The sequence below is a fragment of the Vicia villosa genome, linkage group LG5 (assembly GCF_029867415.1).
Source record: "Vicia villosa cultivar HV-30 ecotype Madison, WI linkage group LG5, Vvil1.0, whole genome shotgun sequence".
Lineage (NCBI taxonomy): Eukaryota > Viridiplantae > Streptophyta > Magnoliopsida > Fabales > Fabaceae > Vicia > Vicia villosa.
In genome coordinates, this window is record NC_081184.1 from 62,942,237 (window position 1) to 63,014,325 (window position 72,089).

The following is a 72,089-nucleotide window of genomic DNA, read 5'->3' on the forward strand; positions in this document are numbered from 1 at the left end:
TTGTAGCCGCGCTTTTTCCTAGAAAAGCGCTTTCTAAAGTAGGCCTTTAGCAGCCCTTTGTATAGCCTTTTATGCCTTCTGTTGGCATCAATAGGCAGCGCTTTTTAAGGAAAAAGAGCTTTCTATTGACTCCCTTTAGACAACGCTTTTAAAAGCGCTGTCTAATATATTTTTAAGGCATCTTTAGGCAGTGCTTTTCCTAAAAAGCGCTTTCTTTGCTTCACGTAAAAAATGACATTTTAAGCGTTTTTTATGTAAAAGCGCTTCCCATTCTTTCTTTTTTAGAAAGCATATTTTTGGGAATAATCCCATAAACCTATAAGGCTTGAATACCATTATAATACCATTATATACCATAAACCTATAAGGCTTGAATACCATTATAATACCATTATATATTATAAACCTGTAAGGCTTGAATAACATTATAATCCAAAATATATACACCATTATAATTCAATTCACATGTTTGCAACAGAACCGAAATCAGCCCTAACAATAACAAAGTCATCCCTAACAATAACTAAATCAACCCTAAGAAAATCATCCCTAACAATAACTAAATCAGTCTTAACAAAATCATCCTGAAATTGCCAAAACCCGACGAGCGGACGGTCCTAGTCCTGCAAGGTATGAACAGAACAACACGATCAATTAAACTAACTTGGCTCCAACACAATTAAACCTAATTTTTCATAACACTTTTCAACTTCCAATACCTTATATGATTCTTTTCTCAATAAAGTGTTCACACAATTCCTCCTTGATTTCTTCTATTTTATTTTTCGTGTAATGAGCACACTTGTATTCATCAAATTACAACATAACAAAACATAATATGCATGATTTAGTTAAAAGTAATAAATTATATGAAATATCTGATAAATATTAAAATAAATCCTAAGTTATAAATCCATACCGTGATTGGAATCTCTATTCGATTCAAATGAAGGATTTCTTTCATAAACCTCAAAACAAAGTTTCAACAATCTATACTGTTACGGTGTTGAGCACACTAAATAGAAAAACAAATAAGAATGTATAGTTGTCTTGTTTTATCAAGTAGCATCACTATTATAAGCAAAATTGTGAAAATTAATGTACCTACACTTTGATCCATGTAATGTTGCTTGATCTAGACCGTGATACTCGAGCTTCTCTTTGAGAGCGCAATACTTGTATTGATCTAACAAAATAAAAATATATATTTAGAACAATCTCACATAAATAATTAAATATACAAATACACACGAATATTTAGAACAATCTCACTTACGTATCAATCATTAACTTCATATCTGGATAATTTGTTCATTCACCATCTACCGAATTCAAATAATGCACCACTTCTTTGAAAGGATCAATAGCAACCAACAACCAGTGACATCTATAAATTAAAACAAAAGTTTAGATGGAAATTTTCAACACAAAAGATACAAAGATTAGAATGAACTTAGAATGAAGTACTAACCCCACAGGAATAGTATTATACGTTAAAGATACAAGCTTTCTGTACTGCTGGCCATGAATCTCTCAACTAAGTGATTTCTTACTGAATTTGGATCCTTAACAATTGACGCTCCGTTGACACGGGAGGCAGACATGAAATGGAATCTGTTTGACAATTGATTCCCGCGCATCAATTTTTCATACAAGAACCTTAAATAAAAACATAATAAACATTAGATAATTTTCATTGAAATGAGTAAATAAATTTTTCGGCTAATTAAATATTAGATTGATCACATTACCGGATGTATGAGTGTACTACACCGATGCCTAATTCTGTATGCTGAAAAATCTGTTCCATTTCCTCTTTTGCAATTGTTTCGGAGCAAGAAAAACCAAAGATACCTTCCTCCATATCCATTTGACGAATAGAACCATTCATCAAATCTGATGTTACCACAAGTGTTTCAAGACACATCCGGAATCGAGGTAAAAAAGGTTTTCTTTCCACGGTTCTTGGAAGATCCTTTTTCTTGTTGGGTACGCTACTAATTTTCTGGCTCACTTGCTGTGACTCTTGAGCAGGTACCTAAAAATCATATAACTTAGGTAAATTATAAAATCATGCAGTTTTTGAATTCAGATCATATAATTAAAACATTAAATGTACCTCTTTTTGTGATGCAACAAACTCGTTGTGCCGCAAAATCCCTTTATCCTTAGATGCGAGTTTTGTAGGAGTCTAAAATTAACATGTAATAAAAATGTACATAATGGTTCAGAATTGAAATTTGAATACTAAAAGATTCATAATGGTTTTCAACATACCTCATCATCTATGAAAATGAGGTCCGACGGCCAAGCAACAAGTGATCCTATTGCATCTCGCAACAATGTTGTCTCTGAAACAATGTCAGGTATCAGTAGCAACACATCCAAATATAATACAACATCAACCGATACTTTCAGATGTCCATCAGGGACCAGTCTATGGTGAAGTAAACCTCCCAGAGTGTTATGCACTTTTCCCTTGCCAACTAGGCGATAAGTCGGTGACGATAAGTATAGCTGACAAGATGAAATGCCATGAACTAATAATAAATATGTTACTGTTAATATGTATATATGTCAATTAAAATAAATGTGCTAATTTAATTTCATAATAACATATATAATTACCTCAGGAAATTTATTTTGACAATTGATACTAGCTTTATCACTAGTTTCTTTCACCTCTGAACTGCACTTTTCCGCCATATATCTCTCTTTATCCTTTTGCAATTCACGGACTCACGCCTTTAATTCCTCCAATGTTTGCATCACTTCTTGATTGCTAGGATTTCTTTTCCTTGGATGCTTATACAAGGAATATGGAGTCACACCATATCCTTTACCCCTCACCCTACCGGGATACTCAACAACATTTAATGCTCGACTAAGTACGCTCCTATTATCCTGGTCCTCACCTGTGGTTACCGATTGAGATAGAGTCTCTTGAAATTCATTTAGATATCAAAAATTATTAGTGGAGATAAAAAATTAATTATATATTAATAAACTTTGGATTTAATTAAAGACACAATGTTATACTTACATATTCGTCTAAATTATGCTGAACATCTTCCCTAACAACTCCATCCTTGCCCTAACGAGCTTCCTTCCACAAAACATGTGTTGGAAGTGATGTTTTATCACTTTTTGTCTCGTCTAACTATGCATTAAAACAAATAATAAGATCATCAATTATAACACATTGAGACAATTAATAAGATCGTAGCATTTATATATACCTACAATTTTTTGCTGTAAGCGGGCATATCCCAAATGCCCTTTTCTGTATGGATATGTGGGTTTTGATGCTCTCTGGTGATTTGTGTCACTCTCTTTCTTGAATTTCTCATTTTCTAATCGTTTGACTACAAAATCATCCCATTCTTCAGGTCCAATAAAGTTCCTATACTTCATTGGACGTTCCGCTTTAACAAAATTTCCTTGCTTATCCTTAAGATACTTGTTTGTTAAAAAAGCTCTCCACCCTTTGTGTCTTTTTTCGGCCAATTGAAGACAATACTTTTTTCGGTTATCTTCAATGTTAAAAGACCTCTACGGAAAAACATACGCATAAAGTGTGTTAGTATAAGTAATTTAACACATTATCGTCAACAAAAAGCAAATAACAACAATCGTATATGGTACCTTTATCTCAGTCCAAATTCTATCTTTACCAGAAGCCAACTCTTCTTTAGTCCATCTATCAGAGGTGATTGGAATGTGCATACGAGCAAGTGTACCAATGTAGCTTGTCAACTTTGCACCATTAGGATCAATTAGTTGGTTATCATCATTCCAATATGAAGGAGTGAAAAACACTTAGAAATGGGGGATTGAAAAAGTGTAACTTCTAAAAAATGGTAGATAAAAATAAAGAACACACTTATTTTTATCCTGGTTCGTTGTTAACTAAACTACTCCAGTCCACCCCTGACAAGGTGATTTATCTCAACTGAGAATTTAATCCACTAATCAAACTGATTACAATGGTTCTCCACTTAGAAACACTCTAAGTCTTCTAGAGTATCCTGATCACAACTTCATCACTCTAGGAAATCCTTTTCCAATCAATGTAAAATAAATATTACAAGAGTTTAATTTGCTTCTAAGAAAGTTGTAATCACCAAGTGATATTTCTCTTAAGTTCTAGTTCGTAACACTCACTAAAATATTACAAAGTTGTGAGGTTGAAGATGAAGTTCTTCTTTGCTTTTGTTTGATTTCAGTTTGACAGCGTTTTGGTACTTTCACGTAAGAGAGTTGTTGCTGCTTCTGAATCAGAACTTCTATTTATAGGCGCTGGAGGTAATTTTAATTTTCATTGATTTGATATTACTTTATAGAAACACTAATACATACTTATTAATGTAAATGTGTATATGACACTAGAGTTTACTGATGATTCAAAGTTGAAAAAAATGGATCACTTATGCTTGTGCTGCTTGGAGGAGTTTTAAGTCACGACTCATGAGTAATTACATTAAGAAGCCTAAGCCTAATATTGAGCGCCCATGGGCGAAATATTCTTATCTAAACAGGAAGGTTTGTAAAACGTTTATGATGTTTCATAGTTCCGAGAAGTTCATGGTTAGTACCAATTGAATTTTCTGATAATTTTATAGATACAACCATTATCGTTAATATTTCTACTATGTTTAAAACAGGTTAAAAGTGAAGCGGGAAAGGAGAACAAGGCTAAAAAAAATACCCCCATAATTTGTCTTGTGGGATATGCGAGTGATCGAGAACCATCTCCACCAACACGACATGAGAGGTGGAAGAGGGCTCGGCAAATGCCAAATGAAGAATACATTTCTAAGGCCTCAAGATTAGTCGCTAAGAGAATTATAAGTACGTAGGACTTGTTGTGCGTATGTTAAGTTTTATTTAAATTTATTTCATATTTAACAATGTATCTCTTATCATGTTGTGTAGGATTTGTTGGTAGCCTCAACCCGTGAAGGTTCCTTTGTTCCAGAACCACGACAAGGTATATTAGTAGAAGCCATCGAAACAAAGGAGCACAATGGGCGTGTCTGTGGTGTTAGAGATAACTTTGGCCTGAGAAAATATTTTGGTTTATCTAGAAAAACCACTGGAAAAACACAAACTGAAACGTTAGAAAAGTTACAGAGAAAGATTAATAATCAACAAAAAATAGTTTCAAGTGAAGTTAGAAATGGAGCAGAAAACTTGCATGAGAGAATTGGAATACATAAAAGAGTTATAAGCGATATGTGAGAATATTGTGATATTTCTGTTTTGTGTATATATGTTAGAATATTGTGTTAATTCTATTATGTGTTCCTGTGTTTTTTATGATGCAGAGAATAAGTGGTACCTTCCAACTATGTACGAATGAAGATGATGATGAGGATGATCAATTGCTTGCTAGAAATTTTGGATGTGGAGCAAGCACAAAAGGGAGTTGTTCAACTGCTCCCACCGGTCACGAGATCGATAACGGGTTGTTGAATCTCTCTGAAGGATGATATGCCAAAATGTTAAGTGCCATTATGTGCCACGAAGACGAGTTATTTACTCTTGCGCTAAAACATGATCCAGATATTAAGGGGTTAGAGGAATTCATATTTTATCCTAAAGATATAAAGGATTTGATTGTTAGATAGAAGTGGTTGGACTTAGGGCTAATACAAGTTTGGTGCACGTAAGTATATCTCATTATGGTACATTTATTCTTTTTTGTAATTCCCCACATGTATTTTTTATTTTGTTTAACCATTTAGGTACATTCACCATGTTAGTATAGAGCTAAATAAATTGGATACTTATGGATTGTTGGATCCAGTTAGAGTACGATTTACATGTAATACTTAAAAATAATATTGAAGACTTCTTAACATCACGGATAGCATGTGGGAAAGAATGTTACTTAGCACTATTCCTCCATAAGTGAGTAATTTTAAAATAATGGTTTATCTATTATAGTTAGTTTTCATGTTTTATCAAATACTAACTATATATGCATGTATTATTCAGACAGAGAGCATTTTAAATTGATTATCATATCTCTTCGGACGAATATGATAACTACAATGTGTTAGTTAAACAGACCACTTGAACATAAGATGAAACATATCATTACTACGTAACTTTATGTTTATGAGACTTTTATTATTATTTTTTAAATTTGTAATTATCTTAGAGTCTAATATTTTTAAATAATTTTCAATTTATAGTGTTGTGGACAGACATTATATGATGAACAACTCTTGAAAAAAGCTCCAATTTTGTGAGCTCAAGGTAAGTGGATAACTTGTGACATATATATATATATATATATATATATATATATATATATATATATATATATATATATATATATATATATATATATATTCATGAAATGTACGTTTATATATATTCACGCGAAATGTTTAAATTTGTAGACTAGGAGACAACTAGAGGGATGGGAGTGTGGGTACTATGTAACGAACATGTATAATATCGTCTCTGCCGACATTGTTGATTCGTGGGATAAGGTATATATATTGTCATGAAATTTGTTTACAAATAACATATTAATGTTAAAGTAATTTGCTATTATATTTCAAAAGACGTGATATTCAATTTTCTAAAACTTTTTTATGTAGATGTTCAACGGCCTGACATATTTCTCTCTCAATGACTTAGAAGACATTCGTAAACGTTGGGCGTTTGTGTTCAACGCGTTGATTGAAAAAGGGATGGTATTTTATCATGACTTTGTCTTTGATGGTTGTAAATTTATTTTTGTTGCTTAATATGTGTATATATAACATTTTTGTAATATATGTATAATATACAAGTTATTTATTTTGTGTATAGGTTATAATACATTTGATAATTTGTATACAAGTTAATTATGAAAAAATTACAGGCTTGTAATATATGGAAAAATTAAACTGAAATAAAAAAACAAATTATTTAGTCACGGTTATTATACTAACTATTGTTATAGAAAGAGCGAAAAAATAAATAACCATACAATCACTAGGTATCGAACCCATGACATTTCGCGTCATATCACAACGGTTATTTACTTTGACCGTTGTGATATAAGACACACTAACTATTTTATTCCAACGGTCTTACGCCAGTGGTGGAAAGCATCATACATATACTCACATCTTACCTTACAACGGTTTGTCTGACGTGGTTATATCCCTTTTCCAACCGTCGTGGTAGGTGTTTTTTCGTAGTAGTGAGTACAACTTTAGATTCATTTTAGACTACACACAACAATCGGTGGACTCACTGACGCACAAACATATTTGAATCTCAACAAATATATTTTAGAGCCTTTTTGTTTATAAACATATTTGAATCTCAACACATATATTTTAGAGCCTTTTTTATTTATAACTTATTTCTTCAATTGAGATGACAATCAAGAATTTTTTTTGGATCAACCTCCTTTGAATCCTTACAACTTCATTTAGTGTCTTTTATTTATTTTATTTATGGCCTATTCTTTTGATTTAATTGCCAATCAAAAGAAAAAGTTTTGATCAACAATCCCGACAATTACATTTTAACATATTTTTATTTTTATTTATTTATGATATATTTCCTCAATTGAAGGAGATTGTATAAAATCATATATTCGACAAGCATAAGCACATATGACAGAGGGAGATCATCCAATTGTCTCAAAATGAAAAAAAAAAAAAATATATATATATATATATATATATATATATATATATATATATATATATATATATATATATATATATATATATATGTATATATATATATGTATATATATGTATATATATATATGTATATATATGTATATATGTATATATATGTATATATATGTATATATATATATATATATATATATATATATATATATATATATATATATATATATATATATATATATATATATATATATATATATATATATATGTATGTATACATGTATATATACATATATATACATATACATATATATATATATATATATATATACATATATATATATATATATGTATGTATACATGTATATATACATATATATACATATACATATACATATATATATATACATATATATATATATATATACATATACATATATATACATATACATATACATATATATATATACATATATATATATATATATACATATATATATATATACATATATATACATATATATATATATATATATATATATATATATACATATATATATATATATATACACACATATATATATATATATACACACATATATATATATATATATATATATATATATATATATATATATATATATATATATATATATATATATATATATATATATATATATATATATATATATATATATATATGATCACCTTTTAAGAATATTCATGTTTGGAGAGAATTTGACACAGCCTAACTCCATAATTATTTTTTCAATACCTTGATATGAGATTGATCATTCACCTTATTTTAGATGGATGGGTTCAATTTAATTTTTTTTTCCGTTATTTTCTTTGATTATATGTTTTACTTTTTTTTCACTTTTATTGCATGGGTCAGGTATAAGTATAGTCCATCCATTTTATACATTTATTTTTCAATTTATAATATAGAATTGGTCATTTCCAAAAAAAAAAAAAAATACTGATTGTTGGAACATAACTCTTCTATCACAAGGAAGCTACTCTGAACATACCCCTTATCAATAAGGAAGAAGAAGACCTATCTTGTTGGATGGCTTCTAAGGACGGTTACTATGATGTTAAGTCTGGTTATAAATGCATTATTAATTGGGAAAAAACTAAGATCATTGACGTCTCTGACCCTATCAGGAACAAACTATTTTGGCAATAACTATGAAAATCTAATGATGCTTATAGACAAAAAATTCTCATAGGAGAATCATGCACATCATCATTCCTACGAGAGATTAGCTATCTAACAAAGGCCTCAATGGTATTCCTATATGCCCTCGATATAATGAAAGGAATAAAACCCTTAATCATTGCGTCATGACATGTCAATGGACTAAGAAAGTTTGGTTTGGATCCCAACTATTCTGGTGGGGAAAAATAGACCATGATGAGAAGTTCCTTTCGAATAACGAATTATACGATGAACCGTTGCCAAATAAAGATGTCGAGGAGAATGTCAGGACGAGTAACAATCAAGTAATTAAGGCTACCTATAAGTTTTTGATACAATAAAGGATCAGGTAAAAGATCACCATCATCACGATGATATTAAACATTAACCTCAGAGGGGTGTCCATTTTATTAGCTGATTCGAGACCAACCATTCAAATCAAATATGTTTTGTTCTTGTGTTGATGGAGGAAGGTTCCGTTGGACATAAAATGAACCTCAAGACCAAGAAAATAATGTAGATTACCAAGATCTTTTACGTGAAATGAGTCATGTAAATGTTACTTAAGCCACTGAATGGAAGCATGATCAAAACCAATAATAACCATATCATCAAGATACAAAAGAAGTAGAAAAATACTAGTAAATATGCTATGAATAAATGAAGAGGAATCTGCTATATGTTTTTTTGACATATAGTTGACCTTATTTATAACATTCTATAGATTAGGGCATAGTAGAGAACTTAGGAAGAGTAAAAATATCATTCATGGCATGAGAAACACAGGGAAACATAAATTTATTATAAAGAATGTCACATTCCCAGAAATGAAAAAGTGATGGTTAGTGACATCATAACACACAAAGCAATTATGAGAGTGACTACACCCCCTTAAATGCACATTGAACAGACTGTGCTCCAAGCTTATGCTTTCAAATGAATGTAAGTAAACAAAACACACACACCCAAAAGTATGTAAAGCACTATAATCTGAATGAGTTTTAAGAAGACGAAAGAAAGGAGAATCACGATCAATAACCACAAAAGGAAGTGGTACAAAAGCTTGGAGATGTAAGGTGTGAGTTGCATCAAGAAAATGACAAGTCTTATGTTTTGCCATGCCATTTTGTTGAGGGGTATCGAGACTAGATCGCTGAAATAAGATGCCTTTTTGTTCTAGGTATTCTTGAAACTCTTGAGACATGTACTTATCACGAGAGTAAGCGTAAATATATTTAACAGTTGTTTGAAATTGAGTTTCAACATATGTCAAATATTTCTTAAACATAGAAAACACTTTAGATATAGAACTGAGAAAATATATACAAGTAAAATGACTATAATCATAAATAAATGTGACAAAATATTTATAGTGAGCATGAGAAGCTATATGAGACATTTCCCATACACCACTATGAATCATCTCAAAACAAGTGGAAGCACGCTGAGCACTAGGCGGAAAATGAAGTGTTTTACTTTTATCCAATTTGAAAATATAACACGAAAAAGAGGCATTAAAAATAATATTTTTATTTTCCAACAAACCAATTTTACATAAATGAGACAAAACAGCTGAGTTTGGATGGCCCAATTTTCTATGCCAATCCTCATAAGAATTCAAAATGTTATTACACGCAAGAGATAAATGATTAGAAAAAACTGTATTGGAAAAAATCTTTTCACTTTAAGCCTCTTTGTGATCACCTTCCCCGACACTTCTCCCACACAAGATAATCAGACTGAGAAAAATCAACATTACAATTGTTGTCAACCATTTGGCCAACACACAATAGATTAAAAGCAAATCCAAGTGAGACAAGCACATTCATAAAATCAGATTTTATGTCAATAACATTAGTGATAAACAAGGTATTACCATCACCAATTTGAATTTTTTTTATTAACAAGATAAGAATGTAAATTATGCAAGTATTCAGATGAACCTGTCATGTGATTGGATGCACCAAATCAAGAAACCATGGACGAGAAACATGATAAGACTTACTTTAAATACCTAAGGATGAAAGGGCAGTAAGTACCATTTGTTGAATAATTTCAGGTTGTAGAGAACTAGCATCACATATACCAATGGTGGAAGAGCCAACGGTATGGCTTGTAGTGGCATGAAATGCCTTCACCGAATGATGTGTTGGTCGTGGAGGACGTGTTCAATAGTTAGAGATGATATGGCCCCGTTATTTGCAATAAATACAAAAACATTTATTGCAGCTATGAGCAGCATGTCCAATTTGTTTGGAAGAAAAACATTGGATATGTCCCATATCAGGACCCTTACCTCTACTTTAAGCAGCATCTGCAATTGCCACAAGTTCGGAACTAACAACATCATGAGACATGGTTCCTTAAGTAAGTAAATGTAGTTTCTCCTTGATGAATTCACCAACACAAATATTAAAATAAGAAACAATATTCCTATTTAACAACGATATCCTATATACGATCACCGAACAACAAGCACCAGATCTGCGATCACCGAATAACAATTTGTGATTACTGAACAACAATCAGACATTATTGAACAACAATTTGCAATCAGCAATCAGTGGAAATAAATTAAATCTCAACCAAACAAGAATCAACTATCAGCGAGCGACACATAATCAATCGCAACCAAATGAATAAGAACAAGAATCGATTGCGATAACAATGCAGCAATGAAAATCTCCCAGACGAAATAACGAAATGGAAACCAAAAACTTAGAATTGCAAGTAGCGACAAGGCTTCATAGTGGCATGCCAAATAAGTTTTTAACGTATTAGTATATGTAGGTTACTGCGCAACAAGGTGCATATGTAGCTAGTTGTTTTAATCTCAATGATAAATGTAAAGAGCATCCAGAAGGACCTCGACGATTTACAGAATCTGGACATCGTCGGTTTCTTCCCTTCTGGTAAACCATGTGCTTCATAATGCTTATATTTTTTCTATATTTTTGAATTTATGATGATATTTTGTTATTATGAAAAGGTATAAGCATTTTGAGAAATTTGCTCCATTGGGTGGGGAGCAAGCCACAGTAGAACATCCTGGAGACTGGGTTTCCATTGGTCACATCACTCAATGGCTTTGGTATTCTGTTTATGATACAAACCAAACTTTTTTTCTTTTTTGTTAAACATGTTATTTATATATACAAAACATTTGTTTTGTTATTCAACTTGCAGCAAGCAAGTGAATTGGCGCATATGGTATTCGGTCGTGTCCGAATGGACTAGAAGATTCGAATTCGGGAGGGATTCAAGCCGAGTTTAATTTGATCCACAAACAAAATTAAAGTGTGAATTATTTTTTCTTGGTGTTTCTCTATTAATTCTTTTACCTAATACTTTATGTATAGTGATCTCAACTCTTGTTTGGAAACAATTTGAGAAAGAATTATGACCAACATTATTTGGACAAGATATGAGTTGATACATTTTTGTTAAACAACATGATAGTTAATCTCATATAATAAAAGTTGACAGACACTATAGTTAATGCTTTATTTTTCTATTTGCAGTATATGCGTAAACACTTAATCTTATAAATTTATATTGTGTTAAAATGATAGTCAATTATTTTCTATAGTACAACTAAAATGATAAATACATGCGCAAATTCCAATTTAATATTTTCACTTCTTCATAATACAATGCAAATAAAACATTTAGAAATAATTGTGATAACCAGCAAATACTAAAACTACATTCACTTGAAAAATTATAGTTGGAGAGTTGAATCATTGGTGTTACAAGTTAATTTGAATATGGAACCATCCAAATAGGTGGTGGATCCATCTTATTTGCATAAGGAGCGAAGAACTTGACACTTGAATCTTGTAGATTGAAAACACCCCAATCATGTCCACCATATGAATAGTCTAAATTCATCTCTTCCCATCTATCATCGCTAAAATAAATTAAACTTTCTTTGTTACCACATTTAGAGGCATCCATTAACTTTGACTCATTGGCACCTACAAACACAACTTGACCATCCAAAGATTTTATCTTTTCCCACTTTCTCTTCACCAAGTCAAGTTTGTACATATTAAAATGCTTTGTTCTATAAGAACAAATTTCAACCTGATCCAATCGATTGCCTCCTTCATAAACTACTTCACCATTAGCATGCACGAAATTACCAATGAACCTTTCTATCAACAAGAAATCTCTTTTGGATATCACCAAATAAAATTTAGTTGAAAACTTATCTATTGGAAATTTCACCTCTTTTTCATTATCTAAAATCATAGTTGGATAATTAACTTCCAAAATCTTTCTTGGAATCTTCTGATGAAGAAAATCCCATCCTTCAATAGATCCGTCTTCATCCAAAGCATAAAGAATATTTTTATCAAACACAATATCAGAATACAATCGTTTCGCATCATAGAGTTTAACCCACGAAGCATTATGGTTATTGCAAAAAGCAATCCTACACGGGTAATCATACATAATGGCAAGGGTGTATTGTGAAGCAGATGGAGAAGACATCAATATCGCTTGGGATACAAAAGTCTTACGAAGGGATTGAACATAATAGGAATAACTGGGAACATTTGTGTGTTGAATGAACGAGGTGGTAAAAGGTGGAACATGAATAAAAGTATTACAAGATGGATTTAGAAGAAAAGGACAACCTTTGTTGTCAAGAAATATCAAGAAATTGTTTGAAGAGCCTACACACCAAGCACCTCCATAAGAGTTGAAGATAGTATTCCATTTGTAGTATTTGTTATCGAAGAGAATGAGAATGTTTTGATGAACATTGTTGTCCTCGTCTTCATAGTTCGTTTCTTGGTTGAATGATGGAAGGATAACATAAGGAGTTGTTGAGAGGAAAGTCATTCTCATTCAAGTTATGGTGTAATGTATTAGGAGAGATTCTCAAAATTATATATAGGCAAATGTATTAAGGGTCCGCTGTATTCTAGTTTTCAAATCTTAAAAATTAAGAACCTCTTTTGAATAAAAAAAATTAACTTTAAAAAAGAAACTGTTTTTCATTTTACAATTTTATAAAAACTAAAAAAGAAAAACAAATAAAGAAAATTTTGCTTTTCTACTTATGTTTCGGAAACTCCCAAAATATAGAGAATTAACAATCTTTAATAATAATAAAATCGTTATTTTAGTAAACTTTAATATTTTTTACTCTTTTATTATAAAACACGTTTAGTATTTTTCTGCATTTGTTCTTTTTACCATTTTGATGAATTAAATTGAAAAAAGGAATCAAAATAAAAAAAGGAATCAAATTAAAAAAGGAGTCAAAATAATAATAATTAGCTATTTTAAAATATATTTTAGTATATATATATTTTTTACCATGTTTAGTTGGATTTTCAAGAGAAAAATTGAATCAATAAAAAATAATTTGTTTTATTTTCTTAATCTTTATACAAACTTCATATTAATTTAAAATGAGTTGGTTGATTATTTTAACATTTTCAAAAACTAATGTTAAAAATCTTAAATAATAATATCTCTTGACATTTTTAATTTTTTTATAATTTTAAAATAAATACATGAATTATCATAAAAAATAGTATATAATAATTAAATCGAAGTTGACCTACCAAATGATTAAAGTGTTTATACTATTGAAAAACATACACTACTAGAAATACTCTATTTACCTGCGGAATTTCCTGCGAAAAAATTTCCGCAGGTATACCTGCGGATTTTATAAAATAAAATAAACTTCCTGCAGTACTAGAATTGGCGGAAAATTCCGCAGGAAAACCTGCGGATTTTGCTGCGGAATATATATTTTCAATAAAATATCTAACTACAACACAAAATCCGCAGGTAAGTTCGCAGGAAACGTTGCTGCGGATTTTGCTGCGAAAATTTATTTTAATAAAACTAAACCACAATTCTAAATCCGCAGGTAATTCCGTAGGAAAGTTTCCTGCGGATTTTGCTGCAAATTAGACATTTTTATTTTTTCCTAAAGGTAATTGTAATTTTTGTTTAAATTTTTTTTTAAAAAAATTAATCATTAATTTTTCTATTTTATTAATTATTTTTATGGTATTTTTTATTTAGTTTAATTTATAGTAATTCTTATTTTATCTATGTTATTAATTATTTTATGATGTATTTTAATTAATTCATAATTTTTAATAAAATAAATAGTATGTAAGATTTGATAAATATTTATTGTCTAAATTTTGCACGTATGAACTACCACCTTTATTGTCTATATTTTATTTAAGTTGTATGACTATTTTTTTAAAATATTTAATAAAAGATTAATTTTTAAATTTAATGTAATTCTTCCATTTAAATTTTAATAAAATGTATAAAAATTTTGAAAATTAAAATAATAAAAAATTATTAAAAAATTGAAAATGTAAACATGATACAATTTCTACCATAGTAATCAAACCTATTATCTACTTTATATTGGACCAAAAAATCTACCTTATGATAAGTTTGTAATAAGAAATTAGGATATACTTTCACGAATGTTCCGTAAATTTTTCTATGAATTTTACACTAATTTTTAAAAAATTTAGATATATTTGCATAACTACTAACTAGTTAATTATGTTTTTATAACGTGATAATCCTATTTATAAAGCTTCTCATCTAAAAATAATTTTATAAATATTTTTTTTAATTTTTTTATTAATTTTAAATGTTTTCTAAAAATAATAATATCTTTCATTAATTTTATCAAAAATATTTTATAAATATAATAATTATTATTAAATTACTATTTTTTAGTGTTATTTAGCGTAATAATATTTGTTAATTATAAGTAGATTAGTGTATGTACGAATAAAAATTGAATATATATTTAAATATCATTTTTATGTTTTCCTAAAACTTAAATAGAAAAATTAATAAAATTTTAATGATTAATTATTCAATATTACTATTTCTATTATTATTTTTTCCTTTTCTTTCTTCCTCTCAAAAGGTAGCCTCTCAAAAGGTAGAAAACGCAGAAGCATCTTTTTGGCAAAACCCTAGCTCTGACGTACCTTTCTCCTTTCTCCGTCTCCGTCCGCTACTCCAAACGAAGAAAGGAAACTGTTTTTGGATTTCCCATCCCTCGACCTTTCTATTGAACCAATGAAGTTTCTCTCCTCTGAAACACTACCGCCGTCGCTGGCGCCTTTTCAACTCGATCGAATCTCGTAACCCTAGCTTTTTCAACTCAAGTAAATTTATCTTTCAACTCGGTTTGACGTTTTTTATTTTTATATCTATTATAGAGCTCAGTTAGTTGGTGAGTTAATTCAATTGGTAGAGTTTTTACTGATTTTTACATTGATTATAAACTTGGTGATTTTTGTAAACAAATTGTTTGTTGAAATGCCACAATGAGTTTATTAGGTTGATTCTGAGTTGGGGCTTGAATGTTAATCTTCTATCATGGTGGATGTTTTACGGACGGTTAGTGTTTATCTATTCCTTTCCAAAGTTAAGTTAACCGACGAAGGGCTGAAGTTGTTGTTGCAGAAATGCTTATCCCTTCAAAGTTTGAATCTCTATGCAATGTCTAGGTATGAATTGAAACTCAACCTATTGAAGTTCAATTGGTCTTTCTTTCCCTGAAAATTCACTGCATTACTCTTATGCAATGTCTTGCTTTGATTTTGATTATGTATATATTGGTAATAATTCATTGTTTTGTGTTATGAGCTGCAAACAAACTAAACACATCATTTATACAAGGTCGTGTGAATTCTACTCCACGTAAGTTATCAACGCAATCAAGAGAACACCATAAAAATGTCTTGTCCTCTTCGATTTGGTTGACTGAGTTTGTTTTGTTACTACGGATTCATGAGTTTCTCTTGTTTCACAGGCTTCACATTTGTTGAAATATGATTCTATGCTTGGAACTTTTAAAGCAGATGTGAAAATACTGAATAACGAGACTATTACAGTTGACGGTAAACCCATCAAGGCTGTCTCTAGCAGGGATCCTCTTAAGCTTCCATGGGCCGAACTCAGAATTGACATTGTCATTGAGGTAAGTTATCGAGTCGAGTTAAAATTTGGCGAAATTGTTTATTAATGATAGGTCTTTTAATATGAACGAATGCATTTTTGTTCAGGGAACAGGAGTGTTTGTGGACGGCCCTTGTGCGGGAAAACACATCCAAGCAGGTGCCAAGAAAGTTATCATCACTTCTCCTGCAACGGGTGCTGATATTCCAACTTATGTTGTTGGAGTGAATGAACAAAACTACGGCCATGAAGTAGCCGACATCATAAGGTAAGTCTTTAATGTTTAAGTTGTTGACTTTGTCGCGAATGTTGAGATTGAGATAGTGTTGTGTTTTGATTGATTATTCATATAATGTACAGCAATGCTTCTTGCACCACAAACTGTCTTGCTCCGTTTGCTAAGGTCCTGGACAAAGAGTTTGGTAAGCAAAGATAATTACTTTAGCGCAACATTTGATTCATGGGCCAAAGCCGGTTAGTTAACTTTGGTCTCTATTTTCATGAATTGTTAAGGGAACCATGACAACCACACACTCCTACACAGGAGACCAGGTACATTATCAACTATAACATGTTTGTTGGAATTGAAAACTATATATGCGAAATGGAGTCTAAGAGTTGTGTTTATGCAGAGGCTTCTGGATGCTTCACACAGGGACTTGAGAAGAGCTAGGGCTGCAACACTGAACATTGTTCCCACCAACATATGAGCAGCCAAGGCTATATCTCTAGTGTTGCCACAACTCAAGGGAAAGCTCAACGGAATCGCCCTCCGCGTGCCTACACCTAATGTTTCAGTTGTTGACCTTGTGGTGAATGTTGCGAAGAAGGGTATTTCAGATGAAGATGTCAATGCAACATTCAGAAAGGCAGCTGAGGGGCCACTGAAAGGTATATTGTATGCCTAATTTTGACATGAGTTGTTAATGAATGTTTTAGCTGGATGAGAACATGTTGTTTGTGCTGGATAATGATATTCAGGTGGGATTATGTATGTGATTGTATTTATTAATATTTGACAACTCTGTAATATTTCCTAAGATGAAAATTTGACACTAAATAATGTTCTTTACTTTCACCTGCTCCTATGCTGGTGGTAACCATATAGAGCTAATGTATTTGTATACTGATAGAGAAGCAAATAACAATTTAGATTTTTTTTTAAATTTAGAAATACATTACCTGCGGATTTACCTTCGGATTTATCGTTCCTGTGGATTTACCTGCGGACTTACCAGCGGAATTTACTGCGGATTTACCTGCGGATATTTCCTGCGGATTTTCCTGCGGAATTTCCTGCCGAATATATTACCCACGAAGATTTTAGCTGGGGACCTTAAACCGCAGAAAAATCCGCATGAAACCTGTTTCCTGCGGAAATTATGCTCAAATCCGCAGGTAAATCCGCAGGAAAACAGAGTATTTCTAGTAGTGATAATACTGTAAGTTTTTTGAGGGGGATATTGAACTATGTAATTATTTTGATGTCCAAGTTATGGTTAAAATTAAATAAATACGTAGTGTTAATCTCTAAAAAAATATTTAACTTTATTTACCCTCAAATTGAGAGACAAGATATTAAAATAAATAAGTAAGAAAAAAAAATAAAATATGAATAAAAAAATATTTTGAAAATAAATTTATCAAACAAGTTTTTGGTTTTTAATCTTTAAAATAATTTTCAAAACTAAATACCAAACTTTTTTTTCAAGTTTTATTTCTTGAAACTAGTTTTTAAAAATTGATTTGCTAAAGAGTATTGAAAAACTAAAACCTAAAATAAAATAAATTAGATATAATTTATTTCTCAATTTATTAGAATTCACAAGATCTTGTAGGTATTAATTAACTTAGTCTAATTTATTTCTCAACTTATTAGAATTCTAAAGATCTAAAATCATCTTGATATATGACCAAAAAAATCATCTTGATATAATTAACTTATATTTAACTTATTTAATGATATATAAATATTTAATGATAGTATATATAGTTATATTTGATTATTTAGAGTACTTTAACTTTTTTTTCTTTTAATGGAAATAAGATGATATAGATCGTATATTTACAAAAAAATATAATGAATTTGATAGAAAAGAACCTTAGTAATCTACTTTTGTTAAAATTTATTATAGAACAATATATATAGCAAATATATTATGGTGAAAGAAAAGCCACTCTTGTTCAAAGTTATGGTGGAATGTATTTGAGAGAAAATATTTGTGATTCTCAAACTTATATATAGCTAAAATATTAAGGTTTGTTTTATTCTATTTTTAAAATTATTAATTTAGATTTTAAAATTTAAAAATTAAAAAAACTTGTTTGAATATAGAGTTTTGTAAAAATATTTTTATAAACTGTTTTTCATTTTACAGATTTTAAAACTAAAATAGAAAAACACCTAAAATAGAGATTGTTTGATTTGATTTTCAGTTTTAGTTTTTTTTTTTTTTAGCAAAGCAAAACTAACTTCTTTCATTATAAATTAAAAGATCAATACAAGGAGGAATATTATGAGTAATATTACGTCTAGCCCAAGAATTGGTCGTCTTTGCTAACGAATGAGCAACCATTTTCGCTTGACGTTTGATAAACTTCACCTCAAAGTTTGGAAAATTACAAAGAGTAGATTGGATAATTCTCAAAGTAGTAAAGAATTCTGAATCACCAATGATTTTATTTCTAAGAGCTTGAACCACCCGAAGGAAATCACTTTCGAAGATGATGCGATCTATACGCATAGAGATAGCTATATGAATGGCTTCCTTGAGGGCTAATGCTTCCCCTTCAATAACTGAAACCTCAACTACATCCCAAGATGTACCTGCCGTATGGAAATTACCCGGACTGTCGCAGATGCACCATCCTCTATTATAAGTGCTACAATTCTTGTTAAAACCCGCATCCACATTACATTTGAGCCAACCATGAGATGGCGGTTCCCATAAATGTCCATGATGAGGAATATGGTCATCCTCTGATTTAATCTGAACCGTAAACCACTCCTGCCAACTATGATACGCCAACCACCCAACCTTTGTTGCTTCCTCCCTCTCGTTATGCCATATGAGGTCGTTCCGATTCTTCCACAAACCTTCTAACATAACTGCAACTCTACCCGCTGTATTTCTATCTTCCTTTGTGCATATATCAAAAATTAGTAACTTAACATCATCAAAAGAAAGAATACGGTGATCAATAATATTGCTCAAACCTACTGCCTGCCAACCTTTATTTGTTTCCGCACAACCAAAAAAAACATGCCACGCATCCTCCAAACTATTATTGCAAAAAGGACATTCAACCGGGCAAGGAACATGATGTTGACGAAGTATCACTCGGGAGGGTAGACAATCATTACAAATTCTCCAAAGAAAGTGCTTAGCTCTAGCCAGCGCTTTGATACTCCAAAGACTATTCCAATTATGTAAATTGGATATCTCGCGACCTCTTTTGATTGCATTCCTCCAAATCCTATACCCTGACCTCACACTATAACAACCACTTTGCTCTTCCTTCCAAATTAATTTGTCTTCAATAACCTCCTCTAATAACGGGACTTGAATAATTTCCTCCACCGCTACACGATCAAACAATTCATGTAAGACTCTTACATCCCATTGTTTTTCATGGGTCAACATAAGATTATTAACGGTAATATTGTACGCACCTTGTTTTTGAGGGCCACCCACACACCCCTCTCGATACCCTCGAATCCAAGGTTCATTCATCACCGAAATATTCCTACCATCACCAATGCTCCACTGCAGCCAAGCATTAGAATTTCTCTAGCTCTCAAATACTTCGCCAAACAAAGCTAGGATTATAACCAAGTTTAGCATCAAGGAAAGAAATTCTAGGAAAATAGCTTGACGAGAAGATCCGGGAAACAAGGGCGTGGGGCTTAGACAATATGTACCAACCTTGTTTCGCAACCATCGCCATATTGAAAGCTTTAAAGTCGCGAAAACACAAACCGCCTTCCTTATTTGAGTACGTAAGCTTCTCCCACTCCATCCATCGGATTCCTTTAGAGGCCTCTTCACATAACAAACTCAAGTCTCTAAATTGTTCCAACAATTCAAACTCTTGAACCATCAACATAGACATGTGCAATGACTTCCTACTCAATGCATCGGCTACAACATTCGCTTTACCAGGATGGTAGTTTAAACCAAATTCATAGTCCTTCAAGAACTCCAACCATCTTCTTTGTTTCATATTCAACTCTTTCTGATAGAACAAGTACTTCAAGCTCTTGTGATCACTAAACACATCAAACCTTGATCCGAACAAGTAATGTCTCCAAAGCTTTAACACAAATACCACAGCTCCAACTTGTCTTGAAGCATAAGCTACAACTTGTCCTTTTTGCATTAGAACACCTCCCAATCCCAACAAAGAAGCATCACAGTATACCACGAAAGGTTCTAACGGATCCGGTAAAATCAAAATAGGAGCAGAAGTCAATCTTCTCTTTAGTTCTTGAAAATTCTCTTCACATTACGAAGTCCAAATAAAGGCTTGACCTTTTCTAGTCAACTGCGTCAACGGTAACGACAACTTAGAAAATCCCTCAATGAACTTCCTGTAATAACCAGCCAAACCAAGAAAACTTCTAATCTCAGCAACAGACTTAGGAGCTTCCCATTGAGATACAACCTCAATCTTTGAAGGGTCAACAAAAATACCACCACTTGAAATCACATGCCCAAGAAAGCTTACTTCACTTAACCAAAACTCACATTTAGATAGCTTAGCAAACAACTTCTCCTCTTTCAACACGGATAGAACAACTCTCAAGTGCTCAGCATGCTCTTCCTCACTCTTAGAGTAAATCAAGATGTCATCAATGAATACCACAACAAACTTATCCAGGTAATCATGAAAGATCCTATTCATATACTCCATAAACACACCAGGTGCATTAGTCACACCAAACGGCATCACAGAGTATTCGTAATGACCATACCTCGTTCGAAAAGCAGTTTTCTGAATATCCTCAGTTCTAACACGAATCTGATGATACCCAGACCTCAAATCAATCTTGCTAAACACACATGCTCCAACCAATTGATCCATCAAGTCATTGATTCTCGGAAGTGGATATCGGTTCTTAATCGTCACTTTGTTCAATTGTCTATAATCAACACATAATCTCATCGAACCTTCTTTCTTCTTGACCAATAGAACAAGTGCACCCCACGGCGATACACTAGGACGAATAAATATCTTCTCAAGCAAATCTTCTAGTTGACTCTTCAACTCTTTCAACTCAGAAGCAGACATCCTATATGGAGCCATCGATACAGGACTAGTTCCAGGAACTAAATCAATCGAAAACTCAACTTCTCGTTCCGGTGGTAAATCAATTATATCATCAGGAAATACCTCCGCAAATTCACAAACTATAGGCAATTCCTCAATGGTTCTCTTCTTGCGCACATCTAAGGTTGCTAACAACATAAACAATTCAGCTCCATCTTGAACCGATTCGTCGACTTGCTTAGCGGATAGGAACAAATCTTCTTTAATACAATTCTCAGGAAAGATGATCGTCTTATCAAAACAGTTGATATACACACGATTAAATTCCAACCAATTCATACCCAAAATCACATCAAGTTATTCTAAAGGAAGACAAACTAAATCGATCCCGAAATCTCTACCAAAGATACTCAATGGACAGTTCACACATACATAAGAAGTAGAAACAGAACCCATAGCAGGTGTATCAATAACCATACTTCTACGCATATCAGATAATACAAGATTCAATCTCCTAGCACAATCCAAGGAAATGAAAGAATGTGTCGCACCGGTATCAATAATAGCAATCAAAGGTGTACCATTAATGAAGCATGTACCTTGAATTAGCCTCTCATCAGTAGTGGCTTCCGCACCAGACAATGCAAACACTTTTCCTTTTGCTTGCTCCTTCTTTGGTTTGTCACATTTTGAACTAACGTGGCCTTTCTCTCCACAGTTGAAACAAGTCACATTCGAACCACCTCTACAATTAGTAGCTATGTGACCATACTTGCCACACTTGAAACAAGTAGTAACCTCTTTCTTGCACTCAGCAGCTTTATGACCCTCAACGCCACATTTGAAGCACTTAAGTGGAGTAGAAGATCCTCCCCAACTTGGCTTCTTGCCAAAACCAACTTGTTTCCTCTTGTCATCATACGGTTTCCCACGATCCTGACTTTTTCCTTTCAAACTCTTGTAGAGAGAAGCACTCTCTTTACTATCCTCATCATAAATCCGACTCTTGTTAACCAATTCAGTAAAATGGGTAATCTGTTGGTAACCAATAGCCTTCTTGATATCATGTCTCAAGCCATTCACAAACTTCAAACATTTAGACCTCTCAGCATTAGCAGTATTATAGTGGGGACAATACTTGATAAGCTCTTGAAATTTAGCAGCATAAACAGCAACGGTACCATTCCTTGCTTCAACTCAAGGAATTCCACCTCTTTCTTCCCACTACAATCTTCTGGAAAATAGTTCTCCAAGAAGACATCACGGAAAAGATCCCAAGTAACCTCAATGCCATCTTCTTCAAACCTCTGAAGAGTGTTGTCCCACCAATCTTCAGCTTCCTTTTCCAGCATATGGGTACCAAACTGTACTTTCTGGGCATCGGTACAGTTCATAACTCTGAAGATCTTCTCAATCGCCTTCATCCAAGCTTGAGCTTTATCACGTTCATGTTCACCCTCAAAGACGAGAGGATTGTTCCTCTGGAATCTCCCTAAAGCACGGTACTCATTATCATCCTCGTTCCGGTTACCAACATTCGCCTGAGGAATCTGACCAACAGCACCAGCCAACATCGCCAACGCCTCAGCAATAGCATCATCATTCCTGCCTGCAACCATCATCCTAAACAACCAAACAACTAGACAAACAGTATCGATCGTGTCAGATACACAAATCAAATACAACAAGATAAGAAAACATTAGCGACTATTGACCAACTGGTCGACCATGCTCTGATACCACTAATGTAACACCCCTTTTTACTACCCCAAAATATTTAACATATAATCAGAGAATAACATGCATATAATTCAAAAGGGCGTCACATCGATGTTTTTAGAAGAACTAAAAACCTTTTAAAAAAACTGACAGCATTTATCTACACAACACAATACACCTGGTCATTTTAATAACACTCAATATAAAATCACAATTAAACTTGGATATGAATTCACAGCGGAAAATATGAAACTCATGTGATTCATAATGATTCATGTTCCATACCATGATCATACACCGACTAATGGTCTCAAAATCAACATAAGACATAATCAAAAGGTTTGGCTTATAAGCTTCTCAAAAGGACAAGTAACCAACAAATAAGCTCACAAGTCATAGCATAATACATGAGAAAATATAACATGAGTTCAATACACCTAGTCTACCCAGTGTTACATGACTAGAGCATCGACTCACTACCTAGTCTCCGATAACCAAGGAAGAACCTCCGGCTAAGTCTCGCACGAGCTACTAAACTCCAGAACCTGCATGTCGCCAAACGAGGCAACATTAAAATAGAAGGGTGAGAATACGAACCATTATGAAGAAAGTATAACGGAATACAATGGTTAAATTAATAATTACAGAAGTTGATCACATCAAGCATAGTTATATAATTAAATAAGTTTTTGGTCCCTCTAAATATAGCGGTTTTTAACTTTAGTCCCTCTAAATATTTTCTTCAAATAATGGTCCTCCTAAAACTTTTAATTTTAACTTTTGGTCCCTCTTGCAATTTAGCGACGATTTTAGCGGTGGTTTTTGCGACGGTTTTTTATTTAGCGACGAAATTGGATACCATTTTAGCTACGATTTTGCCATGAAGGACCAAAAGTTAAAATTAAAATTTTTAAGAGGACCATTCTTTGAATAAAATATTTAGAGGGACTAAGTTGAAAACCGCTATATTTAGAGGGACCAAAAAGATATTTAACCCTATAAATAATAATAGACAATATATATTTCACATGTTAACAAGTAACCAATAAGTACCAGGGAATATCAATCCAATACAAATATTATATTCTCAATTATGCACACAACTACAATGATCACATAGTCACGTATTTAACCAAACATATACTCAAACATCACTTATTTCAATTATCAATCTCATACACGTGTCACAACACTATCAATGCACATAATCGACTATCACATAACTCTAATGTGAATCAATGCAAGATATGTGACGCTATGCATGTGGTACCGCAATGTGAACCCAATGTTTCACCGCTTTCCGATTCAATATCTAGAATCCAAGCCACGCTTCCGATCCGGACAAGACCAAAGCCCACCAAACGTAAACATATAATTTACCGCTTCCGATTCACTCTATAATCTAAGCCTTGCTTTTGTTTCAAAGCAACCACCTTCGTTTCAAGGCACACCATGACATGAATGTATGTACAATGTTAACAAACATATGCAATTAAGATCATCTCTACCATCTTAATATTTAGCATATCACAATAGTCCACTCTATGAATTATCCACAATATTGTACACAACATTCTCATCACATAAGCATTATTCACATATAATAGTCAACACACGATTCCAACCCACCATTCCAAATAACACTAGTAATTAACACTATCAAATGCTAACTCACAACTTGTCAATTATATAGAATTTACTCATCTTCATATTAAACCAATAAGCCATTAGGATTTATGCCACTTAATTATTCATAAAAGATTCTACCTTAGAACAATAATAGAACATATTCATGTGTCATTTCTATTAGGAGTCTACTGTTTTAATATAGCAATCAATTTCACCAAACTATAATTATTTACTAATTAATCTATAAAATCTATCAATTATATATTTCTAGTAATCAAGTATAATATTATCTCCCATTTTCATTGACAAAAATTGAATAAGTAGTAGCCAAATGAATAAATGGAACATGATACGTATTACAGCCACAAACATAACATATACATATATTGAAATGGGACCTATGGCCTACAAAGGGGGGTTGCCGTACGGCACCCCTTTCTCCTTCACATTCAATGTCGCCGTTAAGAGCTATGGGCAGCATGAACAACATGGTTTGCTTCATGTTTAATTGCACAGATGATAGCTATTATTTAGTAGTCACTTCTATTAATAAAACAATATAGTATTTTATCACCAAAATGGTGTTTAATCCACAATTTTCCTTTGAGCAATGAACAACAACATTGGTGTGTTAATAAAAGGGCATGAACCGAACACGTTTCTTGTGCAATCACCAAGGACTTGTAGTTTTCTAATTGGCCAATGAACAATAACAGTGGCGAGTGAATGAAATAAGTGCATTGGTGAATTCAAAGTTCCATTTTTTTAATTGGCCAAATGTAAGTGACAGTAGCGGTTTCCATTCAAACAAAAGTGTGTGTTGGTTCATGTTCCAATTGACCAAGTGCTAATCGTTGTAGCTAAATAATAAAAAAAACTATGCATAGAATCTACCACTTAGCAGCTGTAACATTTCTATCACTGAGTGTATGGTGCCTCACGTGTTTTGCTTGCACCAATAGCTGGCAGCGGTAGCATGTTCCATCAAATGATCACATTGGTGACTCATGGTTTCTTTTGACCAAGTAAATCAACAGCAACGTTTTTTTTATATATAGTAAGTATAATATGTTTGCCAAGTAATACAATACATGGATCTATATTAATTGTTTTTAAAAAAAATAAACTAATGGAAACATGGCACGTTCTGTATCATCACGACAACAGTGTCGTCTCTCAGTGAGTGTTTTCTTTCGTTTTCCACTCACTGTTAGCATATACCCTCCGCAAGAGTTTGTATTACACACAAAAGGCATCAATTTCTAGCATTAACTAATTAGGTTATCACCATAGTATTTTTCATGAATTAAAACCAATAAATCTTAACATGTCAATCTACCCATTATTCCCAATATACTAACCCATAATGATTAGGTATTCTCCCCCTTACCTCTTGATTTCTCCTCCAAAACCCTAGCTCCTCTTCTTGTTCCTCTCCTCCACTTCTATTCTTTAAACCAGAAAAATGAAAATGATGCTCCTACTCCTCATTTCCTTTCTTACTATCTTTATTTATTATATTGGGCTCAAATGAATAACACCTCCTAATTGCTTATAACTCCAACAAATAGGCCCAAATAATACTAACTCTCTAATAACTTAATTAACTCAATTAAACACAATTGCACATAAGTTTAATTAATTAAATTAGTAATTATATCTCATAACGGTTAAATAATTAATTAACACACCAAAGAGTATAAAATATTATAATAAAATTAATACAAAAAAAAAAAACGGGCTGTTACAGACGACCTCTCCAAGAATTAATCCGTTTCCAAATGCGATCTTTAATAAAAGAGAACGTAGCTTTCTTACTGCGACCAATCATGGACGGCAGCCCCAGTTTTAGTTTTTAAATACACTTTTGTAGATCAATTTTACATAGTTCATTATCCCCCTAAAAGAAATTACAATATTATGTATTTCAATAGTATACACCCTATAATATAGGTATAAAAAAAATCACATGCTAAAATATATTTTAAAACTGCTAATTATTATTATTTTAGTTCCTTTTTTAATTTGATTCTTTTTTTTAATTTTGATTTCTTACTTCAATTTGATTTCATCAAAATGGTAACAGAACAAATGTAAAACTTACGTTTAGAATACATAACATGTTTTTTTAACAAAAGAGTAAAAATGTCAAAATTTACTATAATAACAACTTTATTATTACTGAAAATTGTGAATTCTCTGTATTTTTAGAGTTTCAAAAAAAGAAAATAGAAAAACAAAAGTTTTTTTTAGTGTTTTACTTTTTTTATTTTTAAAAAATGTAAAAGGAAAACAGGCTTTTAATTTTCTTTTATAAAATTATATATTTAAATAAATTCTTAATTTTTTAATTTTAAAAGCTTAAACTGTTTTTAGAAAAAAATCAAAGAAACTCTAATTTTTTTTCTTTTCTATTTTCTGTTTTGGAATCTTTAAAAATAACGAATTAACAATTTTCAATAATGGCAAAACAGTGATTATAGTAAATTTTGACATTTTTTTACTGTTTCATTAAGAAACACATTATATTTTCTGAGTGTAGGTTGTGCATTAGTTTATTACGATTTTGATGGAATCATATTGAAAAAAAGAAATCGAAATAATAAAAATTTGAAATTTTCTTATATATTTTAATATGTAATTTATTAATTTTTTTAGATATTTTTTTAACTTATTAATAAGGTGAATGTTTAGTTGGATTATAAAGGGAAAATGTGTAGATGTTTGTATTCTACCTTGTAATTTATACGATTTAAATTATTGAATCTTATAAATTGCAAGGTAGAAAACAAACATCTACACATGTTCCACGTCAATCACATGATCTTATTCTCACACCCAACTCAATCTTCATACAAAATCACAATCGGGCATGCAACTCAATTATGCAATGTGACTCATGATAGCAACCCGACAGCAACCCATCTCGCGCCCGATCCTCACCATAGGACCACAACACACCAAAATCGTTACTAATCACCATATAGTAACGATTCACTAATATCTCAATGGAATTATCTACTCCTTCCGGATCTCTACCATAGGACCAGAGCGCATCTAAATTGCTATCATCATCATAGGCAACGCTTCAATGATTCCCACTGAAACCACCTACACACTCCCGATCCTCACTAAAGGACCAGAGCACATCAAAATTGAAGTGAAATTTGTACACCACGAATGCATGACTCAACAACATGCACTTAAACGCATGCACATATAGCCCCGATTCTGACCGTACATAACACTAATAATACCAACAAAATAATCATGATATGTGTAAGTACCGTTTTTTCCCGTATTTTATTTAATTGTGTGATATGTGAATTAATTGTGAGTTATTTAATTAATTGTGAATTATGTGTTTAATATGTGTTTAAGTGATTTTGTGTTATTTATTGAGTATTATTAGTAAATAGCATAAGTTAGTAAGTGTTATGAGTTATTGGGCCTAAGTCGGTATTAGTAGTTGAGAGGTGTTAAATAGAGCCCATTAGTAATTTGAGGTTTTGTGAGGGTTTAACAAAACAAGAGAATTGAGGGGAATTGGGAATTAGAGCTCATTTGACAAAATTGTGAAAGAAGAGAAGAGAGAAGAGAAGAAGATAGGTCTTGAAGATAGAGTTGACTTCAATCCAAAACCCAAGGTAAGGGTGGGGTTATTTCATGTTAAAGGGATGTATGATGATGTTTAGGATGGGTTAGATTGTATGTAGGAACCATGGATTGAATGTTGTAGAATATTAGGGTTTTGTGATGAAATTGCATGAATTTTTGGTTGAAAATATGTTTTTATTGATGATTGATGATGAATGATGTTAGATGTTGTGATTATATGTGTTTAATTGTTGATTGATGATGGTTTTTGGTGGTGGGAGTGAGGTTATGCAGGTCTGTCACATCCTTGATTTTTCTGCATAATCGCACGTCTGCTAAGCGGCCCTGACTCGCTAAGTAGCCCTGATTTTTCTAATGAATATGATTTTAAAACCTTTGGGAAACCTTTTTGAACCTTTTCTTGAATTGTATCTTTTGATGTCGTGATAGTTGTTATGAAGTGAAGTATTGTTGTAAGATGATGTAACATAGTGACGTGATTGCGAAGTGATGTATTACCATGACTGGTGATGATTTTGTTGTTGTCGTTGGATTTCGACATTTAATTGATGATGTTTGGTTGTTGATGGAATGTGTCATATATGTTGTTTTTTGTGGATGTCATATTCATTGAGTCACATCCATTGCATGAAGAGACGAGGCCTTAATGGCAAAAGCGACGAGGCCTTAATGGCAAAAGTGACGATGTGCCCAAATGGCTATTTTTGAGACGATGGGAGTTATACTGCAAATGGTACCACATGCATTTGCATAAGTCGAGTCACATTTGTATTGCATTTGAAATTGCTTTGAATGTATGGTTGTTGTGACGTGATGATGAGATGTTATTGTGGTGTATTAAAATCATACTCATGAATTGGATATGTTGTCATAATTGATTATTGACATGTTATCGTTTTGTAAGTTGTTTAGCGATGATAATTTTTGTAAGATGTTAGGTGATGAGAAGTGATGATATATGTATGATCTTTACCATGCTTTGAATATTATCATACGTTTCTTTATAATGAATAATATCTCACCCCTTCTGTTTGAATATTACCCTTTGTTGGTAACGTGCAGGTAACGACGTGGAGTAGTCGTTTACCTATTAGCTCGAGTCGGTGTGTCTATGCTCTGATACGTAGCACTCGGGGGATGTTTGCGTGTTTTAATTATGTTTTTATATCTTGTCGAATTTTGTTATTGTTCTCTTTGATTGGGACATGTTGTATTTTTTTGATTTCCATGATTGGCATAGATAGTATGATGTGGATTTATGTTGTTCTTTGAATTCCGCTGCGATGTTATAAAGTTGTTTATATTTAAATGACTATTGGATTATGACTCCCTCCGTTATAAGTGTTATGTATCTTTATATGTGAGATTGCATAAGATTTGTTTAAGTTGATATATGTGACGCCTCGAATCATGATGTTTGTTTTTGAGATTTTACACTCTAATTTTCCTATTAAATGACGGGGTAGATTTGGGATGTTGCAATATGCGAACATATCAACATGCAACAACATTTAATCACAACAAATATCACCTAACATTCATCATTTTCAAAACAAAATATTATTCATCATAGCTAGCAACAACACATAATTATCGCAACTCCATAATTATGTTCAACACAGCATTATCATCATATCAAGCAATTTCCTCATTCATCAGTGAAACTCATTAAAATCATTAAAATCATGATTAAGCCATCAAGTTATATCAAAAACAATAACAAACAGTAGCCCAATAGTATGCCAAAAGTCAACAAACTCGGAAAAATAAATAAAAGACAATTAATTCCAGTAATTGGGTGAATTATGTCCTCACTGGCACTATGATGGGCTGCCTGCCACCAGCGTGGCGCCTATCACCGAACTCAAACACCATGCCTATTATCCCCATGATGACCGGCCCACAAAACTGGCTGGGCAGCATGACAGGTTACCCTTCACAAGCGTGATGCCCGTCAGCGCCTTCAAGGCCATGGCGACCTGGTCGCCATACCTGTAGCCCCAGCCATCGACTTACAGAATGTAGAATTACATTTCTGCTGTGGAATTCTGTTTAAAACTTCATTTGTTTTATTCCAGGCACTCAAGTCGATCAAAATATAACAGAGAATTCAGATATTAACATCCATTAACCTATACATATCAATTAACATGCATAATCATCAATGATTTATTACTTTAACATAATTCCTAACCTTCAAAACTCGATAATTTAGTATATCACAACATATAACATCACACCATCATCCACCTAGCAATTCATACAAATTTCACCATGAAAACTTAATACAAAGTTGGTGCCTTGAAGCTGAAGAAAGCTCGTGATCAGTTTTGCAAATCTCCAAATTACTCAAAATTAATCCAATGTGCCACGCGTTTTTGCATCTAAACATGTTTAGCAACCTTTCAAAAGGAGTTTAGTGCTTTGAAACTCAAGGTTTGGCTGCGTTTTGAGTGAATTGTAAGTCACACTTCTCTTGCTACGACCTTCACATGATTTCAAAGAATTATCCATCATTTCACACGTATGAACACATCATGAGCTCATCTATAAATAGAGGATCATTCCTCATTTATTCACTGCTAAGCTTTTGAAAGCCAAATCAACCCTGTTCAGATCCCACACAAACTCTGAACTTGAATTTTTCGTTTTCTTCATTCCTCACCTCAATTCACCGAATTCTCCATTCATTTAGCTTCACCAACATCAAGTGAAGCTAACCATATCATTTGCAAGCAAAATCGTGCCTCCATTGAAGCTCCTCAGTTTAGTTTTCAGAGCTTCGAAGTTGAACTTCTAGAGGTAGATTTCTTCATCAGTTCATCTCAAATTTGTGGCTACAATGTAGCTCTCATCACTCTGATGCTTGTGGTATGGTTTATTGTTAACTGGAAGTGAGTTTGACTTGTGTAATTTCAAATCCCTTTCAATTTGTTCTTCTGGTTTTTTCCAAAACGAGTAAGCTATGGTTTAAATTAATTTTTCGCGAAGGTACTATTGTAATCGTCTTGAAGAGACAAAGAGAATGACATAGGTCTTGATCTCTAATTTTATAGTTGGAGAGACCTAATTGTGACCTTGGTGAGAGGTTGAAGATGATGACGTGGTCATCTTGAACCGATGATGTGTTATCACGTTTTTTTTTATTTTAAACGTTTTAATTCAGTGTTTTATTCACTAAGGACCATATCATGCACAGCGCGTTGGATCCTTGGATCTAATTACTAGCGCGTTTTGACACTGATCCAATGGTCTACATCTTTTTTATTTTATTTTCTTTTTCTTTTATTTGTTTTTTTATTCATTTAACTTCAAAAATTAATAACTATTTCATTTTAATTCTAAAAAATACCACTGTTTTTGCTAAAATTTTCTTTTATTTTTCTCTTTCTGATTTTTATTTTTCCATATTTTTATTTTTTATTTTACTATTTTTCTGGAGTTTTGCTATGTTAGCTTTGTTTTAATTGGTTTAAAATTGTTTTCTGACTTTTAAAAATTATAAAAGAATTTGTCTACACTTGTTGAATTGTGTTTGACCTATGGTTACATTTTGTGTATTATGTTTGATTTTATGATACCATTTATGTATTTCATCACAAAATTCCAATTAATTAATCATTTTTGGTCATTTTTAAATAGTTTTGAGTTTCTGAAAATTATGATACCTTTTTCTAAGAATCATATATCATTTTCCTTATTTTATTATGGCATTGTGAGAAGTTTATTTGGTGTTTGGATACCACATAATAATTTCATCAATAATTTCTTATTTTAGACCATTTTAAAATCCATTTTTATATGTTTTAAATAATAGTTTTGTTTCTTTTATAACTAGTGGGATACCCGTGCGTTCGCACGGGATACTGGTGTTGTACGCGTATTTGTTTTTCAGAATGAAATAAAAATAAAAATAATAAAAATAAGGGTTAATACCACTTTACCCCCTGCCATATAGGCGTGTTTTGCTTTACCCCCCTCTAAAAAAAACTTATTGTACAGAACTTGTCAAATAAAGATTCCAAAAAATTTAACCCTGGATCAAAATTTCAAGAGAATCTGCATACGTGGCATGCGCATGTGGCATTTTTTATTTTTTATTTATTTTTAATTTCCACGTGGAATTTTTTTATTATTTTTTTTAAAATTTTTCCCAATTTTTTTTTTTTATTTTTTCCAAAATTTTTTATTATTTTTAAAATTTATTTTTATTATATATAAATCCGCAGGTATTGTCAAATCCGCAGGTATTTTCAAACCCGTAGGTAAATCCGCAGGTATTTTTAAATCCGTAGGTAAATCCGCAGGTATTGTCAAATTCCCAGGTAAATCCGCAGGTATTTTTAAAGGTAAATCCGCAGGTAATTTTAAATCCGTAGGTAACTCCGCAAGTAAATCCGTAGATAAATCTGCAGGTATTGTCAAATCCGTAGATAAATCCACAGGTATTTTTGAAATTCGTAGATAAAGCCGCAGGTATTGTCAAATTCGCAGGTATTTTTAAATGTAAATCCCCAGGTATTTTTAAATCCGTAGGTAAATCCGCAAGTAAATTCGTAGGTAAATCCGCAGATATTGTAAAATCCGTAAATAAATTCGCAGGTATTTTTAAATCCGTAGGTAAATCCGCTGTCAAATTCGTAGGTAAATCCGGAAGTAAATCCGCAGGTATTGTCATCGTAGGTAAATCCGGAAGTAAATCCGCAGGTATTGTCAAATATTTTTTAAAAACGTTAAAAAAATTTTAAAAATATATATATATATATATATATATATATATATATATAAATTTTAAAAAAATAATTTCCACGTGGCAGTGCTGACTGTGCCACATCGCTTATGTGTTGTACAGTCGGCACTAACAAAAATGCCACGTAGGCAAGATTCTAAGAATCTTGGCCAAAAAAATTGATCAAGAATCTTTTATTTGACAAGGTTTGTCCAATAAGTTTTTTTTAGAGGGGGTAAAGCAAAACACGCCTATATAACAGGGAGTAAAGTGGTATTAACCCTAAAAATAAAATTGTTTTACCAAAATAGTTTATTCTTTAAAAAAATCATATTTTTAAAACAATAGATTAATATCAGTATATATGCAGGTACAATATCAATATTTGGAAAAATCGAATTTTGAAATCTATATATCATACAAAAGAACCTATCTAAATTCTAAGGTACAAAATTTCCTCATGTAGATAAAGTAGTCCTGTTGCTATGCCGCCGATGATGTCATAACATGTGTTCAATCAAATTTAGTAAGTTTGTCATTACAACCAAAATAATCATGGTAATGGGGAACATATTTAGAGCATAAATATCGACTGACACATAGCCGTTTCTACATAGCTATTAAGAAAAAACTGTGATCAAATACTTGGATATTTGAAAATAAAAATGGTAATTACATATGCATACACTCTCATTCAAATACGATCTTAAATTGACATTTACTACCACATGTGCAAAGTCAATAGTAATAGTAAGGCAATGGCTAGAAAAAATAAGAACAATAATAATAGGGGTGCTCGCGGTGCGGTTTGGACGGTTTTGACGAAAAAAATCATCCAAACTGCAAGAGAAAAAATAGTGCGGTTTGGTTCGGTTGATTTTTAAAAAAAATCCGGACCAAACCAAACCAAACTAATGCGGTTTGGTTCGGCTCGGTAGGTTCGGTTTTTTACAAATATTTTATTGAGCCATACATACACATATTGATGACAATATAATTTTGTATTTAGACATTCATACACTATCAAATAACAACAAAACTCGTCATAATTTGACAACAATTTTTCATTTAATATGTAAAAATTAATTTAGACAAAAGTGAAATATTAAACATAAAATAATAGCATAAAATAATATAAAAATTATTATAATGAAAAAAAAATTGAAGAGACGAAAGATCAGTGAAGGTGAAAAAGAAAAAAAGGTGTTGAGAGATTAGATAAGAAGATGTGCGATATAAATGAAACTGAAATACAGAACATTTACATAAAAATGAGAAGTTGAAAAAGAAAGAATATAAGAGAGTCCAAAGACTATAGAAGAAGAGAGAAGATGTATGTGGCAAAGAAGGTGCGATAATGTTATTAGAGATTTGAAAAGATCAGGACTGAAATTATATGTGTAAGAATGAGAAAATTGTTCGTAATCATGTATAATAATAGGCTTAAGTTTGGGTTGGATGTGAGTTAAGTAAATTTTAGGTGGTAACATAATGCGGTTTGATTCGGTTTGGTTTGGTTTACAAAATACAAACCGCAAACCAAACCGAACCGTGCGGTTTTGTTAGAAAATGACCCAAACTAATCCAAACCAAATGCAGTTTTTTGCGGTTTCGGTTTGGTTTGGTTTGGTTTGCGGTTTTCTATTGGGTTGGTTTGGTTTTGAGAACCCCTAAATAATAATATAGTGAGATTTAATGAGACCCATTTTAGTGTTTTTTATGAGTTGTATGGATATTTGAAAAATTGTAGTAGAGTTGTTTAAAAAATAAAAAAAATATAATATAATATAATATAAAAAATTAAGTGAGTCTCATTTAAAGGTGGATGTGTGTGCTCTTAGAGTGTAATTACAACCAAAATATTGTGTATGAGAAACATATCTTTTTTGTTTGTTTAAAATATTTATTTCTTTAATAAAAAATGTTATTTATATTATAATTATTTAACATTTATAATTAAATATACAATTTTTTATTATTAAGAAAATATTCAATATACTTAACCATTGATTATACACAAAAATTATATCACAATAAAGAATACTCAATCACAACTATAATATAGATTAGAGAACTCATCCTGATATTAATAAAAAATATTAATTGATATTAAATTACAAATAAGTATTTAATATAGTTGATTGAAATTAATTGAGTAATTTAATATTTTTGTTACTTAAATATAATATTTAAGAAAATTATATTAACCATAAAAAATAAATGATTGTAAAGATACTTACCTGGATCTTACACAAAAAAAAAAAAGAGTATTATTGAAACTTTTATTTCTTTAAATTGGTTTCCCTTAAAATTTATTTTTCTTATTTTCCGTATCGAATTAATGTTCTTTCAAATTTATTTTTTGGCTAAATACCCTTTTTCGTCCTTTAACTATATCATTGGGTTCATTTTGATCCTTTTATCTTTTAAAATGGCCAATTTGATCCCTTATTTATTAAAACAGTATCATACAAGTCCTTTCCGTCTAATTCTTCCTAACGGTGTTTAATTTTACACCCGTGGCATCTTACATGGCACCTTGTCATCACCTTCTCTCTTTTGCCTAACTTTCTCCATTTTGTCTATTTTATACAGTGAATAGAGGAACTTTTTCATAACATTATTCTGTGTAAATAAGATATGAATAGTCATTAATAACTTATTCTCAGATTCACAAATTGAAAATCCAAAACACGAATATAAATTTATTTAAAATATTCATCTATACTATATTATATATCTTATGCATCAAGAACTAATTATTTAATACTAACCTATTCCTAGATTCACAAATTCAAAATCAAACACATCAGCTATAGTAATACTATATATCATATGCATCAAGAACTAATTATTTATAGAAATTAGATAATAAAATAGAAAATATTTTTTTCCCAAATTTGATAGAAAATGCTTTCAAACCCCAATAAATCATAAACAAGTGCTTTTCCACAGCTAGAATTTTCAACAATCTCTTCAATCTTCACTGTTTTGCAAAACGAAAACAACTACTCATTTCCAAAAAACAAAAACTATTTTCAGAAAACACAAACTTATTTTAACCTAATTGAATGAATATAGCTTTTATGGGTTTAATTTTCACACCAATTTTATCATAAGGAGAGAGAAATAGATACTAAGAGAGAGAAGAAGAAGAAACCATGGAAAAGCTTGGGCAATTTCAATGTTTTAGTTGGAAGAAGAACGTGGTTTCTAGACACCAAGAGAAGAAGAACATTGTTTAGACACGAACATCTGTGTGAAGGGTGGTAGTCACACCTCTCAGATTTACATCATCAAGCAACGCATTTTCTGGGTTTTTTAGGTTTTGGTTTTCGGTTCACGTTGTGCATTCCGGATTTGGTTTTTGGTTCTTCTCTCTACCATCGTGTAAATCTTTAAAAAAGATTTGGTTTTTGATTCTTCTCTCAATCAATTTTTGTTCATTCGAGATTTGATTCATTTATGGATTGCTTACAAATTCAAAAAATATCATTTGAAAAGATTTGTTTGATTTGGTTTTTGATTCTTCATTATTGATTATTGATTATTTCCAGATCTGTTGAGAGACAATTATGAGAGATTGAGAGTAGATAAACTTAATTCTTGATTTATTTTCTGTATTTTTTTCTGAATAAATAATTGAGTTTATTTTTAATTTTAATAAATTTAAACAATTGAAATCATCACTTATCACGTGGCATTCATTTACCGAAAGAATTGGATTAAATGGAGGTATTTGATGCCAAGTGTACATGACGTGGGGTAGCACAAAGGCTGTGCAAGGACGGACCTTTTGACTCTTTCCAGGAGGAAAGCTTGCCCTTGCTAAGCTTAGAGGATTTGCAGCTTAGAGTTAAATGAAGGGTGTTGAAGATATTATAGGTTTTTACTTTTGCTTGTTGTCCCTGATGTTTAGTACTTATTTCGCTTAATAGTACTTATTGTAATTTTTGGTTTTGCATATATTACAACCTATTTTGAATGCATGTATCCCTGGTTCTTTGCAGTAATGAAATATATTTCGAACTCTATTCTCTTCTTATTTTACATTACACACCTTGTCCAAGGATAAGGCCATTTCGGCGAACATTTGCCATTTTAGCCAACGACATATATTTTAATATCTACGTTTTTGCAATCTTTACTTCGTGCCTGACTGGCTTGTATCTCTTCATATACTTTCCGTTTACTCTTAAGATCCTACGATATTCTGCCAGTTCTTCTATCTCATAGGCATTATTTGAGAATACCTTTAAAATTCGAATAGGGCCTTCCCAAGAGACCATTTGCCTAAAGCTCGGTTCTTTCGATCTATAGGCAAAATAACTTTCCAAACTAAATCATTATTAACGAATACTTTACCTTTCACCTTTTTGTTATATGCTCTTGATACCCTTTCTTTTTGCCTTTTTATCATCTCCAATGCTCGAAGCCTTTCCTCGTCCAAATCAACTAGTTCGTTCATCATCATTTCCCAATATATATTTGAGGGAATTTCCTCTTGTCTCTGAATCCTGACTGATTGCAAGTATATTTCGACTGGAAGTACTGCATCATGTCCAAACGTCAATTGGAATGGTGTAGTACTGGTAGCTTCTTTGGGTGATGTTCGATAAGCCCAGAGTGCCTAGTCCAAAGTCTTGTGCCAATTCTTAGGTTTCTTCCCTACGTGCTTCTTTATCAGCCCAATTATTACTTTATTAGCTGCTTCGACTTGTCCATTTTCTTAAGCATAATAAGGTGTGAAAGTGAATAACTTGAATCCCATCTCTTTCGCAAAATCTTGCATCTTTCGACCAGTAAACACTGATCCTTGGTCTGTGGTTATGCTTTCTGAGATTCCAAATCTATACAATATATGTTTTTGAATAAACTCAATCACAGCCTCTTGGTCTACATTGGCTAGTGGTATTACTTCGACCCACTTTGTGAAGTAGTCTATTCCTACTAGTATATATCTCTGGCCCTTGGATGATGTGGGAAGGATTTCTCCAATTAAGTCAAGTGCCCAATCTCTGAAAAGCCATGGTTTAATGATTGAACTCAATTCGTTTGCAGGTGCATGTTGAATACTTGCGTGTTCCTGAAATTCCTGACAACCCTTGGTGAACTCTATGCAATCTTTTAGCATAGTGGGCCAATACATTCCATAACGGAATAACAACCATTTCATTTTGTGCCCTGCTTGATGAGCACCACATGCCCCACTGTGCACATTCGAGAGTGCCAAGTAAGCTTCGGCTTCGCCCAGACATTTTAGTAAGACCCCCTGAGGGGTTTTCTTGAACAATTTATTTCCCTAAATTACTAACCATGGCAGAAAATAAAACAGTTAAAATCCTACGCTATTACAATAAACACCTGCGGGCGGGAAAATTAAAGGCAAAAAATAAACCTAATTACTATTACAATAAAACCCTTGAAGGGTAACAGAAAATAAAAGGCAGAAAGAAAGGTAGAAAACTTTTTGTACATGGCTTTGGGGCAGATACATAATAATAGCCAGCAATAGTAATGCGAATAATAAAATAAAATCTAAAATAATAATAAGGCAAAATTAAAGTTAAGGCACATGCGACAATCAATGGAATATGAGATGAGAAGAGAAATTCGCGATAATAAAGAAATTCAATGTTTAATTACAAAGGGTAAACTTAAACCTACGGTTAATGGACAACACCTACCTTGAGATTTCTAGGGTTATCTATGGTCTGTTGAAATTAAAGGCTAAACCTAATTGTAAACCCAAAATTAATTTGAAATTATTAAACCTAAATTAATTAAAAATATTAAACCTAAAATTAATCAAAATTATTAATTAAAATTAACAAAAATCATTAAACCTAAAATTAGTTAAAATTATTAATTAAATACCTTAAAAAATAAATAAGAAAAAAATTTAAGTTAGAGTTATTAAAAAACCTAAATTAAAGTTAAAAAGAAAGGTTTTCTAAAGGTTATAAAAATATAAGATATGTGAATAAATAAATAAAAAAATAGAATAAAAAACCTGGATTTTGATTGTGTGAGGCTAGGAGAGATGTCCATGTGATGCGCCCTCCCATCCTGGTACGTTGGATCTGAGAACCTGATGATCTGAAGGCCGGAAGGTGGGGTTGCGTCGTGATCTCGCCTGGGTGTGCTGCACTGGATTTAGTAGTAGCTGAAAGCAACCAATTTGAAAAAAAATCCCCTCGTCATACACAAGGGTTGAACCCAGGGCGTGGTGAATACCAAGGACTATGCGTTGCCAACTGTGCTTAACATTTAACTCGTTAATAAACCAATCAAAAAAGATAATATATTAAAACAATAGTTAGTGGTGAAACTTTCAAAGCACAGTCAAACTGGGCCCACTGTATTCATTGAACGAACCAATCAAAACGCCCATGGATGACACGCGATAAGTCAAGAAGTCAGCAACACTATTCATCTTCTTCATGGATTTTAGCTACGACTCGGTTGTGATTTAGCCGCGATTTCTTCATGAACATTTCGTGGCTAATCCTGCAATCATGGAACATACTAAAATACAATTTAAACAAGAATTAAAAGCACCCAGATCACCTAAATCCACCCTCCTGATCATGAATGTTTGGCCTGAAACGATGCATAAAGGGAGACCCGAAGAAGACAAGCATCGTGCCCTAACAATGGCACTCACCTATTCTTACATTCAAGCTTGCTAGTAACAGTTCAAAGTCATCTCAAACATTATCAGGAACACATATATGTTTATAGAATTAATCAAAAGGGCACGAATTATGAACTTAAGCCAAACCTTCTTTACCACGGTAATGCACTCTTGGTGGTGATGATATGACGTGCTTCAATCCTCCATAATGATTGATAATAGATCCTGACACCCTTAGGAAGATGATTCAGCGCCTAGAATTGACTGGTACTATCTGTGGAGAGAGCTTGGATTGTACCCTAACCTTGAAGAATTTTTCTCTTGAAAACCCTAGTTCTCCTCCCCTAATTTTCGTCCTCTCTTGGCTCAGTGTTGTTAAGAGTATATAAGGGGTGAGTTTAGGTCAAAAATTATGGGCTTGGATCCTTTAGTTTGGTCACTTGAAAAATTGGAAAACATAGGATGTAATCTTTCTATTTTTTCCTCAATATCATATCCCTCTCTTTCCAACCTTGTTAATCACGAAATTTGGCCAATATTATGATCTTTGGATGATTGGATTTGATTGGTAATTGAATCTTTGATTGAAAACTTATTATTTCATATTTAAATGAATTAAAATTCAAATAAATAAAATAAATACTATAAAAACAAAATAATTAGTTTAGGAGTGAATATGAATCCCATGGATGTGTTTGGAATCCATATCTTAGGCCCATTGATTCAAAAACTCAAGATTCTTCATTTTGCTCCATGTGCATTTCTCAAAAATCGCCCAACTTCCGTAAGCCATAACTCATTCAACATTTGTCGTATGAAGAAATTCTAGGACTTTTTGGAAAGCCCAAGATGTCCTCTACAAGCCACTTTGGAACATATTTTGCTTTTGGAGATTTTATCTTGATGATATGGGCTTTGACAAAGAACTGCTTTTTGCGATCTTCTAGAATGACCTGTAATGTTTTGGCTTATATCTCTTATGCGGAAGCATTTCTTGACCTTTTTCCCAACATCAAAGTTGTAGAGAATGAAATTTCCTTGAGAATAGGCTTTGGTTGAGGAATTTATGATAAAGTATGAGAGAGATACGATTACTCAAAGTTGGGTTGACTTTCTCCTAGAAACCCTAATTTAACAACTTCAAGATTTGATGATTTCTGATCTTTCCTCGATGAATCATGATGAACCCTTGATAAAATGATGAATGATACTTCAAAATAAGGATGTTGACCAAAAATCAAGAATTTTGACTATATTTTGACCATAATTGACTTTTAGGCCAAACTAGTTGACTGTTGACTATTTGAGCTTTTGTATGGGCAGTCTTGTGAATCAGAGCTTGAAACTTGATGTGAGGATTCTTTAAGGCATATGAGAGTCCATGGGAACCATTTGAGGTATCAGAACCTGATTTTACTTGGAGAGAGAGACAAAACCCTAGTTTGAGGGTTATTGTTTAGGAGAGTGTGTCCTTGAGTCTTTGAGCTTTGGTATGAAAATGTGATGGGCAAATTTTGGGGTATGACAGCTGCCCCTGTTCAATCTTCTTACACTTGAGGATGTAGATTGGCTCGTGTGCCTGTCGGAATCTGAAGGTGGAAGAGTATTGAACACTAGAATACCAAGAAATTTGCCCCAACTGATGTAGGGACCTTTTCTAGAGATGGGCTTAAAGATGCCATCTGGATGTTGAGAGACTCGAATAAGATGGGCTTAAAGATGCCATCCGGCTTGATAGACTTGAGATTCAGAATACATCGTACGTTAGACTGTATCTGAAGGATATACTTAGTATGAGTCGTACGTTAGACTGAATCCACTGTATTGATAAATGTCAAAGTAAACCGTATGTTAGGCTGAAGGATGGGTCGTACATTAGACCGAATCCAATTTGCATTGTTAAATGTCTAGAAAGCCGTACGTTAGGCTGAAGGATGGGACGTACGTTAGACCAGATCCAATTTGCATGTATAGATGTCTGGAGAGTAAGTCGTACGTTAGGTTGATCTTTATGACGAGTCATACGTTAGATGTCTGGAAAGGCCGTACGTTAGGCTGTAGGATAGGTCGAACGTTAGACCAGGTCCTCTGTGTTGATAGTTGCCAAAATACACCATACGTCAGGTTGTATCCTAGGATGAGTCGTACGTTAGACTGGATCCTTTGTATTGAGAAGTGTTTGTAGGAGATTGATCGTATCAGCACCATTCGTAGTAACTGATTTAGATCTCGGAAGGATGATAGTGTCTACACCGTTCGTGATGATATAATTAGATCTTCGAACGTTAATCGTGTCAGCACCGTTCGTAGTAACTGAATTAGATCTTAGAAGGATGATCGTGTCTACACCGTTCGTGATGATAGAATTATATCTTTGAAGGTTGATCGTGTCAGCACCGTTCGTAGTAACTGAATTAGATCTTAGAAGATGATCGTGTCTACACCGTTCGTGATGATAAAATTAGATCTTTTGAATGTTGATCGTGCCAGCACCGTTCGTAGTAACTGAATTAGATCTTGGAAAATTTTTTATTACTACCAGGGGACTGATGTAGATATCATTGCCAGGGAACTAATATGATAAAGACCGACTGATCACTGCTAGGGGACTAACATGATGAGAAGGATTTTGATTACTGCCAAGGGACTGATGTAGATATCATTGCCAGGGGTATGATAAGGACAAACTGATCACCGCCAGGGGACTAACATGATGAGAAGGATTTTGATTACTGCAAGGGGACTGATGTAACATATCATTGCAATGGGACTTAGTACGATGTTTCACTTCCAGGGGACTAATGTGATATTTCACTGCCAGCGGACTAATGTGATGGGAGTTTGATAGGAATGATTATCAGAACGAATCTCCATCTGGATTGCTTTCGGAGAAGAAAATTTTCTTGTTAGAGTTGATAAGTTGTTTGATGACATTCGTCCACTTAGGAACTTACCTGAAAAACAAAGTTAGAGGCGTACAATGTCATGATGCATGGTATGTAGTTATGTAATGATTAATTATGAATGATGTATGTATGCAACATGTTGTTAATGATGACAGTAAATCATAGAATAGTCTGGCGGGGAAAATAAATCCCTGACTGCTATACAGAGTATAAGTCCTCTATTTTAGTAGGAACTCCCGCTTCACGCTCGAGGATGCTCGGCTGGGGATTTATGATTTCTGCTTGGGGATGGGAGCTATTTGAGTGATTGATCTTGATATACCCTGACTGGGGATAAGAGAGATGAATATAGTCTCCGATGTTCCATCTGACTCAACTCCAATGTGGATTTAGAGAAGAGATTATTTGAAGATAGCTTCCTGAGGACTACTCTGTGGGGATATGCTCCTGTGAAACAAGCGTTGTGGGGAGGTGTGGATGCCTTGAACATTGCCCCAGTGATTATAGTAACTGCCATTCCTGGACTTGTATTGATTGAGACACACCAATGAGTATTGATCGTGTAAATGCAAGCTTCTCAAGCATAGTGTGTTTTGATGAAGACAATATGGACATCAAGCTTTTATAAAGGATGTGCAAAAAGAATTTCAAGTATCAAGCAAAAATACATCATTTCAAAGTCTTGAAGAAATTGTGAAGATTCAAGAATCAAGCTAAAAAGTCAAAGGTATAAACAATACTCACTTTGACATATAATTGTTCACAAATATATTTTCATGCATATCATAAACATACTACAAAGTGTCATCCTTCAAAAGTTCATTTAAAACCTTTTTCAAAGTTAAAATTCAAAATAAAGGTTTTAGGAACCGGGTTGTCCCTATGGGGGAACCGGTTCCCAGTATTCTAAGTTTTCAGTTCTCTGTGTTTTACTATGGGGAACCGGGTTGTCCCTAGGTGGGAACCGGTTCCTCAGTTCAAAATTTGAAATTTCTGCTGTAACGTTCAGCAGGAACCGGGTTGTCCCAGGTAGGAACCGGTTCCTACTGAACCAGTGTGTTTTTTCATTGCATGATCTTATTCAAACGAATCCATTTTCTTACCACTTGATCATTGCATTGTTTCATGGAAAAATAACCATTCAAAGAGGTGTTTGACACATTATAAATACTACATATTTCAGAATCATTATTCACCTTCTTCATTAACAATTCATACTCATAAATTTCATTATTTTCAAGTGTCCACAAACCAGAATTTTTATATGAAACTTTCTACACACATTTTCATTGAGAATTCATTTAAAGTTTCATGCATACATTGTGAACACTTATATTCATTTTGAGAATTGTTTATTTGAAGAAGAAGATCAATTCAAGATTGATAGTGCTATACAAACTTCATCTAAATCTCTTGTAAAAATTCAAAGAAAATTATCTCCTTACTATCCAGGATTGTTGGAAGTAAGTGGTGTGTTTGAAGAGGATTGTTCTTCATTCACATTAGTGTTGATTGATCTTAAAGGTGTTAAGAACCTTTGATCACCCTATAGGTTAGATAGTAGGCATAGGCTTGTACAATAATTCTAACTATAGTGAAATCTCTTTCGTGTTTGAAAGGGGACTGGAGTACTCTCGGATTGTGAGGGGAACCAGTATATATCGTTGCGTTCTTTACTTTTCCGCACTTTATCGCTTTCATCACCATTACCAAAGAAAAGAAAAGAACCTTACAAAAACCTTCAAACACTTAACCAAAAATTATTAGAAGTATTCTCATAAAACCGATTAAATTTTTGAAAACCTAATTCACCCCCCCTCTTAGGCGCACTCTTATACTTACATTTGGCATCAGAGCAAGTTATAGGTAACTTGTTCCTAAAGATCCAGAATGGCTTCCGCAAATCAAAGACCGGTTTTCAAAGATGGTGGTTCTAACAACAAGCCTCCATTGTTTTGTGGTGAATATTTTGACTTTTGGAAAATCCAAATGAAGGCTCATCTAGAAGCACAAGGAGAAGAAGTTTGGGAGGCTGTCCTACAAGGTCCTCATGTTCCTACAACGGTCGTTAATGGTGTTGGATCGGAGAAACCTAAAGCGTCATGGGATGATAATGATAGAAAAAGGGTTCTTGCTGACAAAAAGGCGATCAGTCTTCTTCATGGTGCTCTTAGTATGGATGAATTCTTCCGAGTATCAACATGTACAACATCAAAAGAAATTTGGGATACTCTTGTAGAAACTCATGAAGGTACCGCTGAAGTTAAAAGATCAAGATTGAATACTTTAAGCCAAGAGTACGAACTGTTTAGAATGAAGCCCGGAGAAACTATTCTCGATTTGCAAAAACGATTCGTACATTTGACAAATCACTTGAAGGCACTTGGTAAGACTCTTACTACCGAAGAACTTAATCTTAAAGTGCTCAGATCTTTGACAAGGGAGTGGCAACCAAAAGTGACGGCGATATCCGAAAAGAAGAATTTATCAAAACTTACTTCCGCAACACTATTTGGAAAACTTCAAGAATATGAGACAGAACTTGGAAGATTGGAAAAGCATGAGAACTTAGAGAAGAAATCCAAAGGCATTGCATTAAAAGTAGATTCAATAGAAAGCAAAATGAAAGATGCATCGGATGAAGATGAAAACTTCTTGCTTCTTGTAAAAAGGTTAGGCAAATTTTTTGGTAATAAAAATAATATTGATAATACTAACTATGTCAAAAGAAAGAAATTCTCAAAGCATAAAGATAAAGAAGCATCCACTTCATCACAAGAAGTTACATGCTATGAATGTGGGAAACAAGGACACATAAAGCCGGAATGTCCAAAGCTTTCGAAGAAGAATGGATTCAAAGGCAAAAGGGAGTTCAAAAATAAAAAGGCCTACATAGCATGGGAAGATAATGAAGTAAGTTCCTCATCGGACTCCGATAGTGACGAAAGTGCAAACCTAGCACTAATGGCATCACACCACTCCGACGATGAAGAAGGCGAGGTTAGTTATGATGATTCTCTTTTTGATAATGGTGCGCAAGGTGCAATAGAAGAATTATTAAAAGAATGCAAAATTCTCTATAAAACTATCTCATCTCAAAAGAAAATAATATCATCGTTAGAAGAGAAGGTTAAGATAATTGAAGTAGAACATAAAGATGACAAAGAAAAAATGATTAGTGTTCAGGAAGATAATGTTGCATGCAAGAATTGTGAATCACTTTCCTTCCAAATTGTCCAATTAAAACGTGTTTTAGAAAGATATGAAAAAGGGCAAATTGGATTGGAAAATGTTCTTAGCACACAAAGATACTCCAATGATAAGAGCGGACTTGGTTTCTCTAAATTTGATAAACCAACATCCAACAAGACTATCTTTGTCAAGGCTAGTAACCAACCAATTCAAGAGAAAGTGATCAAGCCTAAAGTAATGCAACATTATCCTAAAAGGAAGAACTTTGTTAAGAAGAAATCTTATCCTCCTAGATATAGAAGTAACTTTGAACCTACTTGTTTTTATTGTGGTATTATTGGTCACACACCCAATGCTTGTTATGTAAGGAACTTTAGTGTTCCTAGTGGACATTATGTATGGGTGAAGAAAGGAACTAACTATGATGGACCCAAAGCCATTTGGGTACCTAACAAAACTTAATTTGTTTTGTAGGCATGCTTGAAGACCACTTCAAACCTATGGTATCTAGATAGTGGTTGTTCAAAGCATATGACGGGTGACTTAAACCAATTTTCAGATCTAAGGTTAAAGGCCAAGGGTTTTGTCACTTATGGAGACAACAATAAGGGAAGAATTCTTGGCAAAGGCAAAGTTGGTGCACCACCTTTCACATCCATTGAAGATGTTCTTTATGTTGAAGGACTAAAGCATAATCTTCTAAGCATTAGCCAACTTTGTGACAAAGGCTTCAAGATCAAATTCACTAAGGAAGAATGCTTGATCATCGATGAAGTCACCAATGAGGTAAGACTCAAAGGTACAAGAATTAATAACATTTTTATGATTTCTTTAAATGATTTATCTTTGAAAGTAAAATGTCTTTTGGTAAACAATAATGAATCATGGTTATGGCATAAAAGAGCAGCCCATATTCATCTGGATCATTTAAATAAGTTAACCAAACATGATCTTGTTATTGGCTTACCTAAGATAAAGTTTGTCAAAGATAAACTATGTGATGCTTGTCAAAAGGGAAAGCAAACCAAATCATCTTTCAAACCAAAGAATGTGGTGACTACAACAAGACCACTTCAATTGTTGCATATGGATTTATTTGGTCCATCAAGGACAAGAAGCTTCAGAGGTAATGTATACGCTTTAGTTATTGTTGATGATTATTCTAGATATTCTTGGACTTTGTTTCTTGTGCAGAAAAGTGATGCTTTTAGAGCCTTTAAGAAGTATGCAAAACAAATCCAAAATGAAAAATCATTAAAGATTGTATCCATAAGAAGTGATCATGGTGGAGAGTTTCAAAATGCATCATTTGAAGAATTTTGTGAAGAACATGGTATCTCTCATAATTTTTCAGCACCAAGAACTCCACAACAAAATGGAGTAGTTGAAAGGAAAAATAGGTTTCTAGTGGAACTTGCAAGAACAATGCTTAGTGATGCAAATCTTCCTAAATATTTTTGGGCGGATGCGGTTAGTACGGCATGTTATGTTGGAAATCGAGTAATCATTAGACCTATTTTAAAGAAGACTCCATATGAACTCTTCAAAGGAAGAAAGCCAAACATTGCTCACTTTCACATTTTTGGATGCAAGTGCTTTGTTCTAAACAATGACAAAGACAATCTTGGTAAGTTTGATGAGAAATCCGACGAAGGTATATTTCTTGGTTATTCTCTTTCTAGTAAAGCATATAGAATTTATAATAAAAGAACTTTAACTATTGAAGAATCTATGCATGTATCTTTTGATGAGACTAACACTTCCAAAGAGGAAATAGTTGTTTGTGATGATGATGATCCTTTAGATTTACCCCCGGAAGAACCTTCAAATGATACAATTGTGAAGGCACCGGAAGAACCTTCAAATGATACAATTGTGAAGGCACCGGAAGAACTTTCAAATGATATAATTGTGAAGGCACCGGAAGTACAACAAGAAAGTGTTCAACAAGAAAGTGTACAACAAGAATCAAACACCAATGATCTACCAAAAGAATGGAGAACTCATAAAGATCATCCTATTGATAAAGTTATTGGTGATATTAGTCAAGGAGTTGCAACAAGATTAAATCTCAAAGATGCTTGCTTACACATGGCTTTTGTTTCTCAAATTGAACCTTCCAAAGTTGATGAAGCCTTAGGAGACGATCAATGGATAAATGCAATGCAAGAAGAATTAAATCAATTCGAGAGAAATCAAGTTTGGGAACTTGTTCCTAGACCAAGTAATAAACATATCATAGGTACTCGATGGGTGTTTAAGAACAAACTTGATGAGAATGGTATAATTGTTCGAAACAAAGCAAGATTGGTGGCCCAAGGTTACAATCAAGAAGAAGGAATCGACTTTGAAGAAACATTTGCTCCGGTTGCAAGGTTAGAAGCTATTCGTCTTTTACTTGCTTATGCATGTTCATTAAATTTTCAGCTTTATCAAATGGACGTCAAGAGCGCATTCTTGAATGGCTACATCAATGAAGAAGTCTATGTCAAACAACCCCCGGGATTTGAAGACTTCAAGAATCCTACACATGTCTTTAAGTTGAGAAAGGCTCTTTATGGCTTAAAGCAAGCACCAAGAGCATGGTATGATAGACTTAGCAATTTTTTGTGTGAAAAGGGTTTCGAAAAGGGTAAGGTTGATAAAACTTTGTTCATTAAGAAAATCAAAAGTAACACTTTATTGGTTCAAGTCTATGTTGATGATATCATTTTTGGATCGACTAACAAAGAAATGTGTGAGGAATTCTCATTGATGATGCAAGGAGAATTCGAGATGTCTATGATGGGAAAGATGAACTACTTTCTTGGACTACAAATTAAGCAACTCAAAGATGGAATCTTTATCAATCAATCCAAATATTGTAAAGAATTATTGAAGAAGTTTGATATGGATAATTGTAAAGCAATGAATACTCCAATGGGCTCCGGTACATATGTTGATCAAGATGAATCCGGTACTCCAATTGATATTACTAAGTATCGAGGTATGATTGGTTCTTTATTGTATTTGACGGCAAGCCGTCCTGATATAATGTTTAGTGTTTGTCTTTGTGCTCGCTTTCAAGCAAATCCAAAGGAATCACATCTTATGGCGGTTAAAAGGATCATCAAGTATCTCAAAGGAACGACCAACGTTGGCTTATGGTATCCTAAAGGTAGTGTTTGCAATTTAATTGGTTATTCCGACGCGGATTATGCAGGATGTAAAACTGATCGTAAAAGCACAAGTGGTACTTGTCACATTCTTGGAAATGCATTAGTATCATGGGCTTGTAAAAAGCAAGCATGTGTTGCTCTTAGTACGGCCGAAGCAGAATACATAGCAGCGGGTAGTTGTTGTGCACAAATTCTTTGGCTTAAGCAACAACTTCGTGACTACGGACTTGATCTCGGATGTATCCCTCTTCGATGCGACAATACAAGTGCTATAAATATTACAAAGAATCCGGTTATGCATTCAAGAACCAAACACATAGACATTCGACATCATTTTGTTTGCGATCATGTGCTTAAAGGAGATGTTGAAGTCACTTTTGTAGATACTCATAATCAACTTGCGGATATCTTCACCAAGCCTCTCCCAAAAGAATCGTTTTACAAAATTCGACGAGAGCTTGGAATTTTAGACGAAGGTGATGTTTAAAATTTATTCGTCATTCTCATACATCAAAGGTACACGTTTCTAAAATTTTTAAGTTAAAAGTGCTTTATAAATGTTCATTCATTATGACTTGGTAATTATGTATGATATGTATGCTTTATATTTCATAAAATTAAAGTTTTTGGAAATTTTTAGTCCAGGAACCGGTTCCCGTGTGGGACGAACCGGTTCCCCATAGTAATTTCCAGAGGCGTGGTTTTTTGCGTTCTTCAGGAACCGGTTCCCATGTAGGGACGAACCGGTTCCCACGAACTTTTTTCCAGATTTTCTTTTCCTCTCTTTTGCTGTAACGTAAACTTGTCTATTTTATGTATTTTTTTTTTAATTTTATTTGTTACATCTCTTAAATGCTTTCTATCTTTTAATATACACATTCATTCACTCACAACCACTCACTTACTCACATTCACTCTCATTCAACATTCATCTTCATCTTCTTCAAACCTTCCACCTCCATTGTCAACAAAATTAAAAGCTCCATTATCTCACCATAACTCTCCAAATTAAATTACCCACTACCTCTAAACACTATATAATCCTCCACTCTTTCACACATTTCACTCAAATCCTTCTCCATTCACCAAATCCGAAAATCCCAACCTAAACCCTAACTTTCAACAATGGCACCCAAAGTTTCAAGAAGTGCAAAGGGAAAGAATAAGATTGGAGAGACAAGTGAAGAACCTCAAGAGATCCAACCAACGGTCAAAAGTCGGAGACTCACATTCAACATTCGGAGTCGAAAACTCCTTGCGGCAAAATACGGTAAACTCCCCGATTTCCCTAATCACAGCTTCAATTTTCCGGCTAGACTAGCTACTGCAGGGGTCGCTAATTTTGTGCTTGACCATGGTGATTATTATCCGGATTTGGTTAGAGAGTTTTATCATAATCTTAGGATAGTGACCGATGAATTTGATGATTTCACATTATTGTCAAAAGTTTCAAATAAAGATATATGCTTAGATGTTGAGGAATTTGGAAGAGTGTTAGGAATTCCATCTCAAGGCTTAGTGCTCCTTCAAGGTAACATACCGGAGGATTGGCAACCGTATAGTAAGATTGATGTTTTTGTGGATATGTGCCGACCAACTCAACGCGACACAGTTCGCCAACAGCTTGCTATCAAGTTTAACATGTTCGATTCAAGCTTATCGGTGAGTGATAGGATGCTCCATCTTATCATTGCTTATGTTTTATTTCCAAAGAATTCTAACCATTCCAGGGTCAATGAGTTCGAGTTGATGGTTTTGCTTGCTCTAAGACGTGGCATTGAAGTCAATTGGGCGCTTTCAATTATGCGCCACATGCAGCTCATGGCTTCCCTTAAAGGAGGCTTACCTTATGCAAGGGCCATCTCTCATATTGTTCGGAATGCTGGTGTTCTCCTCCAAAGGGAACCAAAGAAAAATATGGATGAACAAGAGTGTGCTATCACCTCCGCTACCGCTCTTAAAAATACAGGAATAGTTACGGATCGTGAAGGTAGATTCGTTTACAAAGTTGATTTTGAGCCAACCGTGCCACAAGATCCTCAACCTCCCGAAGGTGGATACACAATGGATATGATGTTTGCCAAGCTTTGTTCTATTCAAACATCTATTAATAACAACAAGCGGGAGAATAACTATGAGCATAACCTTATGAGAAGACAAATGCGGGAAATTCAACGGACTCAAAGGCGTATCTTGGCTCATTATGAGGGAGAGGAAGGAAGTGAAGAAGAAGATGAACAAGAGGATGATGATGAAGAACAAATGGATGAAAGTGACTAAATTATGTGCTTTAATTTTTATGTTATGTTTTCTTTCTATTATTAGTTTTTATTTATGTTTTCTAGACTTTGTCCCATTTATGTTTCGTGATGTTTAGGACTATTTGTGTTTGTGTTGTAATCGTAAAAAAACTACGTTTCGTATCGTTTAAATCATGTTATGTTTGTAGTATTTCATTTTGTGTTATCTTTGTGGTATTTCACATTGTTTTATATTTCATATACTTTTTCTCTTTTTCCCCATCCTTTTTGATAATAACAAAGGGGGAGAAGAATATGCATGTGTTTTTGTTGTTGTTTTGTTTCAAAGAAAAATGCAGGCCATTGTTAAAATTATCAAATGAAACTCATCACCATAAATCAAGGAATCATGGATTTAGGGGGAGTCTCTAACATAGGGGGAGCCTTGCATTGTTCAACATAATTTCAAAAGCACAAAACAACTTTTTCAAAACATTTTCAAGACTTGGTTGTCATCATCAAAAAGGGGGAGAATGTAAATGCAAGCTTCTCAAGCATAGTGTGTTTTGATGAAGACAATATGGACATCAAGCTTTTATAAAGGATGTGCAAAAAGAATTTCAAGTATCAAGCAAAAATACATCATTTCAAAGTCTTGAAGAAATTGTGAAGATTCAAGAATCAAGCTAAAAAGTCAAAGGTATAAACAATACTCACTTTGACATATAATTGTTCACAAATATATTTTCATGCATATCATAAACATACTACAAAGTGTCATCCTTCAAAAGTTCATTTAAAACCTTTTTCAAAGTTAAAATTCAAAATAAAGGTTTTAGGAACCGGGTTGTCCCTATGGGGGAACCGGTTCCCAGTATTCTAAGTTTTCAGTTCTCTGTGTTTTACTATGGGGAACCGGGTTGTCCCTAGGTGGGAACCGGTTCCTCAGTTCAAAATTTGAAATTTCTGATGTAACGTTCAGCAGGAACCGGGTTGTCCCAGGTAGGAACCGGTTCCTACTGAACCAGTGTGTTTTTTCATTGCATGATCTTATTCAAACGAATCCATTTTCTTACCACTTGATCATTGCATTGTTTCATGGAAAAATAACCATTCAAAGAGGTGTTTGACACATTATAAATACTACATATTTCAGAATCATTATTCACCTTCTTCATTAACAATTCATACTCATAAATTTCATTATTTTCAAGTGTCCACAAACCAGAATTTTTATATGAAACTTTCTACACACATTTTCATTGAGAATTCATTTAAAGTTTCATGCATACATTGTGAACACTTATATTCATTTTGAGAATTGTTTATTTGAAGAAGAAGATCAATTCAAGATTGATAGTGCTATACAAACTTCATCTAAATCTCTTGTAAAAATTCAAAGAAAATTATCTCCTTACTATCCAGGATTGTTGGAAGTAAGTGGTGTGTTTGAAGAGGATTGTTCTTCATTCACATTAGTGTTGATTGATCTTAAAGGTGTTAAGAACCTTTGATCACCCTATAGGTTAGATAGTAGGCATAGGCTTGTACAATAATTCTAACTATAGTGAAATCTCTTTCGTGTTTGAAAGGGGACTGGAGTACTCTCGGATTGTGAGGGGAATCAGTATATATCGTTGCGTTCTGTACTTTTCCGCACTTTATCGCTTTCATCACCATTACCAAAGAAAAGAAAAGAACCTTACAAAAACCTTCAAACACTTAACCAAAAATTATTAGAAGTATTCTCATAAAACCGATTAAATTTTTGAAAACCTAATTCACCCCCCCTCTTAGGCGCACTCTTATACTTACAGATCGAAGTGTCAAAACAGGCCTTGCATAGCTTTGCCCCATCTAGTAGGGACTTTGAAGATATTCGCCTCGTGAGGACCTTTTGAGATATGTACTAAGGGTGACTTGCCCCTAGTATCCATGAACTGAGGATGATGCCCCGGTCTGATCGGAAAATAGCACTGGACCCACTTGGGTGCATGCCCCTGATTGTTGGCATTCTTGAGATATTCTTGGAATCTTGACTTAATTGTCCCAGATTGATTGGACAAAGCATGTCATGCCCCTTATACATATTGCTTCTGGAGTGATCTTGTTTGTTGGGATAACTGTTAGTTATTAGTCGTACCTGTGGTGTCGTTTTTTTTACCTCCCCGTTTCACTTGGGAGGACGGCACGCTAGACCCTTCACGCGAAATTTGGAAGGAGAATGTGCCCGGGGCGGGATGAATTTTGTTTCAGTTCTTCCTACGATATCACACGAACTTTTTGATTGTCCTAACGAGTATGAGAGGGGAAAAAGATCTCAAATTAACCCTAGGAGTTTGCTAAGTGTGGGGATTTCACCTAGACTAGAAATTCTGGAGTTCGGGGGGTCGGTTATACATAGGGAAGAGTTTAAGCACCCTACATATCCGTAGTAATCTACGGGAACCTTCTCTGTGTCATTGTGATTGTGTTTGTTGCTAATGATTGGGAAAGTTTCTCCTTTGTGTTAGGAGAGAGAATTGAATTGATTTAAAAAGACAGACAGACATACAAACTGACTATTTTTGGTATTTTAATAGCTCGCTGAGATTCCTTGTGAACCTCATGCCTACATATCGCTAGTGGAAGTCAGAGCTTAATGTAGTTCGGGGAACTAACTAGGGAAATTAATTATTTTTGGTGCCTTGCTTGAAGCTCAAGGTTGAAGCTTTGAATTAAATCTCTATTTACAATAAAGAGACATGAAGTCATCTTTACAAAGAGGTATTTCTATTATTCCACCACAAACATTTAAAAGAGTGACAGAATAACTGAATTCATTTCATTCAAGAGGGGGACCTTACTTGTGTATGTGCAAGTATACCGGTCAATTGTGTCTTGAATGAAAGAAAGATGCTCATGCAAATTAGGGAAAGTTAATCACATGTCTGGGTTTTACTGCCAGCTCATGCCTTTCAAAATCCTAAATGGGAGACTTGATTAAAATAAAAATGAAATGTGATGTTTGTTTGTATGAATGTGGTAGAGTAGTAAAAATATCTCTCTATAGAGATAAGCTATGTCTATCTACTATATAAAAGATTTGACTTTAGCTGGCTTGCATGAGGCCCAAGCTTGAGGCTTTTTGATTGTTTTTATTGACTCTGGGAGATAACTCTACTGGGGGTTAATTTACAGGGAATTTGTATTCTGTACAAAGCCCAGAATTGAGGCTGACTCTAGTTGGAGAGTGTTTATTTGATGGATTTTATTTGTTGTTCTGTACAAAACCCAAAATTGTGGCTGACTCTACTTAGGGAGACTCTATTTGTGTGCCTTGTACAAAGCCCAAGGTTGTGGCTGACTACTGAGGATAACTGAGTTTTTTAAGACTATGAATGACTCTATTTTGTGTGCCTTGTACAAAGCCCAAGGTTGTGGCTGACTCTTAACTGTGAAAGTTATTTAATTTGTGCCTTGTATGAAGCCCAAGGTTATGGCTACTCTAGCTAGGGGAAACATTATTTTCTGCCTTGTACAAAGCCCAAGGTTATGGCGGACTCTTAAAGAAACTGATTATGGAAGACTCTATGGGGAAAAGATCCTTGAGATTAGGAATCTTTGACTCAGGGAAATATGGTTTATCTTCCTTGTACAAAGCCCAAGGTTGTGGCTACTAAAAAATGAAGGACTCACCGGGGGAGTTTTATTCTGGTAGAGGTTTTAACAAACTAATTTATTTTTTATGTTTTTTGGAAGCTAACCCTTTCCAGGGATTTTGACTCAGCTGGAGAAATTGTCTATTAAAAGACTGGATTTTTGGAGGCTAACCCTTTCCAGGGGTTTTGACTCTTTTGGGGAATTTATCTCTTTGAAAGAATGAATCTTTGGATTTGAATGAGTGATTTTGGAGGCTGACCCTTTCCAGGGATTTTTGTTAAAATGAAGGAATGTGTGGAGGCTAACCCTTTCCAGGGGTTTTGGTTAAAAAAAAGAATGGCAGAAAGATTATCTAGTGGAGACTTCTTGTTTTAAAGCCCAAGATTAAGGCTGACTCTGACTGAGGATAAGCAAATATGGATCCTAGACTCTACTAAGGATGATTGATGAAGATAAGGGTGACAGGGACTGTCCATGTCTCTCATTCCAAAAAGTGTACTCAATATGAGATTGAGACAATCTTAGCTTGTTTAACGTCTGGTTTAAAGAATGGAAGAAACTCACCAGGATGGGCTAAAAGGTAACTAAAGACCTGTTCCTATGTTTATAAGAAACCTGATGGGTCCTTGTATACAAGCTCAAGAGGAAGCTGGAAATGCTTTTAAGAACCCTGTGGGTCCTTGTACAAAGCCCAAGAGGAGGCTAATCGAGGGTCATCGAGGGTCCTTGTTATAGCACAAGAGAAAGCTATGTGGTTTTGAACTTAATTTGGCTTTAAGCAAATGGGTAAGAGGTTTCATCGGGAATAATTCCTCTTTGGGTGGATGTGTCCTATTTTGGGTTCTAAGGCTTTTGCCAAGATGTTTCACCGGGAATAATTCATCTTGGGGGTTTGAACTACAAATCTCTAATTAGGAAAGAGCCTTCACCGGGAAGACATTCTCAATCCTAGGCCATATTCCTATAATATATATATAGTTTAACTGTCCTAGGGTTTACACTCAAACGTAGTTCTAAACAATATATAAACAATTCTATATTTGACAATAATTTAAATAAAGACTGTAAATTGAAAGCTTGTAAAGCCTAACCTGGATGGAGTGGAGGCCTTTGAAGATGTATGTACAAAGCCTTACCAGCAATTTTTGTTGTTTTATTGATAACAGTTGAATATTTATGATAAATTGTTACAGGTTTTGAAAACAGAAGAAGTGAAGATGGACAAAGGTCACATAGGTGTCTGAAGAGTTTCACCGGGAATAATGCCCTTCAAATACCAGAAGAATGTTTTGAAAACAGAAAGAAGATTGTGTAAATACAGTTTTTGAAAACAAACTATGAAAAGAAAAAGGTGCTGGGTCTTACACTCTAATAGAGGCCCAAAGATTTATTTAGCGTTATAAGAAATAGTTGTTTAAAAAAGATTGAAATATGTTTGAGATTTGACAAAAGTCTACCTAATTAAGGTAAAGACAAAATCTATACCTAATTAAGACCTACATGATTAGGGTTTTAACATAAAATCATTCACAAAAATGATTAGGTTTAAAAACAAATGAAAATGTATTTAAAAGTATTTTAGAAATTCTTAAAAAATACATCATTTTAAACCTAATAAAAATACATGAAATAAATAATATTTTTGTGATTTTTTTGATTATTCATAAAATAGATATATTAAATGATAAGTGTGTGAAAAATGAAGTGAAAATGATTTAATTTGATAGGTGAAATAATCATGTGAAGTTGTGAAGAAAATAAGTGAGAAAAGTGATAAAAAATAGGTTTTGGTCCTAGCAAGGCTTGAACTCACGCCCTTATAGTCACACACTCAAAATAACACCACTGGGCCAAACGCCAATTGGTGACTACAACACACGCGCATTTGGTGTTGTTTTAAAACAAGTTAGAAAATCTATAAAAAATAAAAGGATCAAAAAGTCTGGGGAGAGGGGGATTCGAACCCCAGACTTGAGGCATGAGGAGACTAAGAGCGCATGTGAGGCCACTAGGGCAAATTATTCATTCGTTTAAGAAACGCCTACCATTAAAAATAAGGTAAACTTTGCCCAGAGATTTGAAAATTGCGCGCCATAGCCATGGTCGTCTTCTTCCTCAAGCTTGAAGATTTTGAATTTGCTAACTTGCTCAATTCTCAACCAAACAGGGTGATATAAACATGGATTTCGCTCTAAATTTCCTCACGAATTCAAATATATAACTAACACAGATTTATATTAACTACATCTAACTAATTTACTAGAAAACGTGAAGAACCCTAAAATTTGAAAATCAAATTAAATGGCTATACTGAAAGATAAATGAATGATGATAGAGGGTTTTCAATCCTCTTATGATGCTGAACAAGATAGTATCGAGCTATATGAGAAAGAATACTCAAATAAGTGGGTTGGAGTTTGAAAAAATACCTCTGAAAATGGAGGTTGTGAGGATGATGAGGAACACCTGGGCTTGTGTGAGTGATCCTAAAAGCTTCCTTGGGACTCAGTGATGCTAACTAACTACTTATTGTGACTTCAATCCTTTTGAATTGCTCTACTCGACACCTTCTATTTGAGCTTCAAGTGGACATGGAGGATGATGAATCTTCAGTTACATATGAGCTGCAGCCATCTGAACAGCTTCACTATGTCCTAAGGAACGTGTCTGGATGCTTAGCTTGGTTTGAAACCTTCTGAATTGCTCTATGGACCTCCAACTGCAACAGCTCCAAAGTGAAAGCAACAATGGTGTTCTTCCACTTACAAAAGTGATCCAGGTGCTTGGATCACCTCAAATGAGCCCCCTTGATATGTTAGAATGCTTACTTTCCAAAGAGAAGCTCTGGTTTGAAGAAAACGATTCTTCTTGCCAAAGAACTTTGAAAAACCATAAGCATGAGAAGAGAAAGACAAAGCAAGGAATAAATTTGCTTTGGTGTGTATTGTATGAAGGATAGCACTTGTATTTATAGGCAAATGGTTCAGTATAGTTGCAGAGGAGTGTGGTTACTTAGTGAGGTTGATTTGGTTTCTTGGCTATGAAGGAATTCAAGAATATCCAAAATGCAATGATGGGAATTTTGATTCCATTTGATCAATCCCCTAGCCCTCGATTTTGCTTGATCTTAGGGGACAAATATGAGACAGAAATGAGCTCCAATTGGTTGGGAAGAGATTCCTTTGGTGATTCATCATCTTGCCATAAATTCTCAAATGTAATCATTACATAATCACATGCCTTTGTTTTTGGGAATATTCTTTAATCCTTATGCAATGATGAAAATGGATGTATGGTGTGATTGCAGATGTATTAAAGGTCAGGTAGCATCATTTAGAGAAGTCATTTGCACAAAATTGCAAAGTTCCAAATTGCACATGACCTATAATTTTCACTTCAAGTGCCTAACTTTGATCAATCATATCTCTTAGCTCAAAATGAATTTGGAGAAGGTTGAGCATAATATGGAAAGCCCTTAACATGTAATTTAATTCATTAGTTTGGTGTTTGCCCAAATTCTTTAGGGAAATTAGTGAAAAAGTCCCATAAAGTTTGAAGAAAACTAGGGTTTTCTTGCATGTTTTGTGAAGGCAGCCACTTTGAAGCTCCATAACTCTTCAATGATTGATTTTTAGCCAAACAATTATATGTGTCAAAGTTGTTTATTGGATCAAAATCTTTTCAGTTTGTAGGTGAAATTTTGAGAAAATCCCTTCCAAAGTTTGGCAAAAACCACTTGAAAACACTTAGAAAATTTTCTAAGTATGAAAAGTCAAACTTTTGACTTTTGATTCTTGATTGATTTTCTTGATTTTTCTTGATCAAATGACTTCAAATATCATATATTGATAATTTAAAACTTCAAAAGTCATGGTTGACCAAAATTTCCAAAAAGTCAAAGGTGATCCTGTACAGTTGACTTTTTCCAGATGAAGTGAATTCTTGGACTCTTGTGATGAATCAAACTTTCTTCTTAAAATGAGTGATGTGAATGGATTATATTGTGGTAATAGAAGCTCTTGAGTCATGTTTTGAGTTTTGGATCCATGTCCTAATTAAAAGTCAACTATCTTGGTGAATTAGGTCAAAAACCCTAATTGTCGACCAGATGAAATTGATGTCTGTTGTCCTAGGATTGAAGTGTAATGCCATATGGATATTGTCATATGAACTATTTGAGAATGATTGAAGTCTTTGAGTGATACCTTTGAGCTTTCTAGGGTTTCCCAAATGTGACCCCTGATTTTAGTCCTTGATGGGCTCAAAACCCTAGACTGGTGAGGTAAGCAATCCTTAGTCCAGGTGATGGGTATCTAATCAATCATAGGTGGATAGAATGAAGCTTTTGAGTCCAATGATTATGTTAGAGACTAATTCTTCTATTGATTGATCCTTTGCCTGAGTTCTTTTACTTCTGACCATCCTCGATTAAATGCCAAATGAAGAAGTGACTGCTCTTGGGTATTTGTTTTGATCTGATAAAAAGCCTGAAGATATGACATCTCAGGGGGGTGTAAAATTAGGGTATGAAAGATGCCCCTATTTAAGTTTCTTTTATCTGGAGGGAGAGAGATTGATATCTCGATCTCTCCTGCGTGAAAGAGACTTAAATACTAAAGAATGCCCGAATTTTTGGCGCTCCTGAGATGTTGTGGTGATAAAATCTCTGCATGGATTGATCCCGTCGTCGCGCTTGGAAGGGATGAGGAGAAAAACTCCTGTAGAAATACATGATGTGGATTCTGGTGAAAGGATGGCAATGCAGGATGCGCAATCCATCTTCTTTAACTATGTGTCAATACTTAGAAAAAGGTAAACAACCTCCCCTCGTTTCGGATGTCCACATCTAGAAACTGGTCTAAATTGTGATTTTGGACAATATCTTAGATAAAGAGAAATTCTCCAAAGAATTGTTTCCTCATCAAACTTCTCACCAGCACTTGGAGATGAGACGCCATTTGATGGTAATAAAGAAACTTCAAAGGTTTGTTTCCTCATCAAACTTCTCATCAGCACTTGGAGATGAGATGCCATTTGATGGTAATAAAGAAACTTCAAAGGTTTGTTTCTTCATCAAACTTCTCATCAACACTTGGAGATGAGGTGCCATATGATGGTAATAAAGAAACTTCAAAGGTTTGTTTCTTCATCAAACTTCTCATCAACACTTGGAGATGAGGTGCCATTTGATGGTAATAAAGAAACTTCAAAGGTTTGTTTCCTCATCAAACTTCTCATCAGCACTTGGAGATGAGATGCCATTTGATGGTAATAAAGAAACTTCAAAGGTTTGTTTCCTCATCAAACTTCTCATCAGCACTTGGAGATGAGACGCCATTTGATGGTAATAAAGAAACTTCAAAGGTTTGTTTCCTCATCAAACTTCTCATCAGCACTTGGAGATGAGATGCCTTTTGATGGTAATAAAGAAACTTCAACATCTTTCCTTCCGACTTGACGTCTTTGAAAGAATGTCATATGGCCTCATGATCTTTTGAGGGGCTAATGACTTTGCTTGAAAGCGGAGAACTGTTTTCGCGATGAAAACCATCATTTGTTGACTTATGTTGAGGAACCTGAACTATCTTCTTGACGAAGACTGCCATTCATTCACTTCGCTGGGGATCATTTGTCAATCCGCTGGGGAGATTCCAAATTATTTTCTTTGACGAAAAGTGACATCTATTGACCCTGCTGGGGAAATACCAAACTGTTTTCCAGGAGGAAAAACTACCACTTGTTAATTATGTCGGGGAATCTGAACTACTTGGAGAAGAAAACCGCTCATCGCCCCTGTGGGGAATTCCAAAATGCGAAATAGACTATATTATCTGAAGAAGATTGCCGAGTGTCGCTCTGCGGGAGAATCTCTGTTGGGGAACTCCAAAAGTGAACAAACTATTTCTTTAAAGGAGATTGACATTTGTTGACTTGCTCGGGGAGATCCTTGTGTATGAACCCTCGTTTTGAAGAAGAAAGTTCTCTCACAACTCGCAGGGGAAACTCGGATACATGTCTCAGTGACTTGGGCACTAACTATGCTAACTATGCAATCATGATGTGATGTATGCATGAAAATTATAAAATGTGAAGTGAATGTGAATAGAATTGTCGCGGATGTGAAATCCTGGAATACAACTTGAATCTTGTTGATCAGAAGATGTCTTCTTCTTGAGAGATGCACTACGTTGGGGATACCGGGTAATCAGTTGCCCGCTATTTTGAGTGACATGGTTTGAAGTTAAGATCCGTCATCGGGAGATGTTCGCAAAGCGACCTCATGGGGAAATCTAGGTTCCCAGAGTCTCAACCGTTCTCGGAGCAACTGTTGGCATTCTTCCTATCGTTTGTAATCCATAGAAAGAATTTTCACCTTTATTTTTGCAAGTAACTTCATTTTATTTTATGAAAACGATTTTGTTTCAAGAAAATGACTATTTAAACATAAAACGCATTTTAAGAAACTGAAAAAGACTCGATTGCAAATAAAGGCACAAGGCTCAAATTATTATTTATGAAATGGTAACCAGCCAAATGCTTGATCCCATGGAGTATTTACAAAGTTGGAAATTGGTAATTTTCGGGAAGAGGGCTACGATGAAACGTGACGACCGTTATCTTTCCCTTCCACTCTGAATTGCGCTGTATTCGTGCTTCGTAGAAGATGACCTACTGATGATGAATACTCCACTATGGATTTCGAATGGTCAAGTTTGTCCTGAACACAGTTACTTGCCATATATCCCTAACTTTTGCGTAAACTACCCCTTTCGGGTTTTAAGTCTACCGAGATTATATATTTTTTATGTCTCTAACTTTTGCCTGAATCGCCCTTTCGGGTTTTCAATTCACCGATACGCTCTTTTTTGCCTAAGTCGCTCTTTGCGAGTTTTCAACTTAGCGAGCTGTTCTTTTTTTTTTTATTTAGGCGAAGTATATCTTGACTGCGTCGATGTTCACAAGACGGGTGAATTCTTCCCCATCCATAGTCGTGAGTATTAAGGCTCCTCCTGAGAAAGCTCTCTTGACCACGTATGGGCCGTCATAATTGGGAGTCCATTTCCCTCTCGAATCTGTGAGAAAATATTGAATCTTTTTGAGTACAAGTTCGCCTTCTTTGATTGTGCGAGGTCGAACCTTTTTGTCGAAAGCTTTCTTCATTCTTTGTTTATATAGCTGTCCGTGGCATAAAGCTGTCATGCGCTTTTCTTTGATTAAGTTCAATTCATCGAATCTGCTTCGACACCACTCGGCTTCTGTTAATTTTGCCTCCATCGAGACTCTCATTGATGGAATCTCAACCTCTATAGGTAGGACTGCCTCCATGCCATATACAAGGGAGAAAGGAGTTGCTCCAGTCGAAGTACGTACAGATGTACGGTAACCATGAAGAGAAAATGGGAGCATTTCATGCCAATCTTTGTAAGTGATGACCATTTTCTGAATGATTTTCTTGATGTTTTTGTTAGCTGCTTCTACAGCTCCATTCATCTTTAGTCTGTAAGGAGATGAGTTATGATGTTCAATCTTGAATTCTTCACAAAGCTCCTTCATCATTTTGTTATTCAAATTTGACCCATTGTCAGTGATTATCCTGCTAGGAATGCCGTAGCGACATATGATGTGATTCTTGATAAACCTGACGACAACTTGTCCTGTGACGTTTGCATACGAAGCTGATTCAACCCACTTGGTGAAATAATCTATGGCTACCAAGATGAAGCGATGTTCTTTGGACGCTTTCGGCTCGATCATTCCAATCATGTCGATTCCCCACATGGAGAAAGGCCAAGGGGAAGAGAGTATGTTGAGAAGGGATGGTGGCACGTGAATTCTATCGGCGTAGATCTGACATTTGTGACACCTCTTTGCATACTGGTAGCAATCTGACTCCATCGTCAGCCAATAATATCCTGCTCTCAGTATTTTCCTTGTCATGGTGTGTCCATTGGTGTGAGGACCAAAGGAACCTTCATGTATTTCTCTCATGAGTGTTTCTGCTTCTTTCTAGTCAACGCATCTGAATAGAACCATGTCAAAATTTCTCTTGTACAGAACATCTTCATTCAGGAAGAATCTGCCAGCTAACTTTCTTAAAATCTTTCTATCTTTCTTTGATGCCCCAAGAGGGTACTCTTGCTTTTGAAGAAAGTTTTTGATGTCGTGATACCACGGTTTGTCGTCGATGATTGCTTCTACTGTGAAAACATGAGCGGGCCTATCTAGGCGCATAACATCGATCTGAGGAATGTCATTCCAATGATTTATCCTAATCATGGAAGAGAGTGTGGCTAATGCATCAGCCAAGTTATTTTCTTCACGAGGAATGTGATGAAAATCTACCCTGTCGAAGAATGGTAACAATCTTCTCGCGTAGTCTTTGTAAGGGATTAGCCCAGGTTGGCGTGTTTCCCATTCTCCTTTGATTTGATTGATGACCAAAGCAGAATCTCCGTATACATCCAAGTGTTTGATTCTTAGATCCACGGCTTCTTCGAGACCCATGATGCAAGCTTCATACTCGGCCTCATTGTTTGTGCACTTGAAAGTTAATCTGGTAGTAAATGGAATATGGGTACCTCGAGGGGTAACAATGATTGCCCTAATTCCTCGTCCATAAGCATTGACAGCTCCGTCAAATATTAAGCCCCACTGGGATCCTATCTCAGGTCCTTCGTCTGGTAGTGGCTCGTCGTAGTCTTTCATCTTAAGGTACATGACGTCATCGTCTGGAAAGTCAAAACTAGTTAATTAATGACCATTGAGTGGGTGGTAAGCCAGGTGCTCAGCTAGGATACTTCCTTTCACGGCTTTCTGTGTGTGATACTCAATGTCATATTTTGACAACAGCATCTGCCAATGGGCAATTCTCCCGGTTAAGGCAGGCTTTTCAAAGATGTACTTGATCGGATCCATATGAGAGATCAAACAAGTAGTATGTCGAATCATGTACTGGCGGAGACGCTTGGCAGCCCAGGCCAATGTACAACAGGTTTTTTCGAGCACGGAGTAGCGGGATTCACAGTCCGTGAATTTCTTGCTCAGGTAGTAGATGGCATGCTCTTTTCTTTTCGTCTCGTCTTGCTGTCCAAGGACACAACCCATGGAATCTTCTAAGACAGTTAAGTACATTATCAGAGGTCTTCCTTCCACTAGAGGGGACAAGATGGGTGGTTCGAGCAGATATTCCTTAATGCTGTCGAACGCTTTTTGACAATCGTTTGTCCAGACGCAACTTTGATTTTTCCGTAGAAGTTTGAAAATTGGAGCACAAGTTGCAGTCATGAGATATATGAATCTCGAGATGTAGTTCATACGTCCAAGAAATCCTCTAACTTGTTTCTCGGTTCTGGGTGAAGGCATTTCTTGAAATGCCTTGACTTTGTCTGGATCCACTTCAATTCCTCGTTTGCTGACGCTGAAACCAAGGAGTTTTCCTGAGTAGACACCAAAGGTACACTTGTTGGGATTCAGGCGAAGCTGAAACTTCCGTAAGCGCTGAAATAACTTTGTCAGATTCTGTATGTGATCTTCCTCATTCTCTGACTTGGCGATCATGTCGTCCACATACACTTCCACCTCCTTATGCATCATGTCATGGAAAAGTGTAGTCATGGCTCTTTGATAAGTCGCCCCTGCGTTCTTTAGTCCAAAAGGCATAACGCGATAGCAGAACGTGCCCCAGGGGGTGATGAAAGTTGTTTTCTCCATATCTTCAGGTGCCATTTTGATCTGGTTGTATCCCGAAAATCCATCCATGAATGAGAAAACTTTGGATTTTGATGTACTGTCAACCAACATGTCAATATGTGGTAACGGAAAATCATCCTTAGGGCTAGCTTTGTTCAAATCTCTGTAGTCGACGCACATGCAGACTTTTCCGTCTTTCTTAGGAACGGGAACAATGTTAGCTAACCACTAAGGGTATTCTGAAGTGACGAGGAAACCAGCGTTGATCTGCTTTTGAACTTCCTCTTTGATTTTCATAGCCATCTCCGGATGAGTTCTTCTCAATTTTTGCTTAACCGGAGGGCATTCTGCTTTTAACGGTAAGTGATGCTCCACTATACTGGTATCCAACCCTGGAATATCCTGTTAAGACCAAGCAAAGACATCTGAGAATTCTTTGAGCAGCTGTATCAAACTCTCTCTGATCTCTAAATTGAGCGAAGCTCCAATCTTAACCTCTTTTATGTTTCCATCGGAACCAAGGTTAATGATCTCTAGAGGCTCATTGTATGGCTGAATGGCCTCTTCCTTTTATTGAAGTAACCGTGAAATTTCCTTTGATATTTCTTCGTCTTCTTCTTCCTCTGCCTCGAATACAGGAAACCCAAAGCTTGGAGAAGTCATACGGTCGCACGTTTCAACGGGGTATTTTATGATTAATCTGCATATGTGTGATAAATTTTATTTAGACAACGAGGGAAGACTCGGTGTATGCAGTTAATGGAATTTTTGATGTTTTTAAGGGTGTTTTTTAGGATTACCAATTTCCGAAAAAAGAAAAGGAAAAACTAACGAAGGAACAAAATGACATTTTTATTTATTGACAGTCATTTCTTGAAACAAAGACCCTATAAAACAAAACTGTAATGCTTTGGGCGAAGCAAAGAGGGACATTTTCCTAAGAAATAGTAAAATGCAAAGCCCTATGAGACGCCATTTGATGGTAATAAAGAAACTTCAAAGGTTTGTTTCCTCATCAAACTTCTCATCAGCACTTGGAGATGAGACGCCATTTGATGGTAATAAAGAAACTTCAAAGGTTTGTTTCCTCATCAAACTTCTCATCAGCACTTGGAGATGAGACGCCATTTGATGGTAATAAAGAAACTTCAAAGGTTTGTTTCCTCATCAAACTTCTCATCAGCACTTGGAGATGAGATGCCTTTTGATGGTAATAAAGAAACTTCAACATCTTTCCTTCCGACTTGACGTCTTTGAAAGAATGTCATATGGCCTCATGATCTTTTGAGGGGCTAATGACTTTGCTTGAAAGCGGAGAACTGTTTTCGCGATGAAAACCATCATTTGTTGACTTATGTTGAGGAACCTGAACTATCTTCTTGACGAAGACTGCCATTCATTGACTTCGCTGGGGATCATTTGTCAATCCGCCGGGGAGATTCCAAATTATTTTCTTTGACGAAAAGTGACATCTATTGACCCTGCTGGGGAAATACCAAACTGTTTTCCAGGAGGAAAAACTACCACTTGTTAATTATGTCGGGGAATCTGAACTACTTGGAGAAGAAAACCGCTCATCGCCCCTGTGGGGAATTCCAAAATGCGAAATAGACTATATTATCTGAAGAAGATTGCCGAGTGTCGCTCTGCGGGAGAATCTCTGTTGGGGAACTCCAAAAGTGAACAAACTATTTCTTTAAAGGAGATTGACATTTGTTGACTTGCTCGGGGAGATCCTTGTGTATGAACCCTCATTTTGAAGAAGAAAGTTCTCTCACAACTCGCAGGGGAAACTCGGGTACATGTCCTAGTGACTTGGGCACTAACTATGCTAACTATGCAATCATGATGTGATGTATGCATGAAAATTATAAAATATGAAGTGAATGTGAAAAGAATTGTCGCGGATGTGAAATCCTGGGATACGACTTGAATCTTGTTGATCAGAAGATGTCTTCTTCTTGAGAGATGCACTCCGTTGGGGATACCGGGTAATCAGTTGCCCGCTATTTTGAGTGACATGGTTTAAAGTGAAGATCCGTCATCGGGAGATGTTCGCAAAGCGACCTCATGGGAAAATATAGGTTCCCAGAGTCTCAACCGTTCTCGGAGCAACTGTTGGCATTCTTCCTATCGTTTGTAATCCATAGAAAGAATTTTTCACCTTTATTTTTGCAAGTAACTTCATTTTATTTTATGAAAACGATTTTGTTTCAAGAAAATGACTATTTAAACATAAAACGCATTTTAAGAAACTGAAAAAGACTCGATTGCAAATAAAGGCACAAGGCTCAAATTATTATTTATGAAATGGTAACCAGCCAAATGCTTGATCCCATGGAGTATTTACAAAGTTGGAAATTGGTAATTTTCGGGAAGAGGGCTACGATGAAACGTGACGTCCGTTATCTTTCCCTTCCACTTTGAATTGCGCTGTATTCGTGCTTCGTAGAAGATGACCTACTGATGATGAATACTCCACTATGGATTTCGAATGATCAAGTTTGTGTTGAACACAGTTACTTGCCATATATCCCTAACTTTTGCATAAACTACCCCTTTTGGGTTTTAAGTCTACCGAGATTATATATTTTTTATGTCTCTAACTTTTGCCTGAATCGCCCTTTCGGGTTTTCGATTCACCGAGACTCTCTTTTTTGCCTAAGCCGCTCTTTGCGAGTTTTCAACTTAGCGAGCTGTTCTTTTTTTTATTTAGGCAAAGTATTTCTTGACTGCGTCGATGTTCACAGGACAGGTGAATTATTTCCCATCCATAGTCGTGAGTATTAAGGCTCCTCCTGAGAAAGCTCTCTTGACAACGTATGGGCCGTCATAATTGGGAGTCCATTTCCCTCTCGAATCTGTGAGAAAAGATTGAATCTTTTTGAGTACAAGGTCACCTTCTTTGATTGTGTGAGGTCGAACCTTTTTGTCGAAAGCTTTCTTCATTCTTTGTTGATATAGCTGTCCGTGGCATAAAGCTGTCACGCGCTTTTCTTTGATTAAGTTCAATTCATCGAATCTGCTTTGACACCACTCGGCTTCTGTTAATTTTTCCTCCATCGAGACTCTCATTGATGGAATCTCAACCTCTATAGGTAGGACTGCCTCCATGCCATATACAAGGGAGAAAGGAGTTGCTCCAGTCGAAGTACGTACAAATGTACGGTAACCATGAAGAGCAAATGGGAGCATTTCATGCCAATCTTTGTAAGTGATGACCATTTTCTAAATGATTTTCTTGATGTTTTTGTTAGCTGCTTCTACAGCTCCATTCATCTTTAGTCTGTAAGGAGATGAGTTATGATGTTCAATCTTGAATTGTTCACAAAGCTCCTTCATCATTTTGTTATTCAAATTTGACCCATTGTCAGTGATTATCCTGCTAGGAATGTCGTAGCGACATATGATGTGATTCTTGATAAACCTGATGACAACTTGTCCTGTGACGTTTGCATACGAAGCTGCTTCAACCCACTTGGTGAAATAATCTATGGCTACCAAGATGAAGTGATGTCCGTTGGACGCTTTCGGCTCGATCATTCCAATCATGTCGATTCCCCACATGGAGAAAGGCCAAGGGGAGGAGAGTATGTTGAGAAGGGATGGTGGCACGTGAATTCTATCGGTGTAGATCTGACATTTGTGACACCTCTTTGCATACTGGTAGCAATCTGATTCCATCGTCAGCCAATAATATCCTGCTCTCAGTATTTTCCTTGTCATGGTGTGTCCATTGGTGTGAGTACCAAAGGAACCTTCATGTATTTCTCTCATGAGTGTTTCTTCTTCTTTCTTGTCAACGCATCTGAGTAGAACCATGTCAAAATTTCTCTTGTACAGAACATCTTCATTCAGGAAGAATCTGCCAGCTAACTTTCTTAAAGTCTTTCTATCTTTCTTTGATGCCCCAAGAGGGTACTCTTGCTTTTGAAGAAAGTTTTTGATGTCGTGATACCACGGTTTGTCGTCGATGATTGCTTCTACTATGAAAACATGAGCGGGCCTATCTAGGCGCATAACATCGATCTGAGGAATGTCATTCCAATGATTTATCCTAATCATGGTAGAGAGTGTGGCTACTGCATCAGCCAAGTTATTTTCTTCACGAGGAATATGATGAAAATCTACCCTGTTGAAGAATGGTAACAATCTTCTCGCGTAGTCTTTGTAAGGGATTAGCCTAGGTTGGCGTGTTTCCCATTCTCCTTTGATTTGATTGATGACCAAAGCAGAATCTCCGTATACATCCAAGTGTTTGATTCTTAGATCCACGACTTCTTCGAGACCCATGATGCAAGCTTCATACTCGGCCTCATTGTTTGTGCACTTGAAAGTTAATCTGGTAGTAAATGGAATATGGGTACCTCGAGGGGTAACAATGATTGCCCCAATTCCTCGTCCATAAGCATTGACAGCTCCGTCAAATATTAAGCCCCACTGGGATCCTATCTCAGGTCCTTCGTCTGGTAGTGGATCGTCATAGTCTTTCATCTTAAGGTACATGACGTCCTCGTATGGAAAGTCAAAACTAGTTAATTCATGACCATTGAGTGGGTGGTGAGCCAGGTGCTCAGCTAGGATACTTCCTTTCACGGCTTTCTGTGCATGATACTCAATGTCATATTCTGACAACAGCATCTGCCAACGGGAAATTCTCCCGGTTAAGGCAGGCTTTTCAAAGATGTACTTGATCGGATCCATATGAGAGATCAAACAAGTAGTATGTCGAATCATGTACTGGCGGAGACGCTTGGCAGCTGTCGCTACCGCGAAAAATGGAATCAGAGTCGCCACTAATATATTTATCCCATCGAGGGAAAGGAATACCAGGAAACCTAACTCAGAACAAGAACAAGGTCTTTCGACCAGAGAATAGGGCACGGGAGTCGGTTACGCGAGGGGAAGGTGCTAGCACCCCTCACGCCCATCGTACTTGATGGTATCCACCTATGTCTGTTTCTATCTAAAGGGTGTCTAATGTCTAAAACCTAAATGTGAATGAATGCAAAAGAAATACGGGGAAAAGAAGGAATTATTTACAAGTGTGCTCGCTTAGGCCCCGCGACCCAATGCCTACGTATCCCTTACAAGGAATCAGAGCGACCGTAGTTCGGCTCCATAGTTTCCATTTGTTTTGTGTTTTTTAGTTGAACAGAGGTTAAGGTCACAATCCACGATGCTCGACCTTTGGAGACTTACACGCCTACTTTGGAAAGGACTTAACTTGTTCTTAGGTGCCTAACAAGGCAAAAGAAAAGAACTTGGGTTTGTGTCTTTTATTGTAATTCCATGATGACAAAACCCTCTACAAGGCTTCGCATCACTTCCTTACTTTATTTTAAGTCTGAGCCTTTTATTAAGCATTTTGAATGTTTTTGTTGGTGTTTTTTAAGGGAATTTTTTTGTGACTTAGATCATACCAAAAAGAGTTTTTTTTTGAATATTTAGAGAATGCACATCAAGGCCTACGCCACAATCGTTTCTCTAAATAGCGGTTAAGAAATACACCGAGGCCTACGCCTCAATCATTTCTCTTCCGCTAAGTAGGAAAGAACATACATCGGGGCCTACGCCCCAATCATTTCTTTCCTACTATGAAAAATAGTAGTGGTATGATCGTCATCGGTATTTATTAAGTTTTTTAAGATTGAAAAAGAAAAAAAATGAGAAAGGGAACTAACCTATTTTCTAATCTAATTGTCAATTGTTTTTCTAGTCTAAGTCTAATGTTAACATGTTAAGGAATATATTCTAAACTAAGGGAGTGTACCGATGGTATTAACAACATGGGCCCAAAATATGGCCAAAAATCTAAGCAACAAAATCATACAAGAATCATACAAAAAAATAACATGGAAATGATAAAAGAAACTACTCATGTATTAGTACAAAATTAGTCTAAAAAACTACTATTTTTATGGGTTTTTTATGTGGACAATTTTATTAATTGTTGACTAAAAGAATACTAAAAATCTAATTAAAACTAGCATTTTTATCGATTTCATGTTTTTATCATCTAAAAAATGTGAAAAAAGAATGCTAAGTATAAACCTAAAATCTAACATGAAAATAATATGGATTTAGAGGGTGAATGCTGGATTATAGAGTGTAGCAAATAATCTGGGAATAGGGCTCATGAGATTAAGCCCAGCAGAGTTTTTTGTAGTTTCTACTAGCCAGAAAAAAAAACATTGCACTGGATCAAGAGTTGTGTGGCTAGCATTTTCGGTGTATGGCCCAAGGAAGTATATTGATCCAATTTTCATGACTTTGCTAATCAGATTATTGAATCAATTATCATTAATCAAATTTATTCCGTAAACCCAAATTAATCACCATTAATCACATTAAAACCTACAATTAATTGAATGAACAAAAGAAAAGGGATTTAGGGTAAAATTACTTGGGGCCGTTCAGCTTCCATCTGAAGAAGCTCTCTCCTTCTTTACTCAATCGGCGACGGCGCGGTGGATCTTTCTTCTCCGACGAGATTCTCGTCGTTCACCACTACCTTACAAACAAACGTTTCCGTCCTCCATCCGAACCTCTCTCTCCATCTCTTATCTCGGTCTCACATCTCTCTGTTTGCTCTCACGTAACATCCAACGAACTCGCGCAAGAACGACGGTGTTCATCATCTCCGATTCATTCTCAATTGAAAGCGTTTTCTGATTCAAACAAACGGAGCCTGCCGGCGTACCTTCAGTTGTGAAGAGAACGGATAGAAGACCAAATCCTTCAGGTAATCATATTCGATCTTCTTCCTCCTCTTTTGATCTGTGACTTGATTTTTTACTCTTTTCGTTGAGATTCGTTGTTTACGTCGTTGTG

General features: G+C 34.6%; 2 protein-coding genes and 1 pseudogene across 2 annotated transcripts; 2 read left to right on the forward strand and 1 right to left on the reverse strand.

The window, feature by feature from the left end:
• Positions 1 to 12,606: 12,606 nt before the first annotated feature.
• On the reverse strand, positions 12,607 to 13,701 carry LOC131604748 (uncharacterized). The gene has a single exon (XM_058877170.1). The coding sequence runs from the start codon at positions 13,699 to 13,701 to the stop codon at positions 12,607 to 12,609; it is 1,095 nt and encodes a 364-aa protein (XP_058733153.1).
• A 2,951-nt stretch (positions 13,702 to 16,652) lies between these two features.
• On the forward strand, positions 16,653 to 17,539 carry LOC131606675 (glyceraldehyde-3-phosphate dehydrogenase B, chloroplastic-like). Its single transcript, XM_058878845.1, has 3 exons — positions 16,653 to 16,846; positions 16,932 to 17,092; positions 17,185 to 17,539. The coding sequence occupies exons 1-3, from the start codon at positions 16,706 to 16,708 to the stop codon at positions 17,258 to 17,260; spliced, it is 378 nt and encodes a 125-aa protein (XP_058734828.1). The 5' UTR covers positions 16,653 to 16,705; the 3' UTR covers positions 17,261 to 17,539.
• LOC131604749 (glyceraldehyde-3-phosphate dehydrogenase B, chloroplastic-like) lies at positions 17,344 to 17,732 on the forward strand (annotated as a pseudogene).
• Positions 17,733 to 72,089: the final 54,357 nt, after the last annotated feature.

What these genes read in the sequence shown, in the direction of transcription:
- LOC131604748 (XM_058877170.1), bottom strand. Translation starts at nt 13,701, where the DNA reads ATGACTTTCCTCTCAACAACTCCTTATGTTATCCTTCCATCATTCAAC.
- LOC131606675 (XM_058878845.1), top strand. Translation starts at nt 16,706, where the DNA reads ATGCTTGGAACTTTTAAAGCAGATGTGAAAATACTGAATAACGAGACT. An exon ending in GAATTGACATTGTCATTGAG is followed by an intron (nt 16,847 to 16,931) that starts GTAAGTTATCGA and finishes ATTTTTGTTCAG; the next exon opens with GGAACAGGAGTGTTTGTGGA. An exon ending in GAAGTAGCCGACATCATAAG is followed by an intron (nt 17,093 to 17,184) that starts GTAAGTCTTTAA and finishes TATAATGTACAG; the next exon opens with CAATGCTTCTTGCACCACAA.